The 72,089-nt window shown below is 44.8% G+C and overlaps 1 protein-coding gene and 2 long non-coding RNA genes across 3 annotated transcripts; 2 read left to right on the forward strand and 1 right to left on the reverse strand.

The window, feature by feature from the left end:
- Nucleotides 1–3,472: 3,472 nt before the first annotated feature.
- Nucleotides 3,473–10,938, forward strand: LOC121037330 (uncharacterized). The gene is made up of 4 exons (XR_005793719.1): nt 3,473–3,583; nt 6,280–6,309; nt 8,142–8,204; nt 10,867–10,938. It is a non-coding gene; the product is annotated as an uncharacterized LOC121037330 (long non-coding RNA).
- A 23,315-nt stretch (nt 10,939–34,253) lies between these two features.
- On the forward strand, nt 34,254–35,003 carry LOC121037329 (putative DMBT1-like protein). The gene has a single exon (XM_040486674.1). The coding sequence runs from the start codon at nt 34,385–34,387 to the stop codon at nt 34,844–34,846; it is 462 nt and encodes a 153-aa protein (XP_040342608.1). The 5' UTR covers nt 34,254–34,384; the 3' UTR covers nt 34,847–35,003.
- A 16,903-nt stretch (nt 35,004–51,906) lies between these two features.
- LOC121037332 (uncharacterized) lies at nt 51,907–62,093 on the reverse strand. Its single transcript, XR_005793721.1, has 3 exons — nt 61,332–62,093; nt 53,481–53,637; nt 51,907–52,743 (listed from the first exon to the last, which is right to left on the reverse strand). It is a non-coding gene; the product is annotated as an uncharacterized LOC121037332 (long non-coding RNA).
- Nucleotides 62,094–72,089: the final 9,996 nt, after the last annotated feature.

The following is a 72,089-nucleotide window of genomic DNA, read 5'->3' on the forward strand; positions in this document are numbered from 1 at the left end:
AGATGAATGGAGAAAAGCCCACTGTTTCTGGTTAACTTGGGCCCTTCAACACCTTTCTTCCTTAGAAGTCCCTTTATGAGCCATAGGAATACACTTCTACAAGCATCTGACCCCCTACCTTTCTGGCAGAAGCCATGTTCCCAGAAAGAACCCAGTTTAAAATAATGTGTGAGGGACTCTGAGCTACCCAAATACACTGTCAGGTCTCACTTGCCTCTGGTCAGAATGAACCTGCTGAATCCAGTCCCCAAAGCACACCCTTAGCTCAGTGTCTACCCCATGAGGCCGCCCTTAGCTCAGTGTCTGCCCTGTGAGCCCACCAAGTACATGTGATGCCCCCCAATAAACTTGGGTGGGCCACTTTGGATGGCAATGATGCCTCATTTCTTTCTCTCTGCTCTTAGATGCTGAGATCCTAACACCATTCCCTGGTGGTGAGTCAAGGTTTTTTTCCTCTTCATTTCATATGACTTGGTGGGTCACGTGCTACCCAACAGAACGATTCCAACTGGGGATCTCTGTGCACTCACCTCACTCATAAACCTCTCCTGTTTTTCAATGAACTGGGGAAGCCTCTGCCTCCTTCTTTATCTACTTAGCTCTTTTCTCTTCTTTGTCCAAGCCTTGGGTCTGTAATCACTTCTTAGAAAAGATATCCTGGAGTAGCCCCGTATGCATTCTCAAACACTACAGACGTCTCCCCCTTTGTTCTTAGCATTTACCATAGTTGTAAATGTAAACTTAATTTTGGATGAATGTGATTACTTCCTCCAGTCTCCTCAGATTAGACTCTCATCTCTGTGACAGCAAAACCAGGTCTGTTTGGTGAGCCACAATACCTGGAGTGCTATCTGCTATGACCCAGCAGGGGTCAACAATATGTGTTGAAGGGTTGAACAACACAACAAATATGTGTTGAAGGGTTGAACAAATGGGTTAACACAGAATGTGTTCCTTCTCTTAACATGTAATATTTTTGTGTCTTTGAAAGACTGGCCACAACTACAGCTGGTGAATGGGTCAGGCAGATGTTCTGGACGTGTGGAAGTTTTCTACCATGGCCAGTGGGGCAGGGTTTGCGATGACCACTGGGACATGAACGAAGCTGATGTGGTGTGCCGGCAGCTGAACTGTGGGCGTGCCCTCGCAGCCCCAGTTGAGGCCCACTTTGGTGAAGGGGAGGGCAAGTTTCTGCTGGATGATGTGGATTGCACAGGAAGAGAGAGTTTCCTGGGACAGTGTCCTCATACCGACTGGTCTCTCCATAACTGCGGTCCTGGAGAAGACGCCAGTGTCATCTGCTCAGGTAATGGTCACCTCTCCCTCTGAGGGCCCACATCTCATTAAGCAGATGGCATCTTCACTAATTCCCTCAGCGATGCTTGCACCTGTGTAATCATAGCCCATCTCTGGCCATGTGTATGAGCCAAAAGTAAAGAGACGTTGGTAATCTGAGAGCTTCACCTGGAGCTCAGGAATTTTCTAGCCACAAGATGTTGAAATGGAATTTTTTTTTTTATAGAGAAGAATGGAAGACCTTAGTGGTTCCATTACAAGGACTAGATTTCAAAATGACTGGGAAAAGACAACATTAGTCAACAGCGACATTAATCAATCACTGAATGCAATCTACCTTTCTTCAGGACACTGAAGATAAAGTTTTTCCCACTACAAGTTTGCAGTCTAACAAAGGCAAAGAAAGAGGGAGTTTATAGATTAGAACAGCACTGAGTTTTGTCCTGCCCATTGTGAGTCTGGGCCCTCTATTGCTAATCATAAATTTTCACCCAATTAGTGATTATGTGATTATTCTAGAGCAAGATTTCTCAGTCTCAGCACACTTGATGTTTGTGGTCACATAATTCTTTGTGGTGGGGGCTGTCCTGTGAATATAAGCTGTTTAACAGGATCCCTCATCTAAGAATAGTGAATGACACCCCCAGCTATGATAACCAAAAATGTCCTCAGACATGGGCAAAGGTGCCTTGGAGGGTAGAGGCTTGCTCCTGATTGAGAACCACTCTGTAGACAAACTGATGAATATCCACCAAATATGTGACTAGTATTCATTATACTACCAGCACTAAAGACATAAATGTCTATGCCAGTGGGAAATAAAGGAAATAATGTAGTGGGTCTAGAGCAGTGAACTTGGTCACTTGTTAAAAATCCCAATTACAGGGGCGCCTGGGTGGCGCAGTCGGTTAAGCGTCCGACTTCAGCCAGGTCACGATCTCGCGGTCCGTGAGTTCGAGCCCCGCGTCGGGCTCTGGGCTGACGGCTCAGAGCCTGGAGCCTGTTTCCGATTCTGTGTCTCCCTCTCTCTCTGCCCCTCCCCCGTTCATGCTCTGTCTCTCTCTGTCCCAAAAAAAAAAAAAAAAAAAAATCCCAATTGTATTCAGATAGAAAGACTGGATCCATATGACACTAAGGTAATTAATAAGTCAATTCAAACAATAAAATACCGGGCCGGGGGGGGGGGGCAGGAAGTGTTCTGGTTTGTTTCCATTTATTTTTGTTTCTCTTTTTTAACCCCCCTTTGATGTGCCTTTGTTTTATTTTAGTCGTTGAGTTGGGTTTTTGGTTTGGGATTCAATCCAAGCAGACTATTCTGCAAAGCCACAGGGTCGCATCTGTCTCATGTGTGTGACACGTTTGCCTCTCACGTGGAGGGGTTACAGGACACAGCACAGTGACAGCCAGGTGAACATGTGTTGTTAGACACACTAATAAACAGTTTTGCATGTGATGGTTAATTAAAGTCATCTGAACTAAGGCAGAGAGAGTCAACATTTTCGTTCTAAGAACCCCATTCCTTCATTTTAAAATTCATTTTGAGTTGAAGCATCTCTCGAAACAACCGCCCTTTTCCAACGTTACGTCTTTCTTTTCCCATATATTGACAGAGACTGAACATTTCAAGCCTGCGTTGTTAACGGCATGCTTTTGCTTTACTGACATGACATTTTTCGAGCAGAAAAGCAGGGAAGAGTTAAGATAGTAGAGCAGCATGGGGACCCTGAGCTTGTCTCATTCCTGAAACACAGCTAGCTCAGCACCAAACCATTTTGAACACCTACGAAATTGATCTGAGGATTACCACGACATGACATTTTTCATTTTATGTGCTACCTGGGCAGGTAGTACGTAGATCATGAAGGAAAAAAGGGAATCAATGGGGGGAGGGGGGTGCTCAGATAGCCATATTCTGACAATTATTTGCCATTTCCACATTCCTGGGCCATTAAGATGATCGTACCATTAAGTTGCAAATGTGGTTGGGCCACTTTCTTCCTTCCACAAAAGTTAGCTTTATTTTCATTTCAGTTGTGTGGGTTTTAAGTTATTCTCTGGTATTGATCTTTCCATCCAGTGGAATTGCTGTTAAATGTGCCAACGTTAAGGAAATACCTTGGTAAATTATTTGTAGAGCTTACACAACTATTCAACGTATGTTCTCTCCCACTGGGTGGCTCTTGTGGCTGGAGAAGGGAATGAATACTTTTACATCCTAACAGTCACTTGAATTGTCCACCCTTTCTCCCTGCAGAGAATGCACAGGAATCACTGCCAATGCCACAAGGTAGGAAGTATTTTCATGTTGACTTTGTAGTATTTGTCCTTACTTAATGCAAATTTTTAATGCAGTTTTGGTTTTAAACCAAAAGGTTTTTTGTTGGGATTGCTGAACCAGATTTGGAGGGGGCAACATATTACATATTGTATACATAAACTATCCATGGATTGGTGTACTAGGAAGCTGATGAGATCTGGAATTAGTGAACCCAGTAGCAACATGTTCGAGATAGGCCTGTGTACCAGCCCAGGTGGGCTTTGGGATGAGGGAAGGACAATGGGTTTGGCAACAGCAGGTTTGAGTTAAGTTCCTGAGATCTTGGGCAAGCCACTGACTCTCTTATTTAAAGGGGATAAAAACACTTAATTTGTAAAGCTCCATTTGGGTTAAAAGGAGGTCATGTATGCAGAATGATAACAAAAGCCAAATTTTATTGAGTGTTAAGGATATTCCAGGCATTTTTCTAAGACCTTTGCCTGTGTAGTTATTAGTTATTTGATTCTCTAATTCAGGGGTCACCAAACCTTTTCTGTAAAAGGTCAGATAGTAAATCTTCTGGGCTTTGTGGAACAGATGGTCGCTGCTGCATTTCAGCTCTGTTGCTGCAGCATGAAAGCAACAGCCATAACAATTTGTAAACTGCTGGGCATACCTGTGTTTCAAAAAAAACCAAAACTGTTTACAAGAACAGCCACTGGGCTAGATTTGACCCCTGCTTTGACAAATAAATTCCAAGCACTTTGCATGCACGACCCATTTAATTTGCACAGCAATCTTATGAAGTGTGTACTATTGTAATTCCCATTTTACTGATGAGGAAACTGAAGCATAGAAAAGTTAATCAACTTGCCCAAGGCCATGAAGTTAGCAAGGGTCATAGATCTGTTAGACTCTGATACCTTGCTTGGCTTTTATGGAGGGTTGATGTTAAAAAACAGACTTATTCTTCCCATTCCGTTAGTTTCTTGAACCAAAAGCCATCTCTGTTGCTCCCTTTCCCTCAATGATCACAACCAACGCTCAGAAAATTCTGCTCCACTTCCCAAAATGTATGCTAAACCCATTAGCATCTCCCAACTCCGCTGTTACTCTGTCTCCAAACCTTCAGCATCTCACCCTCACTATTGCAACAAATTTCTAAGGGGTCTTCTGCATTGGCTCTTTCCCTTCCATCACACATGTAACCTGTTCCCGGCACAGTATCTAGAACTGGCTGATAAAGCATAAATTAGACCATCGCTCTTAACTCAAAACCCTCCAAAGTTTTACTATTATATTTGGAATACTGTCCAGGTCTTTTTCAGTAAGACTGCAAATGATCTAATCCTTGTCTGGGTTTCTGACCACCAAGAAAACACCTCATCTAGCACTGTGCTCCCCACTCGCCTTTTTCCCGTCTCTTGAAACTGACAAGGGAGTGCTCCTGCTAGGGCCTTTGCACTGACTTTTCCCTCTGTCTGGAAAGCTCTTCTCTGAATTTTCCTACCTGGCTCCTTGTAATCAGGTCTCAGCTAAAATATCACTGCTTCAGAGAGGATTCCTCTCACTACACAATCCAAAATAGACTCCCTCTCGGTCATGTTCTATTTTATCAACCTCTTGTTTGTCTCTTCGCAGTACTTACACCATCTGAGATTCTCTTTATAGTTTTCTTTTGTTCACCTGCTTGTCATATGTCCCTCCCATCCCACTTTCCAGAATGTAAGTCCTGTGAAAGCAGGAACTTTCAGCAAGTTTATGTCAGAACCAAGGACAGGTCCTGGTGCATAATAGGTTCTCAATAAATATCTATTGAGGGAAAAACAAAAGACATACACTAGCACTCTGCCTCTGCTATAGAGTTGTTGTTGAAGACAAAGTGTTAGTCACTAACATGCTCAGTGGTCCTCAAACAAAGGCAATAACTCCCTTTGGAAGATACCACTTATCAGGCAATTCTGCCTCCTACACTTATTTATTAAATACAATTCCATTGTGCACCATGATTTCCATCTCTCTTCTAACTCCAGGAAGTTCAGAGCTTAACTGAATAATCAGTTCTAATAACTAGCTAAGAGTTTTGTTGGTTGGTTATTGGTTAAATTAGTTAGTAGGTTGTTTTTCGACTTATTTCTCTTTAATGTCCCATAATGTCTCTATAATGACCCATATTGTCATTAAACTTGCATTCTTATTTTTCCGGATTTGCTATGCAGATATATACATTTTACTGTCAGTCATTGGAAACATGTAGTAGGGTATAATATACTCAGATTAATAGAAATGTTTACTGAGGGTCTGGGAGGTTGTATATGAACTACTAGGTCCTGTGGGAAGCAGGAGCTGAGAAAGTAGGTCAGATGTGGCCATGACCATGGTCATTCTGCTTTTGTCCCAGTTGGGAGCCACTTCCCTAGACAGGCAGGTGGCCCCAAGTTCCAGGGGTAACTGGCTTGCTCTCCATGTGGGGACATTCTGAAAAGCTAGTATCACATGTTAAAGCTATTACCTGTCGAGTCTCTTCAAAACAACCACATCAGCAAATACTTCTGAGATTCTATCATGTCCAAGGGACTGCATTTCACCAGGAATTCACTGTATTTTTGCATTTTATATTTTGGACCTGTCACATTAAAGATTTTGTTGAAAATTGGTAACTAAGTAAAATAAAGGTTATTCAGTTTAATTGAATAAAAAACATTTCAATTTATTTGTACCAATAGGTGATGGAAATTCAGCAACCACATTATCAGGTAAGAGACATTTTTTTTTTTGGTAAGAGAATATTTTGGGGCTATTTTCCCCTGGAATATTTCTGATTACCCATCCAAATCCAGAAAAGAAATAAATGAAAGGGTTACTGTTGAGTGATTTTGCTGAGTGACTCATTATAACCTGCCCTTACTTGTGAGAGTATTAGGGTTTTGACCCCAATAGATTCACTAGCTTCTAAAAAAAGGCAAGTAACAATGCCATTGTTTTGAATAAATACTAGAGACAATTTTAAACACAGTGGATTTTTAATTGTCTTGAAGTTTCATTTTGGCCAGCTCCTCTGAGAATATCCAAACTCTTAAGTTTTATAAATGATATGTTTCAAATTTTCTTTGGAGGAAATATCGTTTGTCACATGTAATATTTGCTTTTTGTATGAGTTTTGAATAGCGGCTGTAACAAATTGACACAAACTTAGTGGCTTAAACAACACAAATTTATTTATTATCTTGCAATTCTAGCATCAGAATTCCAAAACATATATCTCACTGAGTTAATATCTCACAGAATTATGTTCATTCTGGAGGCTCTAGAGGAAGGTACATTTCCTTGCTTTTTCCAGCTTCTAGAAGCCATCTGCATTCTTTGGCTCATGGCCCCACTCCTGTATCTTCAAAGATGACACTGTAGTGTCCTCAAATTTCTCTCTGCTTGCCTTCTTTTGCCTTTATTTCCACTTTTAAGAATGCTTGTGATCACATTGAGCCCACCTGGATAACCCAGGATAATGTCTTTTATCTTTTTTTTAATGTCTATTTATTTATTTTGAGAGAGAGAGAGAGAGAGAGAGAGAGAGAGAACAAGTGTGGGAGGGGGAGAGAGAGAGAGGGAGAGAGAGAATTCCAAGCAGGCTCTGCACTGTCATCACAGAGCCCAATTCAGGGCTCAATCCCACGAACCTGAGCCAAAATCAAGAGGCTGACACTTAACTGACAGAGCCACCCAGGCGCCCTGATAATGTCCCTTATCTTAAGATAGCTGATTAGCAACCTTAATTCCATCTGCAGCCTTAATTCCCCTTGCCGCATGACATGACATGGTCACAGATTCCAAGGATTAGGATGTGGACAACTTTGGGGGGCCGGTATCCTGCCTCCCACACTTAAATACAATTCTGTAGTTGCTACTCTCAGTGGCACAGAGATGGACACATGTCTCAGGACGTACACTGAAATCTGGTGACCCAGAAAGCAAACAGAGGAAAAGGTGTGATAGAAGGAAGAGGGGTAGCCTCTACCTGAGTCAGTATGAAGAGAGAGGCGATGTTCTTGCCCACTGTCCTTTCTTCTGTCGGTGTTCCTAAGGGATATTGTAAGTAATTGTCAGGGCTACATATGGTGCAGAGGCAGGTCTGGAGGCAGGAGAGAATGTGGAATTGTGTGGATCCATGGAGAGTTCCCATGCTAGGGCAATACCTGTGCCACAGAGCCACGTCAGTGCTGAAACAGGCTGAGGAAGGAAATAAACAGAGCAAGTGAATGCAAGAACCAGGGGGTCCTGATGGTCCAGACCTCCAGCCAGCTCTTAGGGAGAATATTAAAACCCAATACACATCATTCTTGTCACAAACACCAAATATCTGTGCCTGGACATCAAGTCTGGGAGAGAGGGGACACAGATGATTGAGCTGAGCTTCCACGGGGCTGAGGGTCAGCAACTGAGGGGTGATTCATTCTATCACTTACACACTGATCACTTCAGAGCTGAAGCAAAACCGACCTCTTTTGAGACCACAGGGAGTCCCTGGCTGGCCACTTCTTTCTCGAGTCATTGTGGGCACTTACCGCTAACGGATGTTTCTTTATTACAGTTCTACCCATTGCCGTCTCAACTCAGCTGTCTCCCGTGACTGCGGCACGTTCAACATCACCAGGTAGGGCTCCCTGCCCCACCTGCCACCACCATTACCAGTTTTACGGCAGCTCCTGTCGTGACAGTCAGCAGTTCTGCCACCACCACTAGACATCGCTGATGTTCTCTTTGAGACAGAACGATTTGAGAAGAAGGAGACAAGAAGACCCTAGAGAGTCAGGATTTCATGCTGTCCAGATTTGCTCTATGTTTATCATCTATAACTACAATTAGAAAACCTCGTAACACAAGGCTCCTCATTTCCCTTATTTCACAAATGTAAAGAGGAAGAGGAAAAAAGGTAAGGGTGAGAGAGAGAGAGAGAGAGAGAGAGAGCATCACCTCATACCTCTTGAATTGAAGAAATAAACTAGAGCAAAGACCTCATTCTTTGTCTGTATCAGTGAATCACATAAATAAGGGACACCTCTTCTTAGTTGTGGGGAATGGTGGTCACAATTATGGGCCATTTTATTTCATCACTGTGCTGCTCGATGCTGACTCACCAGTAACTACGGACATTTCATTCGTACCATCAAATAATCCATATTCTGACAATGCTGATGATAACCTTGTATAAGCCCTCATACCTGCACTGTCCACATAGCTGCTGAGTCCTTGAAGTGCCGCTCGGCAGAACAGACAGCTGCCGTGCCTGTCAAACACACACTGGTTCTTTCAAAGGCATGGTGTGATAAAAGAACGTAAAACTGCTTTCATTGACATCTTTATATTGATTACATGTCGAAATGCTAATATTTTGGATATATTGGGTTAAATAAGATATATGACTGAAGTTAATCTCACCTCTTTCTTCTTACTTTTTGAAATGTGGCTACCAGAAAAGTGCAAATTATGTACGTGGCTTTGCACTTCATTTCTCTTGGACAGCATTGCCTCACGCCATGCCTGTCCCCATGACGGCCTGATGTGGATTTTCTTATCTAATCTTCCCAACTGCTGGGGAGGGAACTTCTATAATCCCCATTCTCTGAACGGAGGAACCTCATACTCAAATAGGTTAAATATTGTCCGCAAGGTCGATGGAATGATTAACTCAAACAATCTGACTTCAGATCCTAGAGCTTAATCTCTGAACTACCTTAACTCTCTAAACCACATTAAAATCCTTAAACTACTAGAAAGACTGACTGGGCCTGTTGTCTATTCAGAAACCATGAGGATCCGTTTGCGGAGAGAGAAGCTGAGAACAAAAGGCTGAGCTAATTTCTGAGCCAGGGCTGTACTTAGTTTCTTACCCTTCCCGTCTTCCACAAACCAGCTGTCCGTTGCCTATCGGTGGCCCGAGGACACCAGCATCAGCCCCCTCCACGCCTTGTCCAGTCCTTCCCATCCCAAGTGGCAGCAGTGGCTCCTTCTACTAGATTCTCAGCTCTGTATCTGTCCTCGCTCAGAGCTCCTATTCCTTCCTGAGAGTTGTATGTATGTACTTGCTCCAAAGACATGATCAGCTTCGCGGAGCAGAATCCATAGTTTTCTCATCTGTGACATTGTCCTCACCCCCACCCCTGCACGCACACACACACACACACACACACACACAGAGTTGAGACTGATGACGGCTGTCTGAAGGGCGTTCACTGTTTGTTAAATGAATAAATAAGTAAATGCTTAGATAAATGAGCCCCATCTGGCTGGCCCTAGTTTGTGTATCTGTATCTACTTCCAAATATTAACAGAAGAGAGGGCAGATGCATTAAGTTCTCAGATCTGGTGTCTAAGTAGCTAAGGATTCTTTTGAAATCTGAGTGGCATATTCCATTTACTTGCCGGTACAATGCTCAGAGCCAAGTGCTGGACCACTGGGTTTGGGGCCACTCTCTCCTACCTCCCAGCTAGGAGACCCTCACCAGTTTTCTCTACCTCTTTGTGCTTCAGTTTCCTTATTTGAAATGGGGATAATAGCTATGCACTTCAAGGAGTTGTAAGGAGTAAATCAATGAGTTTGTGTAGAGCGCTTGGCGGAGAGTGTGGCTCACAGCCATGCCACGTGAGTGTAGGCTTCAGTCCTTTGGGGTGTGTCCTGTGGAACTCAGGTGCTTCCCGGGCACCAAGCACTGTTCAAGGAAGAGGGGTTGTGCTCCATGACCGCTAGGCTGGGTGAAGAGGGTACAGCTTTTCTGCTCTTTGCTGATAGTCCTGGCCACTTTTCAAAATTCCTCCCCCAGCATCCGGCAACCCCCAACTTGCTTTCTATCTCTACAGATTTATCTATTCTGGATATTTCACACAAATGGAGTCATACCATAAGTGGTCTATTGTGTCTGGCATAATACTTTCAAGGTTGCTCTTCCCTTTAAAACTCCCTGTGTTGAACGAGTTATATAGAGCTAGTTGAATTCTCCTCCTGGAAATAAGAAGCAGATGAAGGGGCGCCTGGGTGGCGCAGTCGGTTGAGCGTCCGACTTCAGCCAGGTCACGATCTCGCGGTCCGTGAGTTCGAGCCCCGCGTCGGGCTCTGGGCTGATGGCTCGGAGCCTGGAGCCTGTTTCCGATTCTGTGTCTCCCTCTCTCTCTGCCCCTCCCCCATTCATGCTCTGTCTCTCTCTGTCCCAAAAATAAATAAATGTTGGAAAAAAAAAAAAAGAAGCAGGTGAAAAAAGTCCTTCTCTTTCGTATCCAACATCAGGAGTCATTTTCCTTGTATTGTTGTTTCCCGACAGCACACTCAACTTCCACTGTCCCAGAAGACATTAATCACCCAACCACATCATCAGGTAAGCCAGCCAGCTATGGTTACAACCACCAAAAATGGGTGTGATACTTCGTATTTGCTGCTTTCGCATTCGAGCCCACAGGAAGGAGGATGAGCTGAAGCTCAGGGCCGGGGAAGATTCACTATCAAGGGATCTAGGGACAATGTGATGCCAATGTCAGCTTCAACATCTGATCTTATGGTCCATGAGGATAGGGTTTTTTTGTTTGTTTGTTTTTTGTCTGTCTTGCTTATCACTGTACCTCTAGAAGCTATCACGGTGCTTGGCACACGGTAAACACTCAATAAAGTTTATCGAGTCAATAAATGAATATAAAAGTGTTGCATGTGTGAACAGGCCATTTAATCCCTCTTGGGGTAACTTCAGTCTTGGCCAAGAACAATCCTGCTCGACAGTGCAGGGTGCTGACTGGGGGCAAATCCCTCTGCTCAAGGACACAGACATCACTCTGGAAAGTGCCAGTAGTCCCTCCTTCTACTAATATTCCTCCTCAGAAAGAAGTATTAGTATTTCATAGGTGAGCAAGGTAATGAAGACAAATCCTTCTAACAAGTATTTTTTTCAGCCTCAGCAGATAATGAGAAGTTACCAACTCTCATATCAGATAAGGCGACAGTTCCATCACCAGTCCTTACTATCCAGTTGGAAGGTACAAACAGATGGGCCATATCGCTAGGTTATATGATGTCCTCCGTGAGCTCATCCAAGATAATCAACATCCTTATAAATACAAACCTTTTTCAAACTTTTGCCCAATTCATCACTTACTTATTTTACCACTGCGGAGTACCTTATGCAGAACCAGGAGTTGATGTAAAACTAAAGAAAGTAAGATATTTGGGGGATCAGGATCACATTGAGGCGCTTTCTATCAGCAGCCTGAACTCGACTTCAACCTCATCAGAAAGTCATTCTTTATGAGCCTGTGGCCAGTCCAGATGTTTTGGAAAGGTGTGGCATAGCTAGTGGCTCTTCACAAGCTGTCAGCTGAGTTGTTTTCTGACACGTTGTCCTGTGTCCATCTCAGGAAGAGAAGTTTAAGTTCTAATCACTGTTTCCGAATTGTTCCAGTTCTACCTGTGGTCGACGCCTTGTCTTCCAGCCGCAGAGCCAATGCTCCTTGGCCCAGCCTATCAGGTCAGCAGCCTTCCCCACAGGATGCGCCATTGCTCTCGAAGACTCCAGGGGGTCACCACAACCAGGGAGGGAGCATGGGAGCTACGGTAGAGGCCTCAGAGGTGCCTGGGGAGAGACCACAGTTACAGGAAGAGAGATCACTGCCTCCAGGATTTGTCTGGGCCCCCCACTGCTTTGGCACCTGTTCAGCCTCACTCTCCTGATGATCCAGCAAAACTTTCTAAAGTTCAGAAAGTACAGAGATTAAGAAAGCACATAACCATGTCCCCTTTACCTACGCATGACTGATGCTTACATTTTGGTATATTGGTTTTTCAGGCTTACCAAGAAATAGAGCATCATAAATAAATTTGAAGTTCCTCAAATTCCCAAATCCCAGTCTCTATTCTCTCCTTCCTCAGAGATAAACACTGTCTTGAATTTTGTATATATCTTCATTTTTCATATTTTTACAAACAGGAATTCTGTGATCTCTATATATGTTATTTCATGTTTTTCTTTCACACAAATTACATTATTCCCCATATATCATTCAGGACCTCTTATTCTTTTTTTTTTTTTTAACGTTTATTTATTTTTGAGACAGAGAGAGACAGAGCATGAACAGGGGAGGGTCAGAGAGAGGGAGACACAGAATCTGAAACAGGCTCCAGGCTCTGAGCTGTCAGCACAGAGCCCGACGCGGGGCTCGAACTCACGGACCGCAAGATCGTGACCTGAACCGAAGTCGGACGCCCAACCGACTGAGCCACCCAGGCACCCCAGTACCTCTTATTCTTTACTCAGTTATGTTTTTGAGATTCACCCATGTTGATACACATATATAGACACTTCACTGCTTTTAACTGCTGTTTTGTTATAGGGTTTGTTTTTTTTTAATAAGCCATTTAAATTATGCATTTCCCCACTGACAGAGATGCATTCTTTTAATTTTTCATTTCTGCGCTCTTGATGTCAAGTCCTAAAGCACCAGTGCATGATATCCCACAATCTAATCTGCTTTGTTAAGTGACTAATAAAAAGCACATCACACAGTGGTCTAATCATTAAGTAATTTTTTTCCTAGAATGCTCTTATACATGTGGAGTAACCACAAGATTCCTCATAATTTGTAAGCGCGGCAAATAGGGCGAGTTGAATAGGGAAGTTTCAAAAACTTACAGTAGCTTTGGTTTCCACAGAAGACCGGGCCGTGGTGAGGCTGGTAGATGGCACCAGAAGATGCTCTGGAAGGGTGGAAGTCTTCTACCACGGCACCTGGGGGTCGGTGTGTGATGACGGCTGGGGTCTAAAGGAGGCTCATGTTGTGTGCAGGCAGCTTGGGTGCGGCCAGGCAGTGTCTGCCCCCCTGGGTGCCCACTTTGGCCCAGGCTCTGGAAAGATTCTCCTGGATAACGTGCACTGCAGTGGTGAGGAGAGCCACCTGGCCCTGTGTGCCCACGATACCTGGTTCACTCACAACTGTGGGCATGAGGAGGATGCTGGAGCCATCTGCTCAGGTGAGGGGTCTTTTTGCATTCTGAACGAGTCATGAACAGAATGGGTTATTACAGAAACTGAGCAATGAGCCATTGGCCCCTCCAGTGAGGGTGAGGATTTCCTCTCTTTACACTAACAGGTTCTCTGACGACAAGCCCCTCCCCTCCAGGTAAGACTGACTTGGCTGTTTCTATATCCTATTCTTAGCTCTAGTTCTGGCTGGCTAATATTTACCTGGGTGTTAGAAGTGGAATGGAAATGACCCTGTTAAATCAAGCTGTAAGCAGTTTCCAGAAGTTGGTTTGATTGGTCCCTATCACTTAAAGCCTCAAAGGTTTTCCCAGTCTATAGTTCAGCTCCACCGTAACACAGGGAACCCAGAATATAGGCATGTGGGGCTGACCTTGCTCTTGTGCAATCAGGTTCTTCTCTAGGAAACCCACTAATCCTGGCCAGAATGACCTCTCTTCTGGGAAGCTGCTTGAGGGTAGATCCCAGGCACCATTTAGCTTGGCGGAGAGCTGAACAGTGAAGAGCAATATTAGCAAAGAGGGAATTCAGAAATTAGCTAAATACCCAATCAGCCAGGTGCCAGAATCTTCCTAAATCAGAATGAAATTACCAGGCAGCCACAGGCAAGACAGGATACTTATGGGGCCATTGGATAACTGGAAAGGTCACTGATTTGGGGATAGTTGTCTATGACTATGCCCATCAGTCATCACAAACCACTTATTTGAGAGAAAATTGCCATTCACTTTCCAGAATAATTATATCAGAAAATCATCCCTCTGGAGTCTGTGGGGCCTGATCCTTTGTAACAGGTGAAGACATCACATCAGTTGAAAATTTATGCTTATGTGCTTTTGGAGTACCTCTGCCATTAGGAAAAACCCTGGGGCCATTGCAAGAATTTCTTTTTTATCCTACAGCAGTGGTTTTTAAACTTTATTGGGTGTCAGAATTACCTGCAGGGGTTATTAGAACACAGATGGCGGGGCCGCCCCCAGAGTTTCTGATTCAGCAGGCCTAGGGTGGGGGTGTGAGAATTTGCACTTCCAGAAAGTACAGGATGTTTATTCTGCTGGTCTGGGGACCTCACTTTGAGAACCACTGTCTTAAAAAGAAAGAAGGAATCCGTTTTATCCTAATAAATAAAAGCAGAATTATCATCATCATCTCCATCACAATTATCATTCTCACCATCGTCGTCGTCATCATCACCATCGTCACTGCCATTGTTGTCACCACTGTTATCACCATTGTCATTGTCATCATCATTGTCATCACCATCATCACCATTGCTACCGCCATCACCATCATCATCGTCACCAGCACCATCATCATCACCACTGTCACCATCATCACCTTCGTCACCATCATCACCACTGTCACCATCATCACCTTCGTCATTGCCGTCATCATTGCCGTCATCACCATCACCAACATCACCATCATCACCATCATCAATGCCATCATTATCCACATCCTTGTTACCAACACCAATGCCATCACCATTAACAGCAAAAGCTACTCGATCTAGTAAGCCAAACTTCGTATTAATGAATCACTTCTCTGGTTGTTTTTAGTTGATGTGATTTTAATGGTTATGTATATGCAAAGTTAAACATCCAAGCAAGAAGATAGGTAAACTATTGCAAACTTATGGATATTCATTATTACGTAAGTAATCAGGTCTCTGTGGATGAAGCATTTTCCATTTATAGCCAAGAGCCTGAGGTGGTTGCACTCGTGGCCTCCTCTTTATCTGATAGCCACTGCCCTAATCCAAATCCTCATCACCTCTTCCTTCCTGGATGAACACAGACTTCTCCTAACTGGCTTCCCTGCCTACAGGCTCCCAACATTATAGTCCATTGTTTACATGCAATCAGTTACTTTTCAAAAACAAAAGTCAGACTTAGGGAAATTTAACTTACCTACAGTAAAGATCACCATGTAGTTCAAAGAACTTTCATGAATGTTTGCAGTTGTGTAACATCACTACCATCAAAATATAAAACATTTCTACTACCTTAAAGAGTTTCCTCATGCCTCTTTCTATTCAATCCCTTCTCTTAACCCCAGGTCCTGGCAACTACCCATATGATTTCTGACCCTAAAAAAATTTGACTTTTCCAGAATATTGTATATTTTAATCAGACAATATGTAGCATTTTGTGTTGGGCTTGCTTACATAGCTGAACACTTTTGAGATTCACCCATGTATCTCCAAGAATCAGACATTCATTCTTTTACATTGCTGAGTAGTATTCCACTGTATGGATGTGACAAATGTGTTTATCCATTTGCCACTTGATGGATATTGAATTTATTTTTAATTTTTGACTATTATTAATTAAGCTGCTTAAAACATTCATATATAGATTGCAAACTATTTTCCAAGGTGGCTGTACCATTTTGCATTCCCACTAGCAACATATGAGAGTTACAGTTACTCAACATACTTGTCAACCCTTGGATTCTATTTTTTGTTTGATCATTATAGTCTCCTCTCCTATAATGAGAATGATCTCTCTTTGTGGTTTTAATTTGCTTTCCTTTAATGACCAGTGACACTAAGTACATTTTAATGTGTGTATTTACATCTCTTCTTTGGTTAAGCATCTGTTCAAATCTTTTTTTGTCTTATGTTGTAAGACAGGTCTTTATATATTAAAGAAATATAGAAATATTATAGATTATAAAATACTGGGTACAAGTATTTTCTCAGATGTGTGTTTTGCAAATGTTTTCTCTCAGTCTACAACTTGTCTCTTGATTTTCTTAAGTCTTTTTTAAGGAGCAGAATTTTTAAGTTTTAATGAAGTCCAATTTACCAAGATTTTTTTTCTTCAGTCAAATGTGCTTTTATATTCTAAGAAATCTTCACTTGCCCAAAGTTCTCAAATATTTTCTCCTGTTTTCTTCTATAAGTTTCATAGTTGTGGGTTTGTCATTTAGTTCTATGATCCATTTTTGTTGATTTTTTAATATGGTTCAAAGTATTTTTTTTTTCCCGTATAGATCTCTAATCATACCAATATAATTTGTCTAAAAGACTCTCCTAACTCCACTGAAATACCTGGCACTTTTGTCAAAAATAAAATAATCATTAATACGTGAGTCTATTTCTAAACTCCCTCTCTTGTTCCACTGGTTTATGTTACTATTCTCATGCCTGTGTCACATTGTCTGGATTCCTGTAGCTTCAGACTAAGTCATGAAATCACTTTGTTCTTTTTTCTTCTTTTTCAAAATTGTTTTAGCTAACCTAGGCTTTTGGCCTTTCATATAAAATTTTTGAATCAACTTGTCAATCTCTACAAAAAATATCTGCTGGGATTTTTAGTTTAGATTATGTAGAGTCTACACATATATATTTGAGTCTATATATAAATTTGGGGGAAATTGACATCTTAACAATATTGAGTTTTCTGATCCATCAACACAGGACATCTCTTCATTTATTTAGGTCTTTCATTACCTCAACATTTTTTTATGTTTCTATGTTCAAATTTTGCCCATCATTATCAGACTTATCTATAACAATTTCATGGTTTTTGATGTTGCTATAAAAAGGTATTTTTAAAATTTTCTATTTTGGTATTTGTCTTTGTGGCTAGTGAGTTGTTTCCCAAAACAATGAAGTATTTATTGACTTGGAGACATTATGACAACTGTTTAATTTATTCATTCCTTAATTTATTAACCTCTTTCTTATCCATTATCATACTTGATTCCCACTTTTACAGATCAAGAAACAGATATTCATGTCTAATTTGTGGTGAAGTGAGAATCAGATCCCAGATTAGAAGAATCTTATCTTTAGGCTGGAAATTCACTAAGCTCTTTAGAACTGGCTTTTATATTTCACCAAGAGATACCAGAAATTTGTTTGGAGTGCCAGAGAACTTTCCCTTTTCTCAGCTTTAGTTGTGTGTCTGCGAGGTGCCAGCTATCACTAACCAATGTTTTCTTTTCTTTGTAGCTGCTGAAATAACAACGGAACCCATTACCTCTGAGGAAGAGCAAACAGCAACAGGTACTTAAGAAAGCAGCTTTTTTTTGAGTTTATACTGAAGCTTTATATCTTCTAATTTATTCAAGTTTACAAGTTATTTCTAGAAATTCGAAAAAAATGTAAATTTAGTAACAAACATTGCTAGGAGTCTCCAGTCCCTAGCAGCATCCTTGAGGTAGCTAAGTAAAGATGTTTCTGAGAATATGCTCCCAGAACTACAGATCAACAGCATATTAAGATGAATTGCGAGCGCTAACACACGTGACGCGCGCGCGCGTGCCCGCGTACACACACACACACACACACACACACACACAGGTTCTATGGCCCAATGAATTTAGGAATTCATTGTATTAAACAAATTAAACAGGTGCCTTTGCTACGGGACATCTACGAGTCTTTAATATACAATTAACTCTATAAAACCCCCACTAGAGGGCGCCTGGGTGGCTCAGTAGGTTAAGTGTCTGAGTTTGGCTCGGGTCATGATCTAAGTTGGTGAGTTCCAGTCCCGCTTCTCTCTCTCTCTTTCTCTCTCTCTCCCCCTTTCTGTCCCTCCTCCACTCATGCGCACTCTCTGTGTCTCTCAAAAATAAATAAACATTAAAAAAAGGTTTTTTAAATCCCCACTAGAAGTCACAGCAGGCAATGCTCATAAAATATACTCCACCCAAATCCCCTTTCCCTTATGTATCATCTCTTAGGAGGTTCTCTGCATAATATCAGTAAGGAAAATGTAAAATCCAAGTATCTGGGAGTAATACATATGCTACCACAGTATTCTAATCAAAATAAAATGCAGGGTGCCTGGCTGGCTCAGTTGGTGGACATGCGACTCTTGATCTCAGGGTTGTGGGTTCAAGCCCCACGTCGTGTGCAGAGATTACTTAAAAATAAAATATTTTTTAAAAAATTAAAATGCCTAGTTCCTCATGTCTCTGAATGTCTGAATTGAAGGTCGCTGTCCTCCAATACCCATGCTGCTTAAAACGAGCTCTCCCCACATCTCTTCTGCCCATTTCTCAAGGTAGGGTCCCCCGGTCTCCACAAGAAGTCATATCCTGCATGTTTGTATTTTTTTCTGTTGTCATCCCTTATAATGCACCTCATATTATAATTACTTGTACACAGATTCTAGCTTCTGACTGAGTTTAAGACTTTTATTTATTTTTTAAAATTTTTTAAAGTTTATTTATTTATTTTGAGACAGAGAGAGTAGAGGAGGGGCAGAGAGAGAGGGAGAAAGAGCATCCCAAGCAGGCTCTGTGCTGTCAGCGCAGAGCCCAATGTGAGGCTCGAACTCACGAACAGTGAGATCATGACCCGAACCTCAATCAAGAGTCGGACGCTTAACCGACTGAACCACCCAGGCACCCTGAGTTTTAAGGCTTTTAAGTGCAAGCACTCTGACTCAGTTTCTTTGCATTGAATAAGTATTTGTTATTCATGGTGGCACACAGCATCATTAATCTGCAGAGGCTTATTTTACTGCCTTTAGGTCTCCTTAAGTATGATGTTCTTATGTTCTGTTTCTTAAAGACTTATTTCTACCGAGCCAAGGATTCAAGGATAAGTTTACCACGAATATCTAACAGACGACTAAAAAAACTAAACCATCTCATTTGATGTTGACTTATTTAGATGAATCAAAAGAAAACACAAAGCTCCGGAAGGGTCTCAGAATGAGTCCTTCGGGCAGTGTGTCCGCTTTCTTCTTTCTGCTCCACTGACTGATGGTGACCTAGCTTTGTGTTCCTCCTAGCTGATGGCTTCTCAGAGCCCTCACTGACCACAGCCTCTGCGGCCTTGACTCCTCTACCTGCAGGTATGGGAAACAGTTCCTGGGAAATTAAGGGCTGATGGAAAGCAGGGAGAGAGGCGTTTCTCCAAGCTGGAGTGAACGCGGGAGCCAGCCCACTTACATATTACGGCATTTAGAGCAATTTTCTTCACCTTTTTTCACCTTTTGGTTCACCTCAATTTCTTCATCTGTAAAATGGAAACCCATGCCACGCCACATGGGGTTGCAAAGATTAAGAGAGAAACGTTTAAGTTAGTGGCTCTCAGAGGCTCTGGCATTTCACTCACAAACAACATATGTCAGTTCCTGACTCAGTTTCCTTTACATAGTAAAGCCATAAAGAAAGATTATGGGGGACAAAGGGACCAAGTTGCTGTGAGACTAATGTAGTGTGGACAACAGAAGTCCATTTAGATACTATCTGCGTGTGGATCTTTCCTATTTCATTAGATATATTGACATTTCCCATTTCCAGGCTATCCATGGCAGAGGAATAACATGGATAAAGTGACTAAAAGAACCTGGGAATTCTGAAAGTTTCTTGAAAAAGAGTTTCATCCTTTGCAAGGGGAGATTTAGTAAAGACTTGTTGAAGGGATTTGAATCCGAAGATTATTCTGACTATTCTTAACTGTGCGGGTACATGAGGACTGTGTGATCTTGCATGTTTGTAAACTGGGGACATGATGACCTAGGGTTTCAAAAGGATGAAGGAAACCCTCCAGATATGGGGGGGGGCGGTCCCCCAGTGTTTCTGCTGCTTGTGCATCCCCAGGAGCCTGGATGGCCGTGAGGCTGGTGAATGGCACAGGGAGGTGCTCAGGCCGAGCAGAGGTTCTCATCCAAGGCACGTGGGGGACCATGCGTGATGACCTCTGGGACCTGGCCGAGGCCACAGTCGTGTGCCGCCAGCTGCAGTATGGCCAGGCCGTGGCGGCACCCACGGGGGGGCGGGGAGCACTTTGGGGCAGGTTCCAGGAAGATCGTGCTGGAGATGTGCAGTGTGTGGGCAGCGAGAGCCACCTGGGGCAGTGCGCGCACAGGCGTGAGGCCAGGCACGACTGCGGGCCCATGGAGGATGCCAGCCAGCATCGTGTGCTCAGGGGACGAGCTGTCACCTCCCAGGATGTCACTGCTTTTATGCACCCTCAGGCATTTTCAACCTGTGTCAAAATCAAGTCATTAAGCAATGTATTGAATAAACTCCATATTGCAAGCATTATTATAATAAGCCATGCCAATGCCTTTCCATCTTCAGGTGCTAATGGCCCACCAGCCCCCAACCCCACCTTAGGTTCTGAAGCTGCTTCCTCAATGTACACACTCACAGGTGGGTCATCTGTGCTTGCTGCTTTTGCTTTTGGTTCTATTTACCCTCTAGAAGATGCTTCCTCAATCTATACTTCGGTAGAGGCACTTAGAGATGGCAGAGCCACCCCTACTGTGCAAGGGTTGTAGATAAGAATAAAAGAGGGCATGACATTTTACAAAACGAGATGCTTATCCATCGCCTGGCACTCTCAAAGTGTTCCTTTTCTGTCAGTTGTTATTCCTGGGAAATCCAAATTGTATTTCACTGGTTCCAGACTCTAATCAAGTTTAAAAGAACCCAACAGGTTAAAAGTATTATAAAAAGCAGATGATGCCCAGAGCATCTGACCATCTATCAGATGCTGGCAGTGGGCCAAGCTTACTCAAATTGGTGCCTATAGAGCCTACAAGGATGGAGAAAGCTGCAGAACTCTCAGTGCTGAGGCACCCAGTGTGAGCACTGTTCTTGCATCCGACCTGTGCTGGGTCTCCATCTCCTCTGGCAGCAGCCACGGCACCTGTGGGTTATTACTGAAGGTTAAGGCCAGCTCCACCAGCACCATGTTTCCAACTAAAAAATGAAACCACAAACCCATTCTCCACACTAAATATCCAGTTTGCTGCATTAATTGCTATTTGACATTCTAAACACTGATTTTCCCCAACTGACCCCATAATGATATATGGCCATGAGATCATTTGAATTGATGTTTTATAAGGCAAAATGAGGAACAAGAGTTGCTGAAAATCTCACATTGCTTAGGTAACACATAGTCTAGATAAATTGGCCAAACACCTAGGGCAAGCCTAAAAAGTCCAATCATCGACACAAATGCCATGTTGCCATGATTGCACACAGTTGATTGTTTTCTAAAAGAGAAAGAAGAGAGATGGAAACAGAGAGACCCAGAAATGGACTCATGGGCATTCAGAGAACTAGAGTGTACAGACCATGGGGAATATTCCCAAACCTCATCTTAAAAACTGGATAACTAAGTTTAAAGACAGGGTGAAGTGAGGGTTTCCCTGCCTAAAACTTTGTGGAGGAAACCAATGGAAGACTCAATGTCATATTTGAGTCTGACTTTTCAGGATGTTCTCACTGTAAACATCTTCCTTTCCTACATTTAGGAGGTTCTTGGTCACAAGTGATGTCCCTGTTTATATCATTTATAGGTAATGGACTGTCAGCTACCGTCCCCACAACAGGCCCTTCTATCCTTCACTCTACACTCATACCAGCAGGTAATGCCTCTCTGTGACTTGCTTCATGTTTCCTGAGCATCTGTTCTGTGCCATGCACAGAATTAAGGGCTTTCACAATATTGTTGCTCCACAATAACCATAAAGGAAGGCGTGATTTCCAACATTTCATAAATGCATAAACAGAGCTCAGAAAAGACAGATCAACAGAAGGCACTGTGTGACAACACTAGAGTCACACAACCATATGTGGTAAAGGTTGGCTCACCCAGACCTGCCCAACTACAAGGATGACTGTGGTTGTTTTCACTGTATTTTTCTTGATGACATGATCGAAGTTACCTCGGGAGTGCCAGAGAAGGAAGGTGTGAACAAGAATTAACTGCTCATCCCAAGATGATTTGAGAAAATGATATGGAACGGTTAAATGTCAAGAATACTATTAGGCTCTCTACAACAGAGAATTGCTACAATAAAATATATGAAAGACAAAATGTCACCTATTGACTTCCATTTTCCCTGCACTGCTCCATTTGAGCAAAATTTATCTCCTCAGCTATGTCTAGGCCTTCTCGTTAGCGTATATGCTAATGCCTCTTTGCCTTTAATTACAGACCTAACATTTCCAGGGGTGCCTGGGTGGCTCAGCTGGTTAAGTGTCCAACTCTTGATTATGGCTCAGGTCATGATCTCATGGTTCATGAGATAGAGTCCCACATCAGGCTCTGTGCTGACAGCGCAGAGCCTGCTTGGAATTCTCTCTTTCCCTCTCTCTCTTACCTTCCCAATGCTCACTTGTTCTCTCTCTTTCTCTCTCAAAATAAATAAATAAACTTTAAAAAAATTTTAAAAAAGAACTATCATCTCCACAAGCCATATCTGCTATATGAACACCACCAGGTAATAAACAAACAATTCCTTTAAATATCCCCCGGGGATATTTACTTCCAGATCTATTGGGCCACATTGCAGAAGACAAGTCCTCTCAGTAAGAATAAATAGAAAAAACAATTAAAATAAAGTAATTTATAAAGGCTGTTCTTTTACTGTAGATGATGAAGATTATGTTAAGAGACAGCATTTCTGAAAACTTGAACTATTATTACCTAACAGTATACCCCAATATAAGAAATCTCCCCAACCTTAGAGAGTTAGATCTCCAGTCTCTGTCTTCCTCGTATCTCCCCAGGAGCCTTCGTGGCCGTGAGGCTGGTAAATGGCACAGGGAGGTGCTCGGGCCGAGTGGAGGTTCTCATCCAAGGCACGTGGGGGACCGTGTGTGATGACCTCTGGGACCTGGCCGAGGCCACAGTCGTGTGCCGCCAGCTACAGTGTGGCCAGGCCATGGCCGCACCCACGGGGGCCCACTTCGGGGCAGGCTCCGGGAAGATCGTGCTTGATGATGTGCAGTGTGTGGGCAGCGAGAGCCATCTGGGGCAGTGCGTGCACAGGGGTGAGGCCAGACTCAACTGCGGGCATCTGGAGGATGCTGGTGTCGTCTGCAGAGGTAAGGGGCTGTATTATTTTTTTTAACCCCACATCACTTCTTTGTCTCCTTTCAGACATTTCTCAATGATTATTTTAATGACTGATATTATAAATGGCACCATAGGCCTTAGCATGTGGATTTCTTCTGGCCATCAGGTGCTGATGGTTCACCAGGCCCCACTCCAACCACAGAGCCTGAAACTGCCACCCGAGCATACACACTGTCAGGTTGGTCCATTCTTTTCATGGTTCTTTTGCGTTGAAGATTTTCCTCCTTAGAATGTCCCTTTCCTGGGGCGCTTGGGTGACTCAGTCGGTTGAACGTCCGACTTCGGCTCAGGTCATGATCTCATGGTACGTGGGTTTGAGCCCTGCGTCGGGCTCTGTGCTGACAGCTCAGAGCCTGGAGCCTGCTTCAGATTCTGCGTCTTCCTCTCTCTCTCTGCTCCTCCCTTTCTCATACTCTGTCAATCTCTCTCTCGGAAAATAAATTAAAAACATTTAAAAAAAAAAAGAATGTCCCTTTCCTAAACCAAGTTAGTAGGGTCTTTGCATGGAACAACTCCAAGGAGCACCACCCTCCTAGAATGCACCGTGAATTCTATCACCATGCAGGTCACCACATGTGGTACATGGATGGCGATTTCTGGGCTTGTGCAGCCCAGTGGTCCTGCATGGTTGAGTCACTCCAGGGTGGAGTGACACCAGCAACAGCCATTCTACATCATATCACATCATACAGAAGGGCACAGAGCAGAAGGGGAATCAGGTTTCTCGTTTCACCACTTAGACCTCTTAAATAATTCTTGAACTTGCCTAAACAAAACCTGGATGTTGAGAATATTTAGTTGTCTCTAAAGGGTTCAGAGGCTCAGTCAATTAAAATAAAGTAAGTTGAGATTGAGTTAATTTCTACCAAATAATATTTATGGTGATCAAGATGTATTTTAAAAACTGCTGATAGATTCACATATTAGCAGATATTTGTATGATCAGTATGTAGCATCCTTTTAATTTCAGGAATCTGAAAAATACAAAAACAAGTAAGTGGTTAGAAGAGGACACAGCGTATAAAAATGAATCATTTCTCCCTCTGTAGGTATTTGATAGGAGAACAACAAAGCCTGTTTCCTTAAATACATGATAACATGGGTGTCACAATAAAATAGTTGCTAGTGAAATTCCCACTGGCATTGGCCACACATCACAAGATCCCCTTCTTCACCTTGATTGGAACTGAGTCTCAGTTGCTTTGCCATGAGGAGTAAAACTTCTGGTGTGTATTTGACATACTAAGACTGATTGTACACTGTACCTTGTACAACGAACCATATGGCCAACTAAAAAATTAAATCAATTATGTGATTCTTTTTCTTTTTCTATTACAACTCGCTTTAAATAACCACTGTGATGGTTTAACTGATTTCTAGATAGTCTAGTCCCAAATTATTTAAACTGATCAAAATAATTAAGTGGCTAGCCAATCATTTACATATATAAAACAACATTATGAGAAGTCTCAAACTCACTGACAAATGTAAAAATAGTATCATGAACCCCTGAATATCCAATACTAAGTTTTATCAAATCCTAATATTTTGCTCTGTTTGAGCATCTTTTTAAAAAGAGGTTTGAGATCTTTTTTAAAAGAAAACAATACAACAGCACATTAAAAAGATCATACATTGCGATCAAGTGGGATTTTTCCCTGGGCTGTAAGGGTAGTTCAACATATACAAATCAATGAATGTGATATACCACATTAACACAATTAAAGAGTTTTTAAAATGGGTGAAATTGGTGAAGGGGATTAAGAGTTCACTTACCATGACGAGCACTGAGTAATGTATGGAATTGTTGAATTACTATGTTGTACACTTGAAACTAATGTATCACTGTATGTTAATTATACAAGAATTACAATTTTAAAAAATAATTAAATAATTTTTAAAAATAAATCATATAATCATCTCAATAGATGCAGAAAGTGCATATGACAAAATTTAACACCATTTCATGATGAAAATACTTAACAACCTAGATGTAGAAGGAACGTACCTCAACATAATAAAGGCCATATATAACAAGACCTCAGCTAACACAATGGTGAAAATTTGAAAGCTTTTCCTTAAAGATCAGAATAAAAGACAGGGATATTCTCTTGCCACTTCCATTCAATGTAGTACTGGAATTCCTAGTCAGAGCAACTAGGTAAGGAAAAGAAATAATAGAAATTCAAGTTGGAAAGGAAAAAGTTAAATTATCTGTTTCCAGATGACCTGATCTCACATATAGAAAACCCTAAGCACTCCAGAGAGAAAAAAAAAATGTTAAAACTAAAAAATGAATTTAGTAAAGTTACAAGATACAGAATCAACATACAGAAATCAATTGTTTCTTTAACAATGAACCATCTAAAAAGAGAATCAAGATATCCCATTTACAGTATCATCAACAAAAATAAAATTGCTTGGGCATAAACTTAACCAAAGAGGTAAAAGATCTGTAACTGAAAACTATAATTGATGATGTAAATTAAAGGAAATACAAAAAAATGTAAAGACATCCCATGTCCATGGATTGGAAGACAAGATATTGTTACAATGGCCATCCTATCCAAAGAGATCTACAGATTCAAAGCTCTTTCCATCAAAATCCTAAGGGTAATTTTTACAGAAGTAGAGAAAACAATCCTAAAATTCATATGAAACTACAAAAGACCCAGAATAGCCAAAGCGATCTTGAGAACGAGCAAAGCTAGAGGCATTGCACTCCCTGATTCCAAAATGTATTAAAACCTACATTATGGTACTGGCATAAAGATAGGCATATAGACCAATGGAACGGAATAGAGAACCCAGAAATAAACCCACGTATATATAGTGAACTGATCTTTGACAAGGGTACCAAGAATACACCATGGAGAAATGATGGTCTCTTCAACAAATAATATTGGGAAAAATGAATATCCATGTGCAAAAAAAAAAAAAATGAAATTGGACCCCTGTGTTATACTCATCGTAGATTAAAGACTTAACTTTAAAATTAACTAAAAATTAACTCATCGTAGATTAAAGACTTAAACATAACACCTGAAATTATAAAATTCCTAGGAGAAAACATAAGGGAAAGTCTTCTTCACACTGGTTGGCAATAAATTCTTGGATATGACACCTGAGACAGGCAACAAAACCAAAAATAGGTAAACGGGACTGTATCAATCTGAAAAGCTTCTGCGCAGCAGAAATAACAGTCAACAGAATTAAAAGGCAACCTAGGAAATGGGAGAGAGTATTTGAAAATCATATATCTGCTAAGGGGCTAATTTCCAAAATCTATGTAGAACTCCCAAAATTTAATAGCAAAAAAATCAAATAACCACATTAAAAAATGGGCAAAAGACTTGAACTGACGTTTCTCCAAAAAGAAGATAAAAATGTCCAATGGGTATATGAAAAGATGCTCAACATCATTAAATATTAGGGGAAATGCAAATCAAAACTACAATGAGATATCACCTCGTGCCTGTTAGGTTGGTCACTATTTTTAAAAAGAGAAATAATAAGTATGGCGAGGTTGTAGAGAAATTGGCACCTTGCACACTGTCCATAGACATGTAAAATGGTTCAGCTGCTATAGAAAACATTTCAAAGATTCTTAAAAATTAAAACTAAAACTGGCATATGATCCAGCCATCCTACTCCTGGGTAATATACCCGAATGAATTGAAATCAGGCTCTCAGAGACATCTGCATTGCCATGTTCATTGCAGCAACATTCCCAATAGCTAAGATATGGAAAAAACCCACATGTCCATCAACAGGTGAACAGATAAAGACCATGTGGTACCTATATAAAGTGAATATCGGGGCGCCTGGGTGGCGCAGTCGGTTAAGCGTCCGACTTCAGCCAGGTCACGATCTCGCGGTCCGTGAGTTCGAGCCCCGCGTCGGGCTCTGGGCTGACAGCTCAGAGCCTGGAGCCTGTTTCGGATTCTGTGTCTCCCTCTCTCTCTGCCCCTCCCCCGTTCATGCTCTGTCTCTCTCTGTCCCAAAAATAAATAAATGTTGAAAAAAAATAAAAAATAAAAAATAAAGTGAGTATCATTCAGCCTTAAAAAAAAAAAAAAAAAAAAAAAAGGAAATTCTGCCACTGGCAGCAATATAGCTGAATCTGGAGGACATAATGCTGAGCAAAATAAGCCAATCACAAAAGGATAAATATTGCATGATTTCACTTATATGAGGCATTTCAAATAGTCAAGCTCACAGAAGCAGAGAATAGAGTGGTGGTTGTCAGGGGTTCAGGGGAGGGAGTTCAATGATAGGAAGTTTCAGTTAAGCTTGATGAATAAATGCCGGAGATCTACCATACAATATATGCAAGTAGTTAAATTTGAGCGGTGCCTGGGTGACTCAGTGGGTTAAGCGTCCGACTTCTGCTCAGGTCATGATCTCACCGTTCCCGAGTGCGAGTCCCACGTGGGGCTTTGTGCTGACAGCTCAGAGCCTGGAGTCTGTTTCAGAGTCTGTCTCCCTCTCTATCTCTGCCCCTCCCCCACTCATACTCTGTCTCTCTTGCTCTGTCTCTCAAAAATAAACATTAAAAATTTTTTTTTAAATTTGCTAAGAGGATGCATACCATGCTAAGTGTTCACAACAGCAAAAACAAAACAAAAACAAAAACAAAAAAAAAGGAGGGGAAAATACAAAGAAATTCTGGGAGTTGTTGGATATGTCTATTACCGTGACTGTGGTGATAATATTGCAAGTGTTTGTGTATGTTTGAACCCAATAAGCTGTACACATTAAATACATGCAGCTCTCTGAGCAGCAATGATGCCTTGATAAAGCTATTTTAAAAAGGAAGCAGAACAGGGGCACCTGGCTGGCTCAGTCAGTAGAGTATGAGACTCTTGCCCTCAAGGTTGTGAGTTCAGGCCCTGTGCTGGGGGTGGAGCCCACTTTTTTTAAATAAATAAATAATTTTTTAAAAAGGAAGCAAAACAATACTTTATTGCCATTTTACGAGTTAGTAAGATGAAAACAGGGCTGTCTTCATGCCCTATGGAAGCCTCACACGGCTTTGGCTACTCAGAGCCAAGATAAAGCCACCAAACATCGAAATGGAAAACACTCAGCTGTGTAACTGACTGCATGTCTCCGTGACAGGACACATCTGGGCTGCTCCTCAAAGGAAATGAGGGAAAAGATCTACCATTGGTTCTGTGGGCACTTAGAGAACCGGAGTGTGCCAGGCGAGGGCATACCATCCACACGTGAGCCTTTTACCCCACAGTGGGGTCTGATACCCACGTTGGGTGGGTGTGCCAGCAAAGGCAGTCAGAGAGTAGACCCAGACCATAGCAGGACAGACTTGCGCCTAGGCTTCTGTTGGGGCCTGTCTGAAGCTCTCCCTCCCCGTGTGGGGAGGTCGCATCTAGCGGTGCACAAGGCCGCTCTTTGCTTTACAGACACAGGTGAAGTGCTGACAACAGCCGTGCCCACCACACAGCCTGCGACACTTCCCATGATGGCCATTCTAGCAGGTGGGTTGTTATTTGTTCTGCGGGGAATAGGGGGGTGGGCACTGTGTGCGGGGCAGTGGACTGGCCCCTTCCCGGGCCCGCTGACCACAGCCAGGAGAGGACTCCTGGCCTGCGTAAGAGCAGAGTCAGGAGCCGACATTTCTACCTGACCGTGACCTTCAAGCTGGCTTGGTGTTCAAATCTTTGTCTTTCTTTCTTTCTCATTTTTTTTTTTTAAAGCGTATTTATTTATTCTGAGAGGGAGACATAGAGAGTGCAACTGGGGGAGGGGCAGAGAGAGAGAGGGAAAGAAGGAGAATCCCAAGCAGGCTGTACAGGGTCAGTGCACAGAGCCTGATGTGGGGCTGAAACGCATGAAACCGTGAGATGGTGACCTGAGCCGAAATCGGGAGTCGGGAGCCACCTAGGCACCCCTGAAACTTAGTCTTTCTGAAGTTGAAATTAGGGGATGTCCCAATTACTGGGAATGCTTCTGTTCATCCCTGCTGACAGGTGATGGATTATTTGCAACCACAGACACAACGGAGCCTGCGGCCTTGCCATCCACACCCACCCCCCTGGCAGGTAAGTCCTTGGGAAAATGCGGGGGGCGGGGGAGCTAATGTTTGTGGAACAACCAAAATGTAATAAAGCAGAGAATCGGATGCTTTCATATAACTGACAGTTCATTGAGGGCTCACAAGAACCTCCCAGCATTATTGTCCCCACAACCCTCACCATTGGCTCATAAAATGAGACACAGAAAGGATCATTTTCTAGCATTACCCACCTAGAACATGGTGAAGCCAAGATCTGGAGCAATCTGACTCCAAACCCATGTGACTACTAGCCTTTTGGGGGGTGGGGGGGGCGGAGACAGTATGTCCAAAGCTACCTCTGGACTACTGGGAAGAGAACATTCTTGCAAGCCTAATTGTACAGTGCAGGTGCATTAGGACCATAGCCAGGAAACGGGGGTGTCGGCTGTGGTAATCACTTAGTAGGTTTTAGTATAAAATTCCTAACAGGAAAAACTTATAAATTTATAGCTTCCAGGGTGACAGACAGGCAAAATGTATCCTTTTACTATGCCTAGAACTCTGTATTAGGAATGAGCCCCAGCCCGTCTCTTCCTTCTTCACCCTGGGGTACCTGCCTGCACATCTGCTTTACAAAGAGAAAAAACTCGTTGTACCATTTGGGTATCTGAAGGTTGGTTCCACAATAACTCACATGATAACTGAATTTTTCCAGGTCAGGTGTCATCAAATGTTTATTGTTCAAGTTTATTTATTTATTTTGAGAGAGGCGTTGGGGCAGGGGGCGTGTGCAGAGAGAGGAGCAGAAAGAGAATCCCAAGCAGGCTCTGCACTGTTAGCATGGAACCCGATGTAGGGCTCAAACTCACAAATCGTGAGATCATGACCTGCCCTGAAATCAAGTCAGATGCTTAACCAACTGAGCCACTCAGGCTCCCCTCAAGTGTTTATATTTCCAAATAAACTCTATGGTGGGAGTTTATGGCTGTGTGTAGATATTCTGTTGCTTCTTAAAAGCGTATCACACAGCAGTCACACATCACCTCCTCTGTTTCGAGCCCCAGCTTGAGCCGCTTCTTGACATCCCTGGGTCCCTGAGCACTTTTGCTTTCAGAGACCCTTATACTTAATTATATTTTATTGACCGCGTTGGTATAAAGACAAATGGGATGTAGACTAGACTGAGGTCATCTTTTTCTTCTAATTTTAAAGAAATTAAGACATTTTTAGGGGTCTTTTGCAGTCATCTGGGCCCCAGGCAGTGTGCCCACCACATCTGATCGATGAATCTGTCTGCTCCTCTGGGTTGTTCTGAATAACTAGCAGGTCTGAACTCACCACCACCACCCCAAGCCCATTTGGAAAGGAGGAAGGACATGACATTTTTGCCTACCACAAAGTTGTTTCAAATAGGAGGCAGGGGTGGATTCTGACTTACTTTACAGCTTCCTGGGGGACAGAATCGATTGGCCGTGGGGAGGGCCACCCCAAGGCAACATCCTTGGAGCTGGGCTCAGTAAGCCAGGCCGCCTGTTAGCAGCAATGGCTCATAGCAAGCCAGCCTATTTTGGCCCAAGGGTGCTCACAGGAGCCTTGTTGAAAAGAGGTTTAACTTTCGGGGAACAGTGCACACATTTCCTGGTAGGACTGAGTTGAAAACTGTAGGCGATAGTCTCACTGCGGTGTTTCCATGCTTTTCCAGAGCGATGTGGGGAGGAGGGTGTCCACAGAGCAAATTCTGAGGGCCCAGGAGAATTGGGACTTGTAAAGGGGAGCTTGACCTCTAACCTTTCGGCAGGCTTCCTCACCTTCTCTTCTGAGCGTAATCTCCTTGTGATTAGGCTGACAGTGCACATTTGCATTGCAATTTTACTCACGTGTATATTCTAACTGATCTCAAAAGAACTGGTATGTTAGAGAAATATCACTACTTATTGTATTGTATTGTAGTGTGTTGTATTCCTACTCCTATTTTGTAAGCTAGAGAGCTATTCATACAATGAGACATAGACCCTTATAAACTCTTCGTTTAAATAAGAAATCTAGTGGGACCGTGGATTCTGCTTTTTATCTCTTTCGTGTAGGGAACTGGGAGGTGCCAAAGATCACTGTTGGCTTAACAGAGAAGCACGCCAGGCTTTTTAGAACCTTCTAGAATGCAGAATGTCAATATAAATATCATGGCCAGGGCAACAAATAAAACAACCATTAGATTGCAGACCCTTTCACTAGACAGAAATAATCTGTGATTATTAAATTTTAAAAATTTTATCTGCAAAGACAACTTTATGCAGCAAAATAGTATCTGTTTTTCTCTAACTGAAAAGAAGGACTTTTTGTTACTGTTTTACCTTGCTGAGATCTTTCTCCTCAGCAGCAGTGAGGAGCTGTTAGAATCTCTCTGGTTAGCATTGAGGGAAAAAAAGCAAGTCTGAGTAACTCCACACTTATAATAAGGATCACAAAACAAAGAAAGAATTTTGATAAAAGGAATGCGAGCATATATATTTTGCATCTATAGAAACAGATCTTCAAAAAAATAAACAGATGAAGATCTCTAGTAAATTAGAATTTATCATAAAAATCCTTTAGGGTGGAAATCCATTACTCCTTAATAAATTCCTACATTAAATCAGCAGAAGAAAATAGAATATCTTTCTTCTAAGTATAAGACATTATTTTCTTTTCTTTTTACTCGGTTGCTTTTTGTTTGGTGTTTTGGTATTTCTGTTTTTACTTTAACTATTGAATTATTAGCTCTAGATTAGCCTATACTCCCGTATAGTAATATAATTTTTTAATATAAATTGATATTTTTAGTATATCCTGCATACATTTTCATGCTTAAATATTTCAAAATAAAATGCATCTTATTTTTAAAAAAATTTTATGTTTATTTTATTTTTGAGAGAGAGAGAAAGTACAGGGGAGGGGCAGAGAGAGAGGGAGACACAGGATCTGAAGCAGACTCCTTCCTTCCTTCCCTCCTTCCTTCTTTCCTTCCCCTTCCTTCCTTCCTTCCTTCCTTCCTTCCTTCCTTTCTTCCACCAAGGTGCTCTATGCATGTGCATTAACAGCTACACGGTGCTAACAGACTTACTGTCATGCAGCCTTCCTTCTCCAACTTCACCCACTACCTTGGTTCTATATCCACAAACTAGTAATCTGATTCTTCTGGGAGTTATCTCTAGTTTTCGTTTTGTTTCCTACTAAATAAATCTCACTAAGATTTCTTGCATAGGCTAGGGAAACAGATTTCCTAATTTCAAACACTGGTTCCCCAGAATTGTGTGATCTTGGGCACATTACTCAACTGCTATGTGCCTTAATTTCCTCACCTACAATATGGGTACTATAATAGAATATATTTGCCTGTAATACATCCATGAGTGTCTATATACATGTATACACACTATTATTTATATATACACATCTACACACACACACATAGATACACAGATGTGGCTGGAGGATCACCGTGGAGGTTAAAGATGCTGAAAGCATCATTTACTTAGTGCTGGACACCAGGAAGTCTATATAAACGTTAGTTCTATAATAACTATCGCCATCATTGTTGTCATCAAATATTTGCCTTTTGCTGAGGTGAGAGAACTGACCTAGAAAAACTTAAACACACTGAGAAGTGTGTTTAAATGTTTGACTTTCAAACATCAGCATCTGCATTAGGCCTGGCCTTTCTCCCAGGGTCGTGGCTGGGTTCCGGGAGACAGTCCCCTGAGGAAATAGAGCCCAAGTGCATGGCACTTCCCTCACCCTGGCTCGTGCCACACTCCATTGGTTAAGAAAGTCACAAAGGCCCACCTGGTTTTGAAGGGATGATACAGAGACTCCTCCTTCCGACATGGGAGTGTCAAGGTTCCAGAGGGCTCGAGGAACGGGAGAGATTTTGTAGACACCTTTAGAAAATACAATTGACCACTATGCCCTTCTTTGCCAGCACCTCAGTCCTACATTGGTTGGCATCCTCTTCCTCCAAACACATCATCTATGAAGTTTCTCTGGTCTCTAGTTTCTAAAAAGAACGTGCTGGGATTTTCCCATCAGCTCTTCCTATTCTTCCCGTTTTCTCTGTCCTTGCAGATTACATTTTAAGGCCTTTCACATGCTTGTGGAAGGAGAGGAAATGAGTTCATTTAATCAAATCATGTTGCACTTGAAGCCCCCACAGGTTTCCCTTCCACGTGAACTTGCCCCTCCTTTCATTCTGTCTGGGGCGAACCTCCTTCCTTTATGATCGACCTGCAGAAATCATCTTCCTGTTTCAAAGCCAGTCCTACATAAACTGATCTCTCAAAGCAGATGAAATGTCTGTCACCAATAGTGTTGTTAGACTCCTAGAGGTATCCCTCTTACTTGCCCTGATAGTGCAAAGTGTGTGGTTTCTCCATCCTGTCACTGATTGTAAATCCTGAGGGGTGAACTCTATCAACTTTTTCCCCTATTAGGCATTAAGGGAATGTTCTATGGTTAAAAATACCACTGTGCTGGCAGCAAAGAAATGTCCTTAGTGCAAGAAAGAGCACTCTGTAATCTCCAGATTACACCGTACTGGGCAACTCCCATGGAAATACTCTGGTCAGCTGTCCACAAAGCCATGGCCATCACATCCAGATGGCCCTCAAGTCAAGGGTTCCCTGAAGTTCTTCTGCCGTCAGCGGGACAGGGATACGTGTGCAAGGCTGAGACCCAAGGACCTCTGCCTTTCCCCCTCCAGAAGCCAGATGTTTCTGTTCACTGGGGTCTTCTGGCCCTTCTGGGAAGGAGAAAGTCCAGCTCTGATGTTCCAAGACCATTGACCTCTCTATCTGCCCAACCCAGAGGAATTATGACAACAGCAGTATACCGGCCCACTGTAACAGGATCAAGGCAACATGCTGACATAAATAAAGGTCAATCTCACAATATCCCGCTGCTCTGTCTCCCCAGGAGCTTCCATGACCGTGAGGCTGGTGAATGGCACAGGGAGGTGCTCGGGCCGAGTGGAGGTTCTCGTCCAGGGCACATGGGGGACCGTGTGTGATGACCTCTGGGACCTGGCTGAGGCCACAGTCGTGTGCCACCAGCTGCAGTGTGGCCAGGCCGTGGCGGCACCCACGGGGGCCCACTTCGGGGCAGGCTCTGGGAAGATTTTGCTGGACGACGTGCAGTGTGCGGGCAGCGAGAGTCACCTGGGGCAGTGCGTGCACAGGGGTGAGGCAGGGCACAACTGCGGGCACCTGGAGGATGCTGGTGTCATCTGCACAGGTGAGGGGCTGACTGTCAGTCCTCACTTGGAAGGCTACTGTTATCCCCTCACTACTCATTCTTCCACACACACAGCCAGCATGGTCCAGAAATGTCAGTGGATCAAGGCAGGCCACTGGTGTTGTCTACACCCTTTCAAAGTTATGCATTGACCTGACCATCCCCTTGGCTGCAGATTGCTGAGTACGGCTCATGATCATGGATCCAGGCTCAGATGTGACCTGTTTGGTTTGAAAATTCAGGCTGAACTCGAACTCAGCCAAAACACATTATCTGGCATAAAAATCCAAATTCTTCCCTTTGTGGAAAAAAAAAAAGTATAAACAGAAGTTAAGGCTCAAAACAACAAATTCTTTTATTACATTCACCAACTGGATCTGAGAAAGAGCTGACTCTTTGGTCACGAAACAGCTTTCCAGTTCACACAGTCCCCGTCACTCAAACCCCTTGACTTGTTTTATTCCCACGGCTCTTGGAAACTTTCGAGTTTGAGTTTGTGACCTCTGGTGATGGGCCAAATTTGTCAGCTGGTGTTCCAAGCCCTCCATGTCTAGGCCTGGTGACCTTCCCAAACCTATGTGTCTTTCCAGTTGGCACTCTGCCTCGCAGAATCTTACCTGATTCTGTCCCTCTGGCAGCTGGGATAACGTTCCTACGAATGACAAGCTCTGCCAGGATGCACCTGGCTCGTCCTGAGCCATACCCGTCAACATCTAAGGTCCCTAGGGGAGCACTGCCTTCTGAAGCTCCCCTGGGATGCTCAGCATTTGCTGACTGGTCTCATGGCTCAAATCCCCAGGACATGCTAAGATCCTCAAGGGCATGGTCTTTGCTTCTGTCTGCCTCCAAGCTCCCTAAAACTAGAATGTTACCAGTAAATAATCACTAAATAAGACACGATAACATGCTCAGTCTCTTTCCATGTTGACAGGTGTTCAGTCTGCAGCTGCTTTGCCCCCAGGTAGGACCCGTCTTACATTTGGCCTCATCTACTAGACCTGGTGTGAGGTTTAGAGTCAGATCCTGGTTTGGTTCCCAGCTTCATTATTCACCCATCTGTCCGTTCATGGATATTGACTGAGTGTCCACCATATGCTGAACTGTGTGCCAGTAAACACTGGAGCCACAGCAGAGGTCAAACCCCTCCCCCCAGTGCTCTTCCTTCATGGGGTCTGCACCCTAATGGGAGGGCAGACATGGCATATGCTCACCCTCAGTTATACGACCTCAGCCAAGTGATATCATCTCTTGATCCCGTTTCATCTTCATTTCTCTTCATAGGAGTCAGAATAACATAGAGAATTGAATAATTGAGAATTGCATGTGACAATGCCCAAAATGCCTGGCACCAGACAAGCACTGGTGCCAGGCACTCACACAATCTTTTCTTTTGGTTAGATGCCAGCTAAGGGCACAATCTTTTCTTTTGGTCAAATGCCAACTAAGGGAGGCTGTGTGTGTGGGGTGGGGGCCAAAGGGCCTGAGGTGAAGGAATCTGATCCTGGCTGGTGTCTCTCCAGGTGAATGACGTTGGCCCTCACTCTCCATGTCATTAGAACAGGCACATTGGAGTCCAGGCTCCATAAAATTCTATACCTTTGACATTCTGTGACTAACAAGGAGAGGATCAGCAGCCACGTGGATTGGCTGAATGAAGTGTGTGGCACTGTGGCAAGTGAGAGGTGGTCATTGAAGGACAGAGATGTAGGTCTTGTACTAGAAATTGGGGGACCCTTTCCCATCTGACATTTTATTGTGATGATTTTCAAATAGGCAGCAGAATTTGAAGGATTTGAAAATGAGCTCCTACCTACCTAGATCACATGATAAATTTATCAATATGTCTATCATCCCTTTATTCATCCATCAACCCATCATATTTTTAATTAATATTTGATTTGTGTACCATAAAACTCACCCATTTTCAGGTCCAGTTGGATGGATTTGGGTGATTGTGTGCAGCTGTATAATCACCACTACAGTCAAGATGTAAAATAGTTTCTTTGTCCTCAAAGATTTCTGGTGCATTTCAGAGTTGATGCCCTCCTCCCTCTCCTGCACTCCACTTCCAGGAACTGCTTTGTGAATCTCCTTGCTTTGTTCAGGTGAAGTCATGACACACATGGAGAGAAGGCAGCAAAGAAAGAGATGGCCAACTGATGGTCTCTCCTACGGCAGGTCACACGGGGCAAATTGTCCACGAGTTTTGCTTTTCTGATGGCCATGTAGTGCATGTTCATTCGTCAACAGGCAATAATACCATTCTCTGTCCTAAATGAAGATCTTGTGGCTGTGAGGTCACTGGACTTAGAATACAGTGTCATGGTTATTCTTGGTGAATCCTGGGAGAAGGCAGATGATGCCTTGAAGCAACTGTATCTTCTCCCAATGTTTTGACTGCTCCCAGATGACCATCCTTCTCTTTTACCCACCAATAGCCTATGAGAACCTACTTCCCACATCAGTGACTCAACACCCACCTTCTTCTGCACCTCCAGGTAAGACTGTTTCTCTTTATAATATGTCCTCTGAACAACTTTGTTCATTCAACAATGAATGGGTGAATGAATATATGTCACTAAGGATTCATAATGTCACTGGGGTTATAGATAGCAATAAACAGAGCTGATCCTCAAGTAAGTTAAGTCCATGGGAGGAGGGGGGAAGAAAATGTTACCAAAAAGTGTGGTGAATACTCTAACGGGGAAGCACAGAATGCCATGGGCTCCCAGAAGAGGGTCTCCATCCAGATCCAAGGGTTTTTGGCAGGACTTGAAGGATGAGGGGGCAATGGGATTATGTCAAGCAGGGAAGAAACCAGATAGACTCCCTATGAGCTGCAGGGTTGGAGACATTAACATGTGTTCCAAATTAGAACTTAGGGCTGGCCGATAACCATACAGAATTAGTGAACAGTGAGTTGGCTCTTTGAGATGGTTTTCTGCTGTGATCAGGGATGAGCAATATTTTAGGATATTCAGCCCTGAGTTAGCTTTTTTTTTTTTTCTTTTACAAATTAGGTCTAGTCTGAGGTCAGATAAGGTAGGAGTAAAACATTGGACTCCTGAGTCTCTTAATCTAGCTGTACAGTCAAAAGATTAAAAAAGGGGGGCACCTGGGTGGCTCAGTCGGTTAAGCATCTGACTTCTGCTCGTGTCATGATCTCGCGGTTCATGAGTTCAAGCTGTGCTGACAGCTCAGACTGGAGCCTGCTTCAGATTCTGTGTCTTCTTCTCTCTCTGCTCCTTGCCTGTTCGTACTCTGTCTCTGTCTCTCAAAAATAAATAAACATTTAAAAAAAGAAGAAAAAAAAAAGATTCAGGAAGGAGAGAGAAGAGCCATTATCACTCTTCAGGGTTTGAGCATCCCTGGTAGAATAGTGCCCAGCAGGTGCCATAGCTCCTGGCTGTTGGCCATGGCTTTGAGGGCGTGGTGATTACCAAAGGCGCCATTGTTGGCTCTGTGAGTTCAATCACATGAATTCACACTCCACATCTTTCTTTTTTGTGTTTTTTATAAATTTACATTTTTTATATATCTGCCCAAACTTTCTTCTTTACATCCATTTTTTTTATTGAGGTATAATTAACATATCACATTGTATTAGTTTCAGGTCTACGACATAATGATTCCATATTTGTATATGTTGCAAAATGGTCACCACAAAAAGTAACTTATCTTAACAGATAAGCAAGTGTGTAAATTATCTATTGCCATGTAAAACCATCCCAAAACACAATGGTTTAAAATGACGATCATTTATCATTGCTCATGAGTCTAAGGGTCACCTGGGCAGCTCTGCCAATCTAAGATAGGCTTGGCTGGTCTTGGCTGACTCGGCTGGGCTTGCTCATGCATCTGTGACTATCCAGCAAGTCAGGTGAAGACTTCCTGGCCTAGGATGGCCTCCCTCACATGTCTTATAGTTCCATAGCTGTTATCGGAGGTAATGGAGGCAATGAGGTCGTGTGTCTTTCGTCACCCACAGCCTAGCTCAAGCTTATTCACATGATTACCTCAGTGTTCCCAGGGAGTACACTGAAGCCTGTCATGCCTCTTGAGGCCTCAGTTTCACATGAGTGCACCATTACTTCTGCCATATTCTACTGGCCAATGCAAGTCCCAGGCCACCAGCTTAGAACCTCTTGGGCAGAGCTGCAATGTCACATTGTAAAGAGTGGGGAGATCGGGAAGAGAAGAACTGTGGTCATTTTGGTAAATACTCTACCACAGGCAAGCGGCCTTAAATAGAGTGTGGATAAGGGAGACATTATAGGCTTCTCAAACCAGACACACATGGAGAATGGCATGGGATCTCACACAACAGCGTGAAGAATGTGAATAACAAAGTCATAGAAAGTAAGAAAAGTTAGGTTGGGTATCAGATAGTCTAGTCATCAAAAGGCAGAGCGAGTGGCCATCACCCCTTGACCCCTTGTTCTTCCCCAGGAGGCTGGGCCCCCGTGCGACTGGTAGGTGGCCACGGAAGGTGTGCAGGCCGCGTGGAACTCTTCTACTGGGGAGTCTGGGGGACCGTGTGTGATGACCTCTGGGATCTGTCAGAAGCAAACATCATCTGCAGGCAGCTGGGGTGTGGCTGGGCCATTTCAGCCCCAGGTGAGGCCCACTTTGGGGAAGGATCTGGGAAAATCCTCCTTGACAATGTGCGCTGCAGGGGGGATGAACAGCACCTGGAGGAGTGCTCCCACATCGGCTGGCTTTCCCACAACTGTGGGCACGGAGAAGATGCCGGCGTGATCTGTTCAGGTAAACCCCTGCTCCCCTCCCTGGCAGAGCCCAGCCTTGGCTCTTTCCAAGACAGTACTTTTCAAAAAACAACGTAAATGTAGCTATTGAGAAAGAACCAATACGTTATTTGCTTACAGCAGATATCTTAACCCTTCACACTTACAGATGCTGAATATTCTATGGCCACACCACCAGGTAAGGAAGGCGATATTTACATGTGCAGTTTACCCAAACTTTGGGGAAGAGGTTCTGCTGGAAGTTGGATATGTCATTCTCTAGGCCAGTGGAGTGACTGGGACACACGGAGTCACCTGACTGTCTGGTGGGAGAAATGGATAGTACCTTAGAAATCATCTGATCCAGCCTCGCTTTCTACTTCTTCCCCATTTTACACAGAGGCAGCAGATTTTAAATTTCCCAGACCTCTGCATAGCACTTTCAGGTTGTCAGCTCTGGGGGTTGCAAGGTAATGGCAATGAGATATGGGTGGCTAGGGTAGGGGGTGGTGAAAACATAAGAGGTGGGGAAGGACACTTCCTGCCCAGGGGCAGATGGCTGGTGGGCTGTACCTGGCCACAGTCAAGGTGACCCAATTCTATCCCCACCCTCTCCCTGCCTCTGCCTTGTTCCTGGTGCCCCCAGGGCCGCCTTTGCCATTGGTTTTCCTGCATGCTCTGAGCGCCAGCACCCAGAGTTTTCCATGCTAGTGCCATCTCTCCTTCTCAATCTCCCACATTCCCTGATGCCCTGCCCTCAGCTTTGGGTCGGACAATGGGTCATAAGTAAGGCTGAGTGGAAAAGCTCTGATAAAGCTTCAGGCACATTGCCTCCTGGGTTGTCTAGCAGGTGGGAATGCATTGGTCCCAGGAAAGGGTCTCCGGGGGACATGAAGGAGGATCTGCAGCATCCTTAGGTGCTGACTCACCAGGTCAAAAGAAGGGATGAATCAGTGCCTCTTCCTATTCTTACCTCGAAGTGCCCTTGGGTCACTGGAGTTGTCTACAGGTGCCAGAATTTTATGTCCTTAGTTTTCTTAATCCCTGAATTTTAAGATATCTCATTTGTGTGTCTGACAAGAGGATAATTTATCAAAGTCTGGGAAGGATCTAGATCAGTGCTTCTTCCATCTTCTACATATTAACATGCTCTGGCCTTTGCCCCCAGAGATGACTTAGAAGTTCTAGGAGGGACCCCACACTGTATTTGTTATGAGCTGCTTCAGAGTATCATGTGCAGGTGGGATGGGGACCTCAGCACCAGCTGATGAGCCACATGTCCTTTGTGTGTGTGACAGATCACCCATTGGCCCTCACAGCAGGAACAATGATGGCAGGTGAGACTTTGGTGTCCTTGGCTGCTCTGACCACCATCTTCCAGCTCAAGCCCTGAAGTGGTTCTCCAAGGAAATGGAGCAAAAATACTACTGCCCTATCTGGCTCATCCCTCGGAAATCATGTTCTGAATAAAGTGTCCAATAATGAAGGCTGATAAATTTACAGTTCCAGTTCCATTTCTGTGTCAAAGAAGGCAGTCCAAATAATCAAGTAATGCCAGCCTGTGTGGTCTCCACCATGGGCACTACATGTGAAGGACATTGCAGCTCTTAACACAGCAATGTTGCCAGGGCGCTACCCAAGAGCATCATTTCAGAGAGCTGCCTCCATAATGACCTTGTTCTTCTTCCCCACCTTTTCCTTTCTCTGACAATCTCTGTCTTCCTTGTTTGTCCTTTCTCTTTCATCTTCCATTTCCATCCCCCCGCCCCTTTCTTGTTGCCTGTATCTTGGGATTCCAAAAGCTTCACTAAACTTTTCTTAGCACCACTTGGAGATAAAGGACTAAAATAATACTGATGCCTGGAGGGCCTGGCTGGTCCTTCTATGGAAGAGACACAGGTAGATGACCAGAGCCAATCAAGTGTAGGTCTAGTTCTCACACAGCCAGATAATCTGATGGAGAATGCCACTGTCATAGGTGTTATCTTTAATTTTGTGCCAAGTATTGGACAGATGGATAGACAGACAGACAAGCAGATGGGAAAACAAATGGACAGGTTGTGAACAGGCAGACACAGAATGATGTCAATGTTGGAGGGGTGGATGACTCAGAGAAAGTTCTCACTACCAAGTGGATTTCTAATAGCGTAATTTTAATAAATTATAACAGATGACAGATGGAACACTGACATCTTCATACACATACAGGCTCCATGTAGGCTCAGCTTTAATTGGGAAAATGAAGCTGCTTACTCATTACTACTGGTGGCCTGACAAAAATCAAAGCCGCAGAACCCACCACTAGGGAGTAACCAGAGGGAAAGATTCTGACTGATATTGGGTAACTGCTCTGCCCGTAAGACCATGTCAGTGGTAGAATTCTCAAAAAAAGAGAGAGATGTTTCAAAACTCTGACACTTTCATGCCGTAATTTCCTAAGTTTCCAAGAGTTTTTAGACTGGTTTATGTGTCTGATATGTCCTAAGACAATACCCACAACGTAATGACCCACAAGACCTTTTTTGTGGAAAAAAAAATGAAAGGAAAATAAAGCGTAAATCACAAAATGAGTGAACTGAACAATGAAAAAGACTGAAATTCTAAAATACCTTTCTGCTTTTAGAAAAATCTCAGTGTGGCAGCATTATCGCTAACTCATCTGGAGCGATTAGGAATCCCCCACGGAATGAAATGCATGACAACATAACCTGTGTGTGGGAAATCAAGGCAAAGGCATCTGATCATATACTGCTGGCATTTCCATATCTTAAGTAAGTCACAAGTACATTATTTAAGTACATGTGCAGTTTAAAGTTCCAAGCATTTTCCCATGCTTGATTCTCATAAGCAAAAGAGTCCTTCACACCCTTTTGAATTTTGAATTTTGAAATAATTGTAGACATATAGGAAGTCACAAAAACAATACATAGAGTCCCGCATACACATCACTCAGCTTCCCCCAATGGTGGCTTTTATATAACTGTAGGACAATGTCAAATCAGGAAGTAATACAATACTGTTGGCTGGGCCACATATCTTATTCTGCTCTCAACATTTCCTATATCTACGTGTGGGTGGGTGTGTGTGTGTGCGCACACACATGTGTGAGAGAAGGAGAGAGAGAGTGAGAGGGTGGGAGGGAGAGAGAGAGAGGGAATGTATGTTTCAGTGTCTGGTTAAAGATGCAGATTCCAGGGAAACACCCCCCCCCCCAACAGACCTAATAAATTAAGAAATTTCAGGTTTTAATATTGTAAGTAGTCAAGTCTGATGTCATTCGCAAATGAGTGTCTTATGGAAATTAATTCCCAGGAACAACTTGAATTATTTATTACTTTTGAATTTTGCTTAATCAAAAGATGACTTAGGGGCACCTGGGTGACTCAGTCGGTGAAGTGTCTGACTTTTGGTTTCAGCTCAGGTCAGAATGTCATAGTCCATGAGTTTAAGCCCTCGTCGGGCTCTGCACTGACAGCACAGAGCCTACTTGGGATTCTCTCTCTCTGCCTCTCCCCTGCTTGTGCTCTCTCTCTCTCTCTCTCTCTCTCTCTCTCTCAATAAATAAGTAAACTTAAAAAAAAAAGATGACTGGGGCGCCTGGGTGGCTCAGTCGGTTAAGCGTCTGACTTCGGCTGAGGTCATGATCTCGCGGTTTCTGAGTTCGAGCCCCGCATCGGGCTCTGTGCTGACAGCTCAGAGCCTGGAGCCTGCTTCGGATTCTGTGTCTCCCTCTCTCTCTGCCCCTCCCCTGCTCACGCTCTGTCTCTCCCTGTCTCAAAAATAAGTAAAACATTAAAAAAAACTTTTTTTTTTTTTAAATATGACTTAGAGGGCACCACTCATCAGGCCAAGGCATGGAAATGGTCTTCTGACTCTAACACCAGGGCATCTGGACAAAACCCCACAACGTAGAACAAGAGCTGACAGATCGTATGACTTGCACAAAGCAAGCTGGGCAGACCTCTGGGCAGGTCTCCTGTAAAGTTTGTAAATAAGTTATTTGCAACCTGAAGCCATGTCCCACAGGCAGGCCGTTGCTTGGCCCAGCCTTGGCCCTGGGCTTCCAGGCACCCACAGTCCCAGGCATCAGCAGGTGTCCATCTGTTGTCTCAGCTTCCTCTTCCCTCTTCCAGGGAAAATCCCATCCCCTTAAGAAAAGGTGGGATAAAAAGAATCCAAACTATGTTTAAATGAGTGACAGGCTTTTAATCTGACCCAGCTTCGTTGTCTTGAAAGAAAGGGTCTGCCTCATGGCTACCTCCAAGATCCGCTAATGGGGAGGCCAAGAGGCAGCCATTTGTCTTTGCTTCCCTAGCCTCGACTGCACCAATGAATATTTTGAAATCCTGGACGGCCCTCCATCCTCGGCAAAGTCCCTGGGGAAGACCTGCTCTGGTTCCTACCTCACCTACGCGTCCTCCTCCAGCTCATTGACCCTCGTGTACTTCCGAAGCTTCAACAACATAGGGAAAAACTTCATCGCTTATTATTATTCTGCAGCCAAAGGTATGAATGGTGGTTAGGAGCAGGAACTTTGGAGCGAGAGCTGGACGGCCCGCCTCGGGGCTAGTTAGAGCCAGCCGCTTACTCTCTAATGCTGGACAAGAGACCTGACCTCTCTGTGCCTCCATCCATTCCCCCTATAATGGGAATAAGAGAAGCTTACCTCCTAGGCTTGTTGTGGGGCTTACCTGAAATGACACAAGTAAAGCCCTTAGCACAGTGATGGCGCATCATAAGCACTGAATACTTGGCAACTTCACCATGGATCTGGTTTCCCATAAACACCTCATTGCAATCAGCCCATTAGGAAGCCATTTCTGGAGTTACTCTGAATCTAGTACTAGGTGGGTGGTTTCAAACTTACACCTTTAAAAGAAGGTGTGGTCTCAGCCTAGGAGGGGCTTGAGTACAACCTAGAAGTTCAAGACGAGCACATGATGCAATGAGAGGACAAGTAGAATATACTAAATGAAGGCAAACAAATAGAATAGACTAGAATAGACTAAGCTGACACCCACACACGCATCTCAGCAAAAAAACATTAGAAAAGAGAGAGAGAGAGAGAGAGAGACGCAGGCTGTACACATGAGGGCAACATAGGAGGAAACAGCCTTACGTTTGTCTTTAAGGCTGGCCAAGCTGTGAGTCGAGAAATAGGGAGGGGGCACAGCAGGTGAGGGAGCCGTATGAGCACAGAGATGGGGTGTATAGGACGTGCAGCCAGAAGGCAGACAGAAGCTAAGCCAAGGTTGGTTTCTGATGAAACCCAGGTTCTCAAGGTTTGGTAAGCACAACGAAGGTGATCAAAATAGCAACGAACATTTACCAAACGCCTATTTCATGCCAGGCAACACTATAAGCACTTTATATGCGTTCCCTCCTTATCCTCACACGAACCCATGGTTCTTTCCCTTTTATGGATGAGGAAACTGAGGCATAAGAGGTTCAGTAATTGTCCTGAGGTCACCCACGGATGGGTCCTGCACTATTTACCACTAAGAGAAAAAAGGCTGCCTCACGGACCCCATGTGCAGTTCTAGCGCCCTCCCTGGTCCACCAGTCAGTCTGAACCACAGTTCAGACCAGTCTCCCACTCTGTCAGCAGGCGCCGGGGAGGCTCAGTAGCAAGCTTGGGAAATATGCCGTGAAACAGAGAGGAGATGCTCTGTGTCACAAAGTGGATCAGAGAAAGTCACTGTCACCGTGATTGAACAGTTACTGATGAGGTTTCTCTATCATTGCAGAGGCGGTTTCCCGGACCCCACATCTAATCAGTGAGTCACGTTTACTATTGTCACTTTACCTTCATTCTTCCTTCGTGTGTCTGCCTCTGTCCCCACTGCTGGTGCTTTTATTTGCATAGTTTGATCTCTCTCTTACGTTTCTGAATTCCCCGTATCCGTCCAGCTAGCCGAGACATTCTGTCTGCACACATCTTGCACGAGTTTGATGCTCATTCACTGTGGCACCAAGTGACACATACCAACAGTTGGGTCTCTGTAAATTGGTAACCGTCAATTTGATTTCTCAATTCCTTGCTTTTATCAAAGACATTGAGGTGCACCTAATCAAGCATTCCCCATTTAGGGAAAGTTAACAAAACAGCAGCACATGGAAGAAATGCCTTTTTCCCTGGAAGGACACCCTGCATGTTCACATTTTGGCACAGAATGGCACAACTTAAGTGTTGTTATATTTCCAGCAGCTGAGAAGAGGAGGACACTATCATTTCAGCTGGATCCCACACATCTGAGGAATAGCAAGATCACGTGTAAACAGAGTTTGATTGGGGGGGGGGGTCACTCATTATAAAGATGCCAGGGAGAAAGAGTCAACCAGAATCTTGGTGCTTAAGGGAGGTGGCCATCTTGACTTACCCACATCCTCCCTTTTTACCTGAAGGGTGTCATCTTGTATTCACAGCAATCCCAATGACAACACCCAAGACAGTGACAGCAAAACCAGGTAAGCCCTGGGATGCGTTCATTCGTTTACCAAGAATTCTTTGCTCTTGGCACCTGCATTTGTACCTACTTCATGGACAGTAACTAAAACCGCTGCAAGTAGTTCCTCTATTTGCAAAGGGGCCAGTTGACCCTATGCAGATTTGGGGGGGGGCATCCAAAACTCTTGGGATTCTTTGGCTTTAGCATCCCAGGGTGAGGAAAGTGCTTTTTTTTTTCCTTCAGTGTTTTTTGAGTCATCAAAGCCTGAGCACCTTACAAGTGCCTTCTAGCAGGGTCCTATCTTGTCTTTATTTGGCCAGTCCTGCTCATAGTTGCCCTATATCTGCATCACTAACCTCCTTTTTCAAAATGAGTGGGCATCAGAGCCATTCCAGAGGCAGTGAGATGGAATAGCAGAGAAAAAGAGTGAACTTTGGCATCAGGAGAGTTGACTTCTCCAACTTTCAGTTTCCTTATGGATAAAACTGCTATACGGGGACTCTTCTGCTTACCTCCTGAGTTATTGTACAGGTGAAGACGAACAAACACACACACACATACAAACGCACTTCACAAAACCACAAATCACTGAATATTATTTATATTGTTTTTCTGCATTTAGCTAAAACAGATTGGCACATACCTCTGGCCCAAGAGATGCTCGATTAATAAATGTTTTAGGCTAAATGTTACCTTTGACAATCTTGATTATGTATCAACCTCCAACAAGGAGGTTAACTAGTTGACTGACTGTTTCATCAAGTTGTCCATCCCTAATAGTGGTGTCAGGGTGGAGAGCTCAGCCAGCTCATCGGCAATGTGCTGTGTCCCAGAGGGCAATGCTCACCAGATCTCTGTCTGCAGGGGACTGGCCAGACCTGAGGCTGGTGGGTGGCTCAGGTCGGTGCTCAGGACGCGTGGAGGTCCTCCACCAGGAGGCCTGGGGCACCGTGTGTGATGACCTCTGGGACCTCAACGAAGCCGAGGTCGTGTGCCGACAGCTGGGGTGTGGACGGGCCGTGTCCGCCCTTGGGAAAGCCCACTTTGGTCCGGGCTCTGGAGACATCTTCCTGGACAACCTTCAGTGCTCCGGGGTGGAGCGCTCCCTGGGTCAGTGTGCCCACTCGGGCTGGTCGGAGCACAACTGTGGCCACCACGAAGACGCCAGTGTCATCTGCTCAGGTAGCCCCTCCTCTTTCAGACACCATTGCCAGCCCCACCATGCTTTAAGACCACCCTGCTGGAATTCAGAGCAGGCCAGAGACAGGGACAGGGGTCTCAACCAGGTGGCATTCGGTTTTTGTTTTATCTCTTCTAACTCGGTCAAAAATATAAGATTTTAACTGCTGACCTCCCAGAATAAAACCTTCTGATTTTCTAATTTGGTAGTAAGAATCACCAAAGGTAGGTGTGCTTTGCTGAGCACTGACAAGTGCAAAGAACATATTCAATTACGGGAATTTTTTTTAAGTTTCTTTATTTATTTTGAGAGAGAGAGACAGAGAGAGCATGAGCAAGGGAGGGTCAGAGACAGAGGGAGAGAGAGAGACAGACCTGATGCAGGGCTTGAACTCATGAACCATGAGATCACGACCTAAGCAGAAATCAAGAGTCGGATGCTTAACCGACTGAACCACCCAGGTGCCCCTTTAAATACAGGAGTGGGAATTTTTAAGGAGTTTATCTAAAGGTCTTTCATTCAGAGGCAGTGAGGAGATGTCAAGCTGGACAGACTTGAGTCTGGATCCCAGAGCCGGTGCTGACATTCAAACTGGCATTTGGGCAACACTTAAGCTCTCAGAGCCTCAGTTTCTCCCTCTGTAAAATTGGAGACCGATTGCTGTCTTGCAGGACTGCTGAAATGATTCGAGCTGTCTTTGTAAAGCACGTGCAGATACCTGCCAAAGGGACTGTGCGTTGGCTCCTTTGTACTACCACCTTCCCCACTCAACACACCAAGGGAATCGGTGAATTAAAGTGGCTCATTTTAATCGCCTTATGACATTACAATTTTTTTTAATACTTTGGCTTTAGTTGTGTACAAAACACTAGTAGGGAGTGAGGACGTCACCTCTGGAACGTCTATCAATAACCCTTTCTGACAATGAGATGTCCTCACGAAACTAAGAACTGTAATACCTGGTATGATTTGAAAGATCAGGAACTTGTTACTTGGAGTTGCTCATGTGAGGAGAGGCTCTGTCGGATGTCAGTACCTGCTCCCTGTGACTTTCATGTGAGGTGATACTTAAAAGCTTCGTCTGTTTGTTGGTGCGTCCATCTGTTTGCTTCTTGGCGTCCTGTGATGCCTGGCATGCCTGACCTAGTTGCAACCCCATGGGCCGTATGTTTTTCCTGTTTCCATGTTCTGGAAGATTATTGCCTATCTGAGTTTCCCCCCATGACTCCCCAAAGTCACATTCATCTGCCACAAAATTGGCAGTTCAAGTGATACCCCCCTGGTGGTTTCCTTGCCATGCAGAAGCAAGCCGAGAGAGAGAGAGAGAGAGAGAGAGAGAGAGAGAGAGAGAAGCTCTCTGTTATGGCCTCGGATGAATCCTTCCCCTATCAGATCAATAAACATTTGCAAGGATGTAATTAAAACCTTTGTTTTCAATAGTGGAAGGCAGGATTTTTGAAAAATACTGACATATGTATTCTTTATATAAACAGATGCTGAAGAATCACTTATTAATAGTCCAGGTAGGTGACACTTTTTCTTGACAGGACTCAAATATCTGCTGTTCCTGATTTTTTTTCTTGGGCTATTTATTGTCTCCCAGCTCTAAGTTCATTCTCTGTCTAAACTGCAGAGGTTTTCACACCTTTGGAATTATTATTTATGACTTTTTTACACGTGGTAATGGCTGTATGTGTGTGCGCACATGTGTGTATGTGTGTGAGTCCATACTTTTTAGACACATGCATAAGGGAAATGGCATTTCAGGGTCTGTTGGCATAACTATATGCTTTTCCCTCTGGCTCAAAGGCTTTTCCTCACCTCTTCCCTGGCCCACTCCTTCTCACTGTTTTTGTTTTTTGTTTTTTAATGTTTTTTAATTTAAATTCAATTTAGTTAACATACAGTGTAGTCTTGGTTTCAGGAGTAGAACCTAGTGATTCATCACTTACCTGTGACACCCAGTGCTCATCCCAGCAGGTACCCTCCTTAATGCCCATCACCCATCTAGCCCCTCCCGTACCCACCACCCCGCCAGCAACCCTCAGTTTGTTCTCTGTATTCAAAAGTCTCTTATGGTTTACCTTCCTCTCTGTTTTTATCTTATTTTTCCTTCCTTCCCATATGTTCATCTGTTGTGTTTCTCAAATTCCACATCTGAGTGAAATCATATGATATCTGTCTTTCTCTGACTGACTTATTTTACTTAGCATAATATACTCTAGTCCCATCTTGCAAATGGCAAATTTCATTCTTTTTCGTCACCAAGTAGTGTTCCATTGTATATATATACACCACATCTTCTTTGTCCATTCGTCAGTCAATGAACATTTGAGCTCTCTCCATAGTTTGGCTACTATTGATAATGCTGCTATAAACATCGGGGTGCATGTGCCCCTTCAAATTAGCATTAGGGTAGGCTAAAATTAACAACTCAGGAAACAACAGGTGTTGGGGAGGATGTGGAGAAAGGGTAACCCTTTGGCACTGTTGGTGGAAACGCAAACTGGTGCAGCCACTCTGGAAAACAGTACAGGGTTTCCTCAAAAAATTAAAAATAGAACTACTCTACAACCCAGCAATTGCATTACTAGGTATTTATCCTTCTCAGCATTTTAAGAAGATTCCTTCCAGGTGCCCCATTTGGTCTGTTCATAACATAGCACCTGTTCCCTTCACCGCTTTTGCAGGGTGGAATAAGGCATGGTCCTAGTGTCTGCATGTGATTGAAGGACTTTAGGCTCCCTGAGGGCAGGAACCATATCTCTTGGTTTTATAGCTGCAGCATCAGTGCCTAACAGGAAAGGCAATCAATAAATACCTTTCAAATGAAATTTAACTGGCTGAAGACCACACCCCCTGCAGCTCAGGAACACATGAGAAACATGAGGACAGGTCCCAGGGCTCAAGACCGGGCATGTCCCTCTGCAACCCCATAGTCCTGCCAGCCTCAGAGGCCCAGTGCCGGTGAACCTCAGGTGGGTCATGTGGAGACCACACTCACCAGATCTCTCTCTGCAGGGGACTGGCCAGACCTGAGGCTGGTGGGTGGCTCAGGTCGGTGTTCAGGACGCGTGGAGGTCCTCCACCAGGAGGCCTGGGGCACCGTGTGTGACGACCTTTGGGATCTCAACGAAGCTGAGGTTGTGTGCCGACAGCTGGGGTGTGGATGGGCTGTGTCCGCCCTTGGGAAGGCCCACTTTGGCCCCGGCTCTGGAGACATCTTCCTGGACAATGTACAGTGCTCTGGGATGGAGCGCTCCCTGGGTCAGTGCGCCCACTTGGGCTGGTCGGAGCACAACTGTGGCCACCACGAGGACGCCGGTGTCATCTGCTCAGGTAGCCTCTGCCATCTAGGGCAATAATTTCTAATGTTGTTCTCGAAGACATTTTGAAACTACGCATCCCAGATGGAATTTTCATCCATCCACCCATTCATTCATTCTTGCATGAAATAATCCTTGAGCGTCTGCTCTGCACTAAGCCCTGGGCTCACACACACACTTCAGCAGTACCTGGAAGTCTAGAATGTTCACGTACCCCAGCACCACCCGGGGCATTACAATGCAGAGTCCAGGGCCCCGCCCCCAGAGATCACAATGAACTAGTTTGGGAAAGGGGGCTGGAATCTGCATTTTCTCAAGTCATCCAGGTGATTCAGCATAAGAGGGGCCATGAGTAATCCAGCCCTGCCTGCCGTGGGGCATAGGTAACTCAGCTGCTGTGTCCCACGTCCCTCAGTCAGGGATCTTGCCAGAGGAAGGCTGAGTCCTGTGCCCAGATAGTCCTGTGTCTCCCCTTCAGTCCCCATCTGTACCCTCTCCCCTCTATCTCCCACCCACCTCCTCCACGCTTTGGATTCACTGAAGTAAGCAACCTGTTACCTTTCTTTATGCATTCAGGTGCGGAAGAACTGCCTCCTCCCACCCCTCCAGGTATGTCCGTATCTTTTTCTAGTCTAGACAACTTTCTAATAATATTAATAATATCCAACTTACTTATAAATGCTAAGAACCAGGCACTGTTCTCAGTCCATCATATGTATAACTTGTTTCATCCTCCCGGTAACCCCTTGAGGCAAGTACTTTTCCAGGTAGGTAAACTGAAACATAGAAAGTTAGCAACGTACCCAAGGCTACCCACATCGTCAGTGTTCTTGGGCCCCAGTCTCATTTACCACATCATTTCACTGGCCCTGGCTACACAAAGACAGGTTAAAATGAGCACAAAGATGGGGAGACATTTTGCTCAGATTATGGCTAATCCTGCAAAAAGGAATTTTATATTATATTTTACAGAAGAGACATTTGAGGCACAGAAAGGTTGAGTAACGTTCCTGAAATCATTCAGCAAGTTAATGGTGGAACCGAGTACTGACACTGGTCAGTCTGACCACAAAGTACACGCTCTTGGAAATCTTACGACTTTTGCCTGTTTTCAAAGATTTTGTAATGTAATGATTGAGTGATATTCATCTGTAATAAAGAGATTAGCAAAAACAGACCAACACATGCAATGTAAATTATGAAATGACACTGGAGATAAATGAAAAGGCATTTTGTTTCATTGCAATAGACATTTCTGAGCACTTGCACAGCAGCAGGGCATGATGCTAGGGTTTCTGTATGAATTAATTTATTTAATCCTTGCAGCTAAGGATTAAGGAGAACCAAAGCCTGCCCAAGATAACTTGATTTGAAACAAGCAGAGGGGCACCTGGGTGGCTCAGTCCGTTAAGCATCAGACTCTTGGTTTCAGCTCAGGTCATGATCTCAGAGTTCATGGGACTGAGCCCTACATCAGGCTCCACACTGACAGTGCAGAGCTTGCTTGGGATTCTCTCTCTTTCTCTCTATCAAAATAAATAAACTTAAATAAAAAGAAAGAAAGAAAGTAGCCGAACTGGACTTTACAGACCCCATCTCTTGCCCTTTGAATGAAACTGCCTGCCCCCGCACAGCCTCAGAGACCTTACACAAGTCATGAGGTATTGCCAGAAGCATCCTTCTTGGACACTTCCTTGGAGGAGACCTTGATGTGTTCTGAGTGTCTCGGGGCGGGGGGCAGACCAGCTTTTTGTGTTGGGGTCACAAGTGAGGGGAAAGGGCCATCCAAAGTTAAAAGGCCATTATGGATGGGGTTAAGGGCAGCGGATGTTTAAATGAAGGCCTACCTGTAGTTGTCTCTTTTTCCGTAACTCAGGTAAACTGAAGATTACATAGATGATGGGGAAACGAGGAAGATCGTGTTGAGTGACAGGAACCATTCTGGCTATCTGTTGCTACTCCACAGACATAGTGGTTTAACACAATGACTATTCAGTGACACGTCGTGTTGTTGTGGGTCAGGAATTCGGGCACTGGGCAGATGGGAGACTCTTCTGCTCCACATAGCACTGAGCAGGGTCATTTGGTGCTGTTCACCTAGAGACTGGTCTGGAGAGTCAAGGGCAGCTGCACTCACATGCTTGGTGCTTGGTGGAGACAGCTGGAAGCGTGGGCTTAGCCAGGGCCCCCTTCCTCCCCAGGCAGTCTTGGGGCCTCTTCACACAGTTTCTGCAGCAGCGTAGTCAGACTTCTTATAAGGTGGCTCAGGGTGCCATGAGCAAGCCACTGTTCCCAGAGATAAATGGAAGCTTCCAGTCTCTTAATGCACAGTGTCACCTCTGCCGTATTCTGTTGGGCAAAACAGAGGCCACCAGGGTCAGGTGAGGAGACCTAGATCCCGCTTTGTGACAGGAGGCAGGTCCAAGAATGCATGGCCTTCTTTAATCTGCCACAAGATGGTAGAAATATTCACTCAGCACCGTCAGCCCTTTCTCAGTCTGCACTAAGTACATTGACATTTCAGAGAAAACCCTTTACATTTCACTAGCTTATAGATGAAACTCAGTATTTTCCCCCTGAAAGTCATCATCCTCTCCCTTTTTTTTTCCTTCTAGGTGTTTCCACAGCTTCTCAGGATCATATAACAGGTAGTCACTTGTTTTAAATTGAAATGGTAACCCCATGCCAAGAGAGCCATCACAGCAGATGCTAGGCAGTGTGCCTAGGATGTGGTACAGACAGGCTGGAACAGCATGGGCGAGGGGCTGCTTGTCCACTACCCACGCCAGTCTTGTCATGGCCCCAGCCATGAGAACACCGGGGAAGTCAGGACCTCAGTCAATGGAGCCTCTCAGTCCTCACCATGGCCTTGCCAAAGGGCATTCATTAATACTGCTAAGGCCTGAAATACTGACTTTTTAACCAAAGGGGCAGGCTGTAAAGGGAGTGGACCTGCTCAGGTCAGAGTAGGTAGGTGGGAGGGTGACGAGAAACTAGAAGGAAATGTGGTTCGCCCATCCAGGGGTACCCAGCCTGCTTTCTGAGTACAGTCCTGTAGGGGGCACCCATGACAGGCACCAACTTACCTGTAGAGGTTTCAGGAAATCCAGTCCCAGGGGGTTTCATGTCTGTCTGACCCAGCCCGGTTGTTCTAACTACCAACCAACAGCAGAGTGATGAGATGCCTGGGCACATCCCCACCTCCTGCCATCCGTTGCAGGAAAGACCAGGAGTCTTGGGATTCTGGGAGCATTACAAGTGAGTCGGGCACAAATGGAAAGAAGAAAATTAAGCAACGTAGTAATTTAAGGACAAGGTTAACAACGCATGTTGTGTTTTCAAATTTCCTCTAAAATAACTTGATGACTCTAAGATTTCTGCTTTCTTGTGTGGCCAGCCGCTTTAAGTGTGTGTGTGCGTGTGTGTGCGTGTGTGTGCATGAGTGTGCACGTGCACACGTGTATGTATGCATGTGTACTGATTTATATTAATATGACAACTAATACGGAAGAATTAGAGTTCATTTGTGTAACTCTTATAAATCTAAAAACCTGTACGTTTCAGTCTCAGGAGCTACTAAGTTAAAGGAAACACAATCTACCCAGAAAAAGTAGTGTAGAAGTGGTTGGCAGGGGGTGCCCATCAGAGCATCCTTCAACAGTCCACAATGTCCCCTTTTCTCCAACTCATCAGACCCCAAAGTTGTTCTGGAGCCTCTGGTTTCCCAAACCTTCCCAAACTAACACCTTACCCAGACCTGACAGCCTCTGTCCCTGTGTCCCTCATTCCCAACCCCCCCCCCCATGTACATCCACTCTGCCTCTCTCCCCACAAGCAAGAATCCTTCTGCCATAGAAGAGGAAGGAGATAGTGAACAGACCTGAAAAATACAATATTTTCTTCATCAGATGGTAAGGGGAGAGGAAAAGACAGGGAACTCCCATATATTAATACTTTTCCCCTTTAGAATGAGATTGAATGGACTCTCCTTCCCTGGTGACATTTAGGCTAAAGATCTGTTCAGACAGCCTGGGTGTGTCCACCCAGGTGGACTGCTGCCTGACTCAACCAGACCACTGGGTGTGAGTGGGTCATTACTGGGGTCACACAAATGGGCACATGCTGACATCCTCTTTCCTGTTGCTTCAGGAGGAACTAGCTCTTGCGGAGGGGTCATGTCTAGTGTCTCTGGCTCATTTTCCAGTCCGCTGTATCCAGAAAGCTACCCAACAGACATCCAGTGCGTTTGGGAGATTCATGTGGATAAAAAATTCCGCATAGAACTCATGATTCCAACTCTGAAGTAAGAAAACAAACTTTTAAGAGAAGATTCTCTGTAAATACGAATATTGGTTTGTGACATCAGAATAAAGATATTTCATTTAGACTGAAACGTTTGGCGGGGGTGGGGGAAGCAGAAGAATGCAAAATCCTTCCCAATTTAAGGGTCAAGTTAATTTTGTGATAAAAACTAGAGTTACTTCTAGTTTAAAAAATTCAATAAGTGATTTATTTACATATTTAACTCAACCTTATTATGATAGTTCTTCTTTTGATTTTGTTTTCTAAAGGTGACACCCAATTCCTCCTTATCAGCTTTGCCTTTGTTCTACCATGGGTACCAATACCTATCTTCTTAGACTTCCTTTTTCCTTTATCTAAATTTTCAGCAAACAGTAAGAGGCTTTCCATACACACACTTGACCCACCTGCTCTAGCCCCAGACCTGGCATCTTCTCAATGTTGCCACCAAGTGAAAGGAGGCAGTGAAGGCATGGCCTCATCTCTGACACGTAGGGAATATATTTCTCTGATTCACTTTTTTATCTCCATTTTTTTTATCTCCATGGCATGAAATAATAGCTGACATTTTTTTTAGCGTTGGCTGTGTGTCCAGGCTCTATACAATGTACCTCTATACAATGTACTTGGTATGCTTTCTCATATTCCAGCATCACTGCAGCCCTAAGATATATACCCTTCTCCTCTCCATTTGAGATGAGGAACCTGAGGCTCAGAGAGTTAACTAACTTGCCTGAGGCTAACTGGCAAGGTCTGTCTGATGTCAAAGCTCCAGCTGTTATCCAACACGTGGTTCTATGGGCAGAGTTTGTGCAAAGACCTTCTTTTTTTTTTTTTAATGTTTATTTATTTTTGAGACAGAGAGAGACAGAGCATGAACGGGGGAGGGGCAGAGAGAGAGGGAGACACAGAATCGGAAACAGGCTCCAGGCTCTGAGCCATCAGCCCAGAGCCTGACGCGGGGCTCGAACTCACGGACCGCGAGATCGTGACCTGGCTGAAGTCGGACGCTTAACCGACTGCGCCACCCAGGTGCCCCGACCTTTCTATTTTCAAATTAACTTTTCTCGGAGCCCCTGGGTAGCTGAGTCGGTTAAGCGTCCGACTTCGGCTCAGGTCATGATCTCACTTTTTGTGAGTTCGAGCCCTGGGTCGAGCTCTGTGCTGACAGCTCGGAGCCTGGAGCCTGCTTCAGATTCTGTATCTTCCTCTCTCTCTGCCCTCCCCGCCTCTCAAAAACAAATAAACATTAAAAAAATAAAATTAAATAAAATTAACTTTTTTCTCCCCAAGATTTGGGGTATGAAAAATGTCATGAAATATGGAGGTAGGAAAATCTGGCTGTAATGTTTACATGCTGATCATCAGGGTGATTGGCCTGGTAAGAATTTATTTGTAGTGCATACTAGTCTTTCTAATGTTTCATGTAGACAGTGACTGGTGATTGCTAAGTTGTAGCCATAAGCCTCCCACAATCTTCAGACAAAATAAGACTTCTGTAGTAAGGCATCTGTAGAAGTTAACTGATATTTTATATATCAATATGCAGTTTAAAGTAAATCCAAATATTTAATCCCATGATTGCCATACTTTTTAAGCTTTTAGATCTAGGAAGTTTTAATCTGCCACTAACCCTCCACTTCGATCCCCCCCAGCCTAGAGGATATCCTTGGATGCCCTTACGACTCCGTTGAAATCTTCGATGGCCCCCGGATCGCCTCACTGTCCATGGGGAAGTTCTGTGCCTCAGTAGCTCTGATATTTTTCTCCTCCTCAGACATCATGACAGTGGTCTTCCGAAGTGATTCTATGATCACCAACACTGGCTTTTATGCTATGTTCAACGTGATTCCACAAGGCGAAAGAGAGTCAGGTAGCAAGCTTCAAGTAGGCTTTTGGTCTTTAAAAGACAGAACAGTTTTCTAACTTTGAGGGCTCTTGCTATTAGAAAAGGGCTGGAAATTAAGTTTTTAAAATACCCCACAATTGGTCCCATAAGCCCTACTGTGTGCCTGATAGATTTTTCCCACTAAGAGGGTCACATGGACAATTGAACTAAGGCAGTGAGGTGCAGTTGAAATGACAAGATGATTTGGGGGTGGTGGTAATGCCTGGGAAGACAGAGTCTGGGTGGGGAGGGCAGAAGAGAATGCTAGGGTGAGGGGGTTGCCCCTGCGGAGGGAATGGGAATGGACAGCCTTGCTGAGGAGGTCACATGGGATGGATGACAATGAGGGGGCATTCCAGGCAGAGAGAATAGCAAATATGAAGGCTCTTGGGGACATGCTGGAGAGATAGGGGAAAAGGTCAGTGTGGCACAGCTTGTGCACTCAGAAAGGGAAGGCTGTCCCTGGGATGTCTCCAGGAGACAGCAGGCAATTCGAGCTGGCCACTGCCCGTTGGCCCAGAAATAGCCGTTCCTATTGGGCTTTAGGAAGTCATAGACACCCTGGTGGCCCAGCTGCCTTCAGAGGATAAATCTACCCTCATCCAAGTCATGTCCAAAAATGCAACTGGGGACCCATTTCCCCAGGATCCCAGTACTGTGTCAGAGAACCACACAGCGAGAGCTGCAGAAGCCATGTGCTGGGTGTTGAGCACTGACTGTGCTTTATACTCCCATTCCCACCCACTCATCACTACAGCCCTCTGAGATACATGCTGCTGGAGCTCCCGTTTCACAGATGAGAAAACCGAGGCCCAGGCAGATGAAGGAACTTGTCAAAGGTTACACAACTAGAGAGCAGTAGAGCTGGATTCAAACCCTCCTCTGTCTCACCCTGAAGCCCGCAAGCCCCGCCTATTACAGAATTAAGACAGCCTTACGCTTTGTTCTTGAATTCATGTGCCTTAGCCATGAACATGGGAGCTAGAAATCCTTCCTACTTAAAACTTCCCAAACTCAAAAATAAAACCCTGCTCTGTTTAGAAGATGGACCGGAGCTGCGGCTGGTGGGAGGCTCAGGACGGTGCTCAGGACGGTTGGAGGTCCTCCACCAGGGGGCCTGGGGCACTGTATGTGATGACCTCTGGGACCTCAACGAAGCTGAGGTCGTGTGCCGACAGCTGGGGTGTGGACGGGCCATTGCAGCCCCTGGAAAGGCTCACTTCGGCCCGGGCTCTGGAAACATCCTCCTGGATAACATTCAGTGTTCGGGAAGCGAGAACCACCTCGGCCAGTGCCTCAGCTCCGGGTGGTCAGACCACAATTGTGGCCACCATGAAGACGCCGGTGTCGTCTGCTCAGGTAGGCTGTCCCCCCGTGGCAGTTTCTTTCTGAACTTTCAGCCAGCAACATCTTAGTGATGGATGGCGGTTGTGCACAAAGCAGGGCTAGGGAAGCGGAGGGTGGTGGCCCCGCAGATGAGTGTCCCTTTAGCCAGGTTGACAAAGAATGCTGACAGGCTGACTCCATTCTAAAGACACATGTGCCAGGCCCACATACCTGTCAAGTCCTGTTCTCTGCAACCTCTCCCAAGCCTGAACTGCTTTTCCAGGATCCAACATGCCCGTGTTGCTTGTGTAACACGAAGCTTACCTGCTTGAGATCTGAACCACCACCTGCCTTCATAAAATGTAACTCAGATTTCCTACATCTACCTACTTTTTTTAATTCATGCAGATGCTGGGGACTGGGCTCCAGATGTGATCCCTGCATCCCCAGGTAGGTCCAACACCGTGAACTTCCAGTATCTCTGCAAAGTGAGTAGGAAATCTAATCTCTGTCCTAACCTAGACACTGCTGGACTGTGACCTAGACACTGACTAACTACCCACGGAGCTTTTAAATTCCTGATGCCCAGGCTGCACCAAGACCAGTCATATCAGAATCTCTGGGGTCACACCAGGTCACCGGTAATATTTAAAGTTTCCCATGTGATCCCAACATGCAGCAAGTTGAGAACCAGAGGCTTAGACAATAAGCTCAGAGCCTCATCCCCCAAATGAAATGGCATCCCCAACTCCTCTCTGGACAGCAGAGCAAGGAAGGGTGGGGGGAAGGGGAGAGGTTCTATCACCATGGCTGGGAAGAGGGTCAAGATGGAGAGGAGAGAAGGTAGAAAGTTTTGCCTCCCAGGGACATGTGTTAAAAAACGAAAGCCTGCAAGAAAACACCGATGCATCAATGGCTCGCTCTCCCAGTGGGTCACGAACAAGCTGAGTGTGAGAAGTGAAGCCATTTGGGGCTATTCTGAGGGCCTTCTTTCTGGCTTCACAGACATGGCAGGAACAGAGAAAGGGTATACCTTGTTCTGGTAACCTACCCAGAGTCGATGTGTGGCAGTGATGTCCAAACTCAAGACTCCAGCGGGATCTAAGCACGTGTGGTCCTGCCTCCTACAGCGGCCTACCTCTCCAGGACAGGCTCTAGCTGCCCACTTCCCTTCCTGCTGGCACCCTGGTCCCCACCCAGCCTCCTCCCCAGCCCTGCTCTGTGAAAACTTCCACACTCTGCCCCCACTCCGGGTTTGGATGTGGGGCAGGTCAAGGTCAGGGTGCACCCTGTAGTGTTCGGGGGGTGGGCAAGGTGGCTGGCAGCCTGTCCCTGCTCTGGACTGGCATCACCATGGGACATTTGGAGGGACACTTGGTGGGGGCCTCTTACCCACTCCAGTCCAGGCCCCCAGGGCATCCCAGGTGGGCGCCACCATCCCCTGTAGAAATGAACCTGTGGGAAGGGGCGATTGACTTCCCCACCTCCAGCTGAGGCCCCACATTTTCATTTTGCACTGGGACCCACTAATCGTGCCGCAGCCCAGGAGGGGAGGTAGAGCCTACAGAGCCATTTCTCAGGGACTGACAAGCAGCTACCTCTGCTTGGCGCCCTCTGGTTTTTCCTTTTCTATCCCAGCGAGGAATCTCCTCCAGCCCCGGGCCAGGGAGGAGAACACGGTTTTCAGTTCATCAGACAGCTCTGCGCCACGTCCACTTGCGGTCTAGGGTATCAAACCTCAGAAGCCTTTTCTCTTTTTTCTCTCTGCTATAGTATTCCTTTTCTGAGGCAGAGAGGCACAGCTGACTGAATAAGAGAATGGGTCACGGAATAAAAGAGATTATAGGGGGAAATGAAATCCTTTATGTCTAAATAGTATATACCTTGTAAGCTAACCACTTCTTGATAAAACATTATATATTCTTCTGGACACACACACACACACACACACAGAATAAGGCTTTTGCCATTTAACTCTCTAAGGGAAACGCTGCATGTCAAACATTTTAACAAAAGGGAATTGCTTCTGAGACAATTTTAGGTCATCAAAAAAATGCATTCTGCTGATGTCCAGCACCCTTCCTGGAGAAGGACTGAGAAGGCAGGCAGTGAGTAGTGCCTCTGTCCTCACTGCTCTACACCTGGAGGCAGAGCTGCCCAAGGAGGACAATGGGCATAAAGGAATTCTTAAATGCATCTGACCCATTTGCTTCAAACTCTGTGCCCGCCAACCCCTAGTGTAAGACTCCAGCAAGTACCAGCTTCCCAATGGACAGGCTTTCAAAATCTGCCTTCGGCTCACCAGGCACTGGCGATTAAGGATGCATCTAGAGGGGCGCCTGGGTGGCTCAGTCGGTTAAGCATCTGACTCTTGATTTCAACTGAGGTCATGATCTCACATTTTGTGAGTTTGAGCCCCGTGCCGGGATTCTCTCTCTCTCTCTTTCTCTCTCTGCTCCTCCCCATTCATGCTTTCTCTCTCTCAAAAATAAACATTTTTTAAAAGGACACATCAGAATGTAGAAATATAGGCCTCCTGGAAATCAAAGCCAAAAGGACACAGGAAAGGAGGAAGCTCTCCCACTGAGGGTCATCTATTTCAACGTAATTCTTGTCCGACCTGCCCTCCCCTGCCCGGGGCTCTCAGCCATCTGGTTTTTGTCCCTGTGCATTTCTGCACACTCTGCAGTGACATGCTCAGAAGCCCAGTGATGTTTCTGTGGGTGATGCAACGACTGATCAATCTCAGGACAGCCCTGGGGTTGGTGGGCCCTAACACAGAAGAGAAAATAAGTCATGTAGCTGGGTGCTATCTGTGATTTCCTGGCGATTTACCAAAAGAAGGGGAGAGACCACATCCCACGTTAGGAGAGAAAAGAGAAATGAGCGTGTGTGCCCACACCATGCTTCGAGACTCAAGCAGAGTTACAGGTTCACTCATTCGTACCTAAATATATGATGTTTTTGTGATGCCTCTTTCCTGATTTTCTTTGGTTTTGGTTTTTGCAGCTCCCATCCCTCAAGTGCCTACACCACGAGGTAACTCTCTTTTCATTGAAAGTATAACCTGTAAAGGATAGAATCACGTTGATAACCTGTAAAAGCAGAATGGATGTCTGTCTGCTCTGGCTACCTGAGGAGAAGGAATTGGTGGGATGGAGCCCTCACGAGTGCATGGATTGTCTACATCTGAGTTGAGCTGTTTTGCATGGCAGGAAGCTGGGCAGAGCATTAATGAAATTATTGGCTGGACACCCCACACCTGCCACATACATGTCCCACGCCATTTCCAGTCTCACCTACAGTCTTAGGGTCCTGCTCTGGTACAAGTCACACCCCTCATTCCCTCTCAGGGGTGCACACACTGCAGCCAAGCCACAACTATGCTATCACCATGATCCCTTCCCATTTTGTGACTCACTGTTGAGTTTGATGGAATCCTGGATTCTACTCCTGGGAAATGCCAGGTGCATGCCGGAAGAAGCCAACCAGTTGTCTCTTGTCTGCCCACAGGAGGAAGTAACTCTTGTGGAGGAGTCATTTCTGGTCTCTCGGGCTCCTTCTCCAGTCCTTGGTATCCAACAAACTACCCCACCGACGTGGAGTGTATCTGGGTGATACACGTGGCTGAGAAGTTCCACATAGAACTGGTGATCCCAAGCCTGAAGTAAGCAGCTTTGCCTTTTTCTACACCAAAGGCCAGATTAGCTTTGAATCCATGCTTTCCTTAAGTAGGTGGACTTTCTGCATATCTAGTCAACTCAGCTCAGTTTTGATATAACAAAAATGTCAAAAATCAGATAATAAACAACAGAAATGTGTTTCTTACAGTCCTGGAGATTGGAAAGTCCAAGACCAGCATTTAGTGCCTGGCGGGGCCCTGCTTCCTGGTTCACAGCTGGTTATAGCTTCACAGTGGCTTCACGTGGTAAAAGAGACAAGGGAGCTTTCTCAGGACTCTTTGTAAGGGCACTGATCTTACATTGCGAAGGCTCTGCCTTCCTGACCTAATCACTTCCCAAAGGCCCCACCTCCTAATACCATCCTGCTGGGGGCTAGGTTTCAACATATGAATTTTGAGGGGACACAAACATTCAGCCTGCAGCACCGTGTGACACGTCCTTTCACATTTTAGGTGAAAATAGGTCTGGTCATCTGAGCTTAGGAGTCTTATAATCATTGAGCTCAGCTCCCTATGCACTGGAGAACACCCCAAACACCCACGAGCATCCCTGACACCAGACCACCAAGGCAGCGTCATCTGGGGTGGCCCACACACGAAGACCTCATGAACCCTCCACTCTCAGCCAGCTCCACTGGGGACACTGCTTCTTCCTTGGGCTGAGCCCAAGTTTGTTCTTCTTCATTCCCATTTTCTGAACTTCATTCTTGCCTCTAAGGCTACGTAAAACATGTCTGCTTCCTCTTCTTCAAGAATGTCTGTCGTGACCCTGCTAAGAGTTTTCTTTCGCAGATTAAATAGACTCCATTCATGCATTCTTCTTAGGCCCATTGTACTTCCTGCTTCTTTCTCTGACCATCATCCATTTTTAAAGGAATTTCTCCTATTTTAATGCATATTTATATGCATGTATATATACATACATATTCACATATACATGAGTGACTTTTTAATGCAAATATTGCTTTTCCTGATATTGTTTAACCTGGTTTCCGCTTTCTACACTGGGTCCCAACTGGGTCCTTCTCTCTTCCTGACTTTGTCACAGTCTCTGCCAGACCTCTGCCACTGCTTTCCATCTGTGTTCGTTGGCCTCAGCAGTCAAGGAGCTGAATGGCTAAATGCTGCCTTCAAATGGGAAATGGGTCAGCAGTGGAGTGAGGGATGCATTCGATTAGCTTTACCTGATGGCCAAAATTCCTTTCAAATGGGGGAGAACATAAACCAATATCAGGGAGCATTGTATATGGTGAACAAAATATACTTATCATTCATTCATTCGTTCATTCATTCACTGCACACACATTTACTCATTTAAAGCAGTGTGAGAAGATTTGGTATGCTATATTCAAATCTATGGAATCCATAGTTCTATTCTTTGGGGGCACAGAGTATCATTTTACCACTTCTGGAAAATGGTTATTCCAAACAGCTGCAGTGGCCCACTCTCCCTGCAGTCTCAAAGCTGCTGTCCCAACATAAATTTCCTGCTCTAATTTCAGAGGGTACAAATCAAGGAGCTGCTTAAAGTGTTACCTAGAGCCAAAGCGTAGGCACTGACTTTCAGGGTTTGATGTTTTTAAGACTAGATTTCTCGATATCTGTTTTTTGTGTCTAAGGACATGAAGTTATTTAGTTTGCTCCAATGAGGCTCCACTAGAAATGGTAGACCCCACAGGACATTCGTCTGGGCCTGGAGGTATCTTCTATTGTCTCAGTTGCGGGCGTGGGGTACCACTGTCACATAGGGCTTGGAGGCCAGGGATGAGGCTGAGTGTCCTACCATTCACAAGACAGCCCCCCACAGCAAGAACTTCTCCAGCCCCAAATGTCGATGGTACTGAGAGCCCCTGATTGCAGCTTTAGTTTTTTTTTTTTCTATTTCAGCTCCTATGGAAACCCGCTTCACACTCGATTTGCAAAAATTATATCCATATTTAAAATGTGCCATTTCATTCTTGCTAAGTGAAGTGTGTCTTGTCTTCCACTGAAATTATTTCTCAGATTATGGTTTCATCTGTTACTGTCACCCTATTGTCACCTTACACACAAATGTTATCATTTTTTCTTATCTTAAAGATAAGAGGCACTTGGCTCTTACTCCACTGGAACAGGTGTGCTCGCAATAAACAGGCTTTCAAATTTGGGAGTCTGCGTACACTGGGAGGTATCCATTGTGCGTGTATTGTGCAACAGGCACTTACAACACATGCCTTAGGGGCCACTTACAGCTGTTGGAATGCCAATGTGCATACCTCCCGTGTTTATCATGTTAGATTAATGTTGATATTCTTTAAGGAATATTTGTTGAGCCTGCTTTCATGCAGACTCTGGTCTAGGCACAGACTTCTAGTGGCAAACAAGACAGACAAGATCTCTGTCCTCATGAAGTTCATATTCTAGATGGGGAGGCAAATAGTACTCAAATAAACCAGTAGCTCAAGGACAATTCCCATCAGTGATAAGTTGATAAATGCTATGAAGAAAAATATATATACCTAGATTGTAATAGGATAGAGAAGGGGTGGCTGGGCAGATGGGGTTTGGTGGGATGGTCAGGGACAACTTCTCTGATCATCCAGGTTGGAACCAGGCAGTTTGGGGCATGGAAGGAGAGAGTCCTACTCAGCAGGCCCTGGGGGCTTATTGACAGCAGGTCAACATCTGTCCCTGCTCCAGGTCCCACTGAGTGTTCTACTCAATGAGACACTAGTGGACACTTGCCCACACCCCCAGGGAATGTCAGAGTTTGAATAGAGTCAGGGGACATTCAGGAGGCACTGGAGGTAGAGAGGGAGCTGATGGGAAAGATCAAAAGCCAAGGTACCAGATGGGGGCTGCTGAAACAGAGCATGTGAGACACAGCACAAGGATGACTGACCTGGGCCGGTGCCCACAGGGAAGGACAGAAGGGCAAATTCAAGCCATACTGAAGGGGTCAAGTCCACCAGTGGGATGTGTGGTTAAAAGGAGGCAGCAGTGATGATTGCAGTTTCTGGCTGGATACAGTACAAATGACGCTTTCATTTAAGACTTTTCTGCAGATTTCCTTGAGGAGATTTGTTGTGCCTTTACCTCCTCAGATTAGAAGACATCTACGGGTGCCCTTATGACTTTATTGAAGTGTTCGACGGACGGCAAGTTGCCTCACTCTCCAAGGGCAGATTTTGTGCTGGGGCAGAGCTCACCTTCCTCTCCTCTTCAAACATCATGACTGTGGTGTTCAGAAGTGATGCCATGATCACCAACACAGGGTTTTCTGCTCTGTATAATGCCATTCAACAAGATGAAAGGGAAAGTGGTAGGTATCCTAATATTCACCCTGGATGGAAGCTAGATCTAATTTGTGTCCTTTCCCTTTAAGAGAGGAGATGCTTTCTAAATCTGACCTGCAGAGTCCACCAGCATTAATGCCATCCTGAGTGACGTCCACTCTAACAGTCCCCAGACAATCCCTCACCCTGCTCTGCCACTCACTGTCCTTTTCCACCACCAAAACATCCTGGCTACAGAAACAGGTGGCTGAATCTCATATCTTGCATTGACTGTGTGTGTAGATGAAGGACGCAAATGAAGATCTTTCTTTTCCAAAGGAGGGCAGTAGGGCCGATCCTTCTGGAACAAAGCTACCTCAAACTACAACTACCAGTCCACCTGATTCCAGGTGAATTCAATACAAAACCACCCAGAGCACTTATACAGACTTCTTAGGATGTGGGGAACATTCCCGAGCTCTCAGTGGATTATGCTCAGGGTGACCATGTAACTTATCCTCCAGTCCAGATACTTTTGAGAATTTAAAAGGGACTCTGAACTAATTAACAGGCATTACTTGCTCTACGACAGTTATAAACCAGGACTATTCCAGGCAAAGCAGGACATAAGGCCACCCTACTTAGAGTCTCATAGCCTAATACAGAAAAATGAGCCCAGGTGCTGAGCATTCCTTCTCTAACTGCAGAAGGTCCTAAAGTTTTGGAGACAGCACCACAGCTCAGAAGCCTCTGTCTTCCTGTCCCCCAGGTGCCTCCCTGAGACTGGTGAATGGCAGTCACAGGTGTGAGGGCCGGGTGGAGGTCTTCTACAACGGCACCTGGGGCACAGTGTGTGATGACAGCTGGGACATAACAGACGCCAGGGTGGTGTGCCAACAGCTTGGCTGTGGTGAGGCCTTGTCAGCCCCAGCTCAGAGCTACTTTGATGGAGGCACTGGCCACATCATGCTGGATGATATGCAGTGCATGGGGAACGAAGCCAGGCTGTGGCAATGCACGCACAATGGATGGTTCTCCCACAACTGCGGGCACCATGAGGATGCCAGCGCCATCTGCTCAGGTGAGCCCCCAGGACACAGCCACCCTCAGAGACAGTCTTGCCCACCTGCAGCTTCTGGGAAGGGAGAAATCAATGCCAGCAATTACTCAGAAAGGAAGCCATGGCTTCAAGCCATCTTTTTAAAGTCAATTTGTTTAAGAGTTAGTGTCCTTTCTCTTAAATTATTGTGTCTGTAAACTGTTCAAGTTTCCCCCTTAAAAGTTGTGATAATTAGATAGAGGATTTGTGTCATCAGACATCCCAGTCCTGGATAAGCATGCCACAGGTGTTGGTGACAGTCCACTGCCCCCTGACTAGGACTAGCAGCTGCTGTCCAGAGTGCTGAACATGTGCCAGGCTCAGTGCCGAATCCAGCTCATTCATATGCTCACTTCATGTTCACAATCTCTAATAAGAGAGATGATTGCATTCTCATTTTATTGATAAGGTAACAATGGCATTGTCTCGATGACATGCAGGCCCATACTCTGTTAAGTATTGCCCCCAAGGTACTGTACGAAAGACTGAGCTTGGCTCTGTTACTAATGTTCCTCCAGCCCTATAACTGACCAAAAGGAAATACATACCAACTATTTTAATTGCTTTCAATTTTCATACTTACAGCAATTAGATGAACCATCATGAAATTGAAAAGCAGAGTGTTCCCCCTCATCCAGTGGGCCCTGACATAGGCTGCCAATCTTTAAACAACGTCGATGGGTTTTTATACACACTCGCAACTGCCCAGAAAGAATGTGTTTGATCCTTAAACAAAAAAACAAACAAACAAAAATAGTACCTGATTTTCTTTTATCAATTACATGACTATCCTACTTATTCTCTCTTTGGTCTTTGAGTAGGTGTTGATGGCAGTCCAAAAGTGGGACCAACAGGTATTGTTCTTCCATACATTTCAACTGCTCACCAGGCCCCTGAAACATGTGGTCCTGGCCACTCTTGAATCCTGTAATCAGGGCACAGTCGACAGCATAAGCCTTCTGTTGCTAATGAACAAGAGCGACGCATCCCGTTAGTGTTGACAAAATGGCAGGGCTGGGGGCCTGCAGAGGGTGGGGAGAGGGCCGGGGGTAGAGTTCAGGTTCACCAGAAGTGTAGTATCTGGGTCCCAAGGATGCCCTGAGTTGGCACCTGCAGTGAGAGAGAGCTAGCTGCTTGCAGGGATGATCATGCCATAGATGCTGTGGGAACCAAGGAAATGGGAAGCCCAAGTGAGCCCCTAGCGAGTTGTATCAACCTACACCTATCCACACACTTAGTGTGCAGATGTCCCAACTCTTGGGTTGGACAGTCATCTCTGTCCAGTGGGACACAGAGATGGGAAGTCACAGCTTGGAATGTCAATGTTTTTTACTATTTTAGAGGCATATTTTGGATAAAAGTCCTTGCTCACAGCATCATTTTTTCTCTGTATATCTTCACAGACTCGACTGGTGACAGTCCTGCTACAGGTATGTCAGCTTTACGTAAACCCTTCACGTGTTTTTTTTTTCAATATATGAAGTTTATTGTCGAATTGGTTTCCATACAACACCCAGTGCTCATCCCAAAAGGTGCCCTCCTCAATACCCATCACCCACCCTCCCCTCCCTCCCACCCCCCATCAACCCTCAGTTTGTTCTCAGTTTTTAACAGTCTCTTATGCTTTGGCTGTCTTCTACTCTAACCTCTTTTTTTTTCCTTCCCCTCCCCCATGGGTTTCTGTTAAGTTTCTCAGGATCCACATAAGATTGAAACCATATGGTATCTGTCTTTCTCTGTATGGCTTATTTCACTTAGCATCACACTCTCCAGTTCCATCCATGTTGCTGCAAAGGGTCATATTTCATTCTTTCTCATTGCCATGTAGTACTCCATTGTGTATATAAACCACAATTTTTTTTATCCATTCATCAGTTGATGGACATTTAGGCTCTTTCCATAATTTGGCTATTGTCCTTCACATGGTTTTATACTTGCCTTCTTTTCTTTTTTTGTTTTTTATTTTAGACAGAGAGAGAGAGAGAGCATGAGTGGTGGAGAGGGGCAGAGGGACAGAGAGAGAGAGAGTCCTAAGCAGGCTCCACACTAAGAGTGGCTTGATCCCACAACCCTGGGATCATGACCTGAACCAAAATTAAATTAAGAGTCGGACACTCAACTGACTGAGCCACCAGATGCCGTTTGCCTTATTTTCTTTGTTTTTTTTTTTTTTTTTTTTTGAGAAAGAGAGTGCACATGAGCAGGGGAGGATCAGAGAGAGATGGAGAAAGAGAGAATCCCAAGCAGGCTCTGTGCTATCATCAGTGCAGAGTCCGATGCAGGGCTTGAACTCATGAAACGTGAGATAATGACATGAACTGAAGTCAAGAATCGAATGCTCAACCAACTGAGCCACCCAGGCACCTTGTGCCTTATTTTCAATGTTAGTGCTTCCAGCAGCTGGATAAATGCTCTCTTCCTTTTACATATGAGAAGCCCCAGCACAGGGGGTCTTTAATTTAAATTCCACACCAAATCCATTTCAGCCATGAAGTGGGTGTTCTGTGTGTTGTTGGTGCTGATTCCATCTGGGATTTGTATATCACATGGGGGATCTTCTAATATGAGCAGTTTTATGACTGGACGGTGATACGTACTGGGGCTTACATTGTCCTTGCATCTTTTCATTAAAACACATGCTCAGACCCATCTGTGCATATGGGTCCAGAAAGCCCTGTCAACCATACGTCACTGTCATTTGTCCTCACGAAGCCCTGTAATCTTGCGGGACACGTATAATGGTCTCATCTGACAAACAACAGCATTGGAAACTCAGAGGAGTTCCCAAAGCCAGCTTTTGCAGTTATTGGCCAAAGCAGCCCTGGAACAGGTGCCCCTCGCTCCTGCTGCCTGTGCCCTCTGACCCCTCTGAAAACACCAGCACAGCTCAGTGCCTCCTTCTGATGGGGTGTCTTTACCGCATCTTGCAGATGAAAACTTCCACTGTGGCGGTTTGCTCACAAATAATTCGGGCTCCATCTCCAGCCCTTGGTATCCTAAAAAATACCCCACAAATGTGGTGTGTGCCTGGGACATACAAGTGGATGCCAGAACTCATGTCAAGCTCACGTTTGATGTGGTGAAGTGAGTAAATATCTCCCACTTTTACTCTCCTCTTTGCCCTGTCATAGACACTGTTGTGCTGCCCACTACCCCTAACCCCACCAATAAGCAAACAAACAAACATAAATAAAACCCACCTTCCATAGTTAACTCTCAAAAAGTGAGGAAGGCCTGGGAAGCCTGCTCTGTAATATCAAAACTTTGATCAAAACTTTAATTTTTTTAAGCTTATTTATTTTTGATAGAGAGACAGAGTGTGAATTGGGGAAGGGAAGAGAGAGACGGAGACACAGAGTCTGAAGCAGGCTTCAGGCTCTGAGCTGTCAGTGCAGAGCCTGATACAGGGCCCAAACTCATGGGCTGTGAGATCATGACCTGAGCCAAAGTTGGATGCCTAACTGACTGAGCCACCCACGCACCCCAAAACTTTAATTTTTTAAATAAATTTATTTATTTATTTTGAGAGAGAGTGAGAGAGAGAGACAAAAAGAGTGAGTGGGGGAGGGGAGAGAGAGAGAGGAGAGAGAGAGAGAGAGAGAGAGAGAGAGAGAGAGAGAGAATCCCAAGCAGGCTCTGCGCTGTCAGCACAGAGCCTGATGCAGGGCTCAATCTCATGAACTGTGAGATCGTGACTTGAGCCAAAACCAAGAGTTGGACACTGAACCGACAAAGCCACCCAAGCACCCCCTTTTAAGGTACAAATATTTTAAGGCAGCAATTCTAGTTCCAGAAAATCAGTCTACTGATAAAGTCTTGTGCATGGAGGATAATCATGGCAGTGTTCTTATAGGAACACTAGATTGGAAACCATCTAATTGGGCATCAGTAGGAGATCAGTTAAACAGGTTTGGGTCCATCACACACATAGCGGGTATTGCTAGGGAACGGTCTACAAGAAAACCTCGAATAACACTCCAGTGGCTGCCTTCTGTGCTTAGACTCTATCTGGAAGGGAACAAAAAGAAACTGTTCATTGTAGCTTCTTCTAAGAAGCAGAATAACATCAGAGGGACTAGTCAGGAATTAGAGAAAAATGTACTTTTCACCACATACCTGTCAATAGCAGTTAAGTTCTATTCTTTGTGCTTGTAATCCATATTCGGGAAATGCAATTCAATGGAAACTTTACAAATTAAAAGGATTTTATAAACAGGAAGATACATACTGCCTCTAGCAACAGGGTCCTATTTCCCTCCGATCTGTGCAAAAAGACGTAGGTTTCAGATACCTCTTCCAGAACCTTCCCTTCCTGAACCAATCTGTGCAGCGCTTGGTGGAGGAAAAGCCTCAGCGGATGGAGTCTGAGTGATATCGTACCTTCATAGGATGGAAAACTTCTTTGGATGTCCGTACGACTTCATTGAAATCTTTGATGGCCCACAGAGCGAATCTTTTTCTCTGGGAAGATTCTGTTCTGATACAACCCCAGTATTCACCTCCTCCTCAAACCGCTTGACGGTGGTCTTCCACAGCGACGCTATCGTCACCAACATGGGCTTTTTTGCATCCTATGAGTCTCTTGTGCAAGACGAGAACAATACCGGTAGGTCCTTTGGTCATTTTGGCCCCTGTGCTGCCTGGTAATGAAGACGAGGGTGGGTGACGGAATCTGACTGGGCACCAGGGACTGGAAAAGGTCCCCACGCTCCTTTGTTTACCCCCAAGATCTGACAGGGGTGGGGGGTGTGGTTGAACACCCAACACTGCGTGGAACCACACGTCCACACACACACCTTCCGATATTAGAGCACATCGCACGTGCTGAGGAGGGGTCTTGTCTGACGCTGTCTCCAAGCCCGTTTCGTTCAAAACAGGTGTAGTCTCTTAAAGCTGTGTCAAGATGTGGTTCTCCAAGAGCAGCCACAGCTAGTGTCAGTATGCCTGGTGCTGCCCACCTCACACGGGGCTTCTGGGGGCCTCCTTTGGCCTCTGTCAAATAGACAGTCCTGTCTGGGGAAAAAGCTTTGAAACACACCCCTCAAAAACTCACATTGATGTGAGAGTACTCTTTGCGGCCCCCTTGAGCCCTTGGTGGCTCCCTCCCCACGTCTGAGAGGAGAGCCCTCAAAAGTGGGTCGACTCACAGGAAATTCCTGGGACCTTCCTTGAGGGCAGGGGCAATGGGGGAGCACCCAGAGCATGACCCAGGCGTGTCCGCGGTCCCCAGATGTGGCCCTCAGGCTGGCCGGAGGCAGCCACCGGTGCGAGGGCCGCGTGGAGCTGCACTACAACGGCACCTGGGGGACCGTGTGTGACGACAGCTGGGACCCACGTGACGCGCAGGTGGTGTGCAGGCAGCTGGCCTGCGGCAGGGCGGTGTCGGCCCCCGGCAGGGCGCATTTCCACCAAGGCGTGGGCCCCATTGCTCTGGACGACGTGGAGTGCGTGGGGACAGAAGCCAGGCTGTGGCAGTGCCTGCACAGCGGCTGGTTCTCCCACAACTGCGGCCACCACGAGGATGCCGGCGTCATCTGCTCAGGTGGGCCTGATGCTGACACAAGCGGGTGGGCGAAATGACATTCCCAACTGTACTCAGAGCAGGAGGGGGTCCTGATGTCACTGTTTCCCGAGCTTCTGCCACTAGGATGCCCCTTCGTGGCTTCTGCCCACCTCCCACACGCACCACACCTTCCTTAACACTTTTCCTTCACGTGGACTCCTCTTCTTTTACTTAGACGAATTCATTTTACGAGGAATTCCTATATCCCCACCATACACGGACAGCCAGGATCAGCCGCCATAAATAGACAATACATACAAACAGACACAGCGGCAACATAGCAATACAAAAATGTTTACAAATTAAAATAAACAATGAACTATCAGGGCGCCTGGGTAGCTCAGTCGGTTAAGCGTCCGACTGCTGGTTTCAGCTCAGGTCATGATCTCAAGGTTCGTGAGATCGAGCCCTGCATTGGGCTTTGCGCCGACAGAGCTCTCGCTCTCTCTCTCTCTCTCTCTCTCTCTCTGCCCCTCCCCCCACCTCAAAAAAATAAACAAAGAAACTTAGAAAAAAATAAAATAAACGATGAACTATCTATTCTGATCAATGCATGCCCACGCATATCTGAAAATGTCTTT

Source organism: Herpailurus yagouaroundi, unplaced genomic scaffold (genome assembly GCF_014898765.1).
Source record: "Herpailurus yagouaroundi ecotype Mexico unplaced genomic scaffold, PumYag 163, whole genome shotgun sequence".
NCBI classification, from domain to species: domain Eukaryota; kingdom Metazoa; phylum Chordata; class Mammalia; order Carnivora; family Felidae; genus Herpailurus; species Herpailurus yagouaroundi.

Excerpts from the sequence above, each read along its gene's own strand:
- LOC121037329 (XM_040486674.1), top strand. The coding sequence starts at position 34,385 with ATGACCGTGAGGCTGGTGAATGGCACAGGGAGGTGCTCGGGCCGAGTG.